The sequence below is a fragment of the Rhinatrema bivittatum genome, chromosome 11, assembly GCF_901001135.1.
Source record: "Rhinatrema bivittatum chromosome 11, aRhiBiv1.1, whole genome shotgun sequence".
Lineage (NCBI taxonomy): Eukaryota > Metazoa > Chordata > Amphibia > Gymnophiona > Rhinatrematidae > Rhinatrema > Rhinatrema bivittatum.
In genome coordinates, this window is record NC_042625.1 from 80,187,610 (window position 1) to 80,259,453 (window position 71,844).

General features: G+C 45.6%; 1 protein-coding gene and 1 long non-coding RNA gene across 6 annotated transcripts; one reads left to right on the forward strand and one right to left on the reverse strand.

Moving 5' to 3' along the window:
- Positions 1 to 10,119: 10,119 nt before the first annotated feature.
- On the reverse strand, positions 10,120 to 46,644 carry HNRNPL (heterogeneous nuclear ribonucleoprotein L). Of its 5 annotated transcripts, none has more exons than XM_029571559.1 (13): positions 46,411 to 46,644; positions 45,503 to 45,623; positions 38,154 to 38,394; positions 37,769 to 37,854; positions 31,412 to 31,508; positions 31,022 to 31,094; positions 28,152 to 28,223; positions 20,857 to 21,131; positions 15,400 to 15,521; positions 14,982 to 15,183; positions 14,622 to 14,679; positions 10,615 to 10,710; positions 10,120 to 10,392 (listed from the first exon to the last, which is right to left on the reverse strand). In XM_029571559.1, exons 1-13 carry the CDS (start codon positions 46,532 to 46,534, stop codon positions 10,334 to 10,336), a joined length of 1,626 nt encoding a protein of 541 aa, XP_029427419.1. In that variant the 5' UTR covers positions 46,535 to 46,644; the 3' UTR covers positions 10,120 to 10,333. The 5 variants fall into 5 exon arrangements, with proteins under 5 accessions (XP_029427419.1, XP_029427418.1, XP_029427417.1 ...); XM_029571558.1 differs by having other exon boundaries at positions 46,408 to 46,644; XM_029571557.1 differs by having other exon boundaries at positions 45,503 to 45,621; positions 46,403 to 46,644.
- Positions 46,645 to 46,681: 37 nt separating this feature from the next.
- On the forward strand, positions 46,682 to 48,385 carry LOC115073264. The gene is made up of 2 exons (XR_003851961.1): positions 46,682 to 46,949; positions 47,080 to 48,385. It is a non-coding gene; the product is annotated as an uncharacterized LOC115073264 (long non-coding RNA).
- Positions 48,386 to 71,844: the final 23,459 nt, after the last annotated feature.

Below are 71,844 nucleotides of genomic sequence, written 5' to 3' on the forward strand. Positions count from 1 at the left end.
TTAACCACTTTGTGCACCCCTTCGAGCAATCCGTAGTGTTAACCATCTCCATGTTCTTTTTATATCCCTTGTTAACAATTTCCATATTATAAATGTTCAATGTATTAGACAAAGGAAACGCCAGATTTCCTGCATTTTTGTTTGAATGTAAACCGATATGATATGTAAAATCGAACACCGGTATATAAAAATAAATAAATAAATAAAACTCCTTCAAAAAAGTGAAGCAGGTTTGTGAGGCAAGACTTGCCTTGGGTAAAGCCATGCTGACTTTGTTCCATTAAACCATGTCTTTCTCTATATTCTGTGATTTTGATGTTTAGAACACTTTCCACTATTGTTCCTGGCACTGAAGTCAGGCTAACCGGTCTGAAGTTTCCCGGATCACCCCTGGAGCCCTTTTTCAATAGTGGGGTTACATTAGTTATCCTCCAGTCTTCAGGTACAATGGATGATTTTAATGATAGGTTTCAAATTTTTACTAATAGGTCTGAAATTTCATTTTTTAGTTCCTATAGAACTCTGGGGTGTTTACCAGCCAGTCCAGGTGATTTACTACTCTTCAGTTTGTCAATCAGGTCTACCACATCTTCTAGGTTCACAGTGATTTGGTTCAGGCCATCTGAATCATAACCAATGGGTACCTCCCCAACATCCTCTTCAGTAAACACAGAAGCAAAAAAATCATTTAATCTTTCCACGATGACTTTATCTTCTCTAAGTGCCCCTTTAACCCCTCGATCATCTAACGGTTCAACTGACTCCCTCACAGGCTTTCTGCTTCAGATATATTTAAAAGTTTTTACTGTGAGTTTTGCATCTACGGCCAACTTCTTTTCAAATTCTCTCTTAATCTGTACATTTAACTTGCCCATGTTTATGCATTATCCTATTTTCTTCTGTTGGATCCTTCTTCCAATTTTTGAATGAAGATCTTTTGGCTAAAATAGCTTCTTTCACCTCCCCTTTTAACCATGCCAGTACTTGTTTTGCCTTCTTTCCACCTTTCTTTTTATAATTTTATTTTTATTGCATTTTAACAAAGGTCTTACAGAAACATTATTGTTCCAAAAATAACAGATATTAGAAATAATCTAATTAAATAAATTCCTTATAATCATATAGACATAAACATTAACCATCTCATATCTGAAAAATAATAGGAAACCAAGATTGATAAGAGCAGTTTTTAAAGGTAATAATCATATACACAAAAACCGTTAAGAGTGTGACTCGTGCATTAACTTTCTATGCGCTACCCGTGGGGTGTTTTCTCAGGAGTGTGAGTCTAGGTACAATTTTAATTGTAACAGGTCAAAGAAGATATATTTAGACTGTTGGTAAATAACAATACATTTACAGGGGAAACTAAGAATAAATTTTGCCCCCCTTGATATGACTTCATTCCTCATAGAAAGAAACTTCTTTCTTTTTTCTTGGGTATTCTTTGTCACATCAGGGTATATCCATACTCTTTGTCCATGGAAATTGCATTGTTGATTACAAAGATATATTCTTAAAACTGTGTCTCTTTGAGTGACAAACACAAAAGAGACCAGTAAAGTATCTCTCATCTCTATAAGCATTTCTGGTGTTAAATCAAGCAATGCTGTAATATTTAAAGAGGTTTCCAGTCCTCGTTGTTGATCTTCCACTTTATTTTTTTCCTCTTTATTCTTCGATATGTAATATCTTTGATATGGCAGGCATTCCTTCTAAAGGATATTTTAATACATTTATATGGTAACTTTTGAATAATTCTCTTGAAGAAACTGCTTTCATTCTTGGAAAATTAAGAATTCTCAAATTGACTCTTCTACTTTCATTTTCCAATCTTTCTATTCTATTGAAGCAAATAGTATCTGATTTAATAAGATTATTTTGGACTTCTTCCACTTTTTTAATTTTCAGCTCCGTCTCTCTTACTGATTTTTCCAACAAAGTTACCTTGGAATTAAGCCTCTTAGTATTCTTTAAATTTTCCTTTAACATTTCAGTCAGTGAATTTATAATTTGTCCATTGAGACCAAAACTTTCCATATAGAGTCTAAGGTTATTGTATCAGGTTTAACCAAAGGTATTTGACAAATAATTTGTACCCCCGAATCACTTTCTCCTGGCTCCTCAGGGTCCCCTCCTTCCTCGGGTGCAAATACGGCTTCCAGGCCCGTGGAGCCCTGTAAAACAGGGCTCACCGAAGAGCGTGTAGTATCCACCTCTCTTCTCAGGGCTGCTGATCTTATTGGAGTCGTTTGCTCTTCTCTCTACTGTATGGAGTTGCAGTAGTCGAGTTTTGAGAAGATTATAGTTTGCATAACTGTTCGAAAGTCTTGGGCATGAAGAAGGGGGTTTGAGCTTTTTTAGTGTTTGGAGTTTGAAGAATCCATCTTTGATCATGTTGGATATGTGGTGTTTGAGGTTTAGTTCATCGTAGATGGTCACTCCCAGGTTTTTCGTTGATGTTGTGAGTTGTGCCCCTCGGTTGCTGTTGAGGGGGGCGGCCATTGGAGATATGGAGTATTTGTCTTATTTTGGTTGATGCAGAGTGATAATTGTGATAGTGTTATTTTCGTACTGAGTTGGTTCCATTTGTCCAGGGTGTGTTCGATGGTTTTGTTTAGGGGGGAGTAATTGTATGTCGTCTGCATATACAAAATGTGAGGTGTGAAAATGCAGGAATACCTTGTGAGACTGGAAAATTGGGCATCCAAATGGCAGATGAAATTTAATGTGGACAAGTGCAAGGTGATGCATATAGAGAAAAATAACCCATGCTATAATTACACAATGTTGGGTTCCATATTAGGTGCTACAACCCAAGAAAGAGATCTAGGTGTCATAGTGGATAACACATTGAAATCGTCGGTTCACTGTGCTGCGGCAGTCAAAAAAGCAAACAGAATGTTGGGAATCATGAGAAAGGGAATGGTGAATAAAACGGAAAATGTCATAATGCCTCTGTATTGCTCCATGGTGAGAAGGACATGCAGGTGGTTTTTCTGATGATGGGTTCTATTTCTGTCGATGCCACCGGGCTGAAATGTGACCATGTAGGTTTGATCAGAATTTCTGTTGTGCCAGAGTGGACTGGTGGGATCTTGGCGATGATGGTGTTGACCTTGTCTCTGAAGTAGTTTGCTAGACTTTCGCAGAAGATGGTGGGGTGGTCGAGGGTTGAGTCATTCTGGGTAATGTTGGTGAGGTTTTTGACGTAGGAGAATAGGGTTCTGGGGTTGAATTGGTATTCATGTATCTTATTTGTATAGTAGTTTTGCTTTGCTGTGTTGATATCCAGTATGTATTTGTGAAGTAGTGTTCTGTATTTGTCTTTTAGTTCTGTCGTTGGGTTTTTTCTCCTTAGTTTTTCTGCTTGTCTTAGGGTTTGATTTGAGTTTTTTAGTTCTGGAGTATACCATGGGTATTTGGGTTTCGTGCAGGTTTTGATTTTTTTTTTTTTTTTTATTATGGGGCACAGTGATTTGGCTATTTCTGCGTTTATGGAGATCCAGGAGTTGGTGGCGGAGTTGGCGTCATTTTTTGTTAATGGTCTTTAAGGCTTCTGGTAATTTGTTGGCGAGGTCAGTACTGGAGCAAGGTTTGGTGAATTCAATGCTGTGCTTCTGAGGTTTCATTGGGGTGGTTGAAGTTGGAGCTTGGTTTGAATGAGGCTGTGGTCCGACCATGGGGTTGGGGTTGCTGTGGGTAGGCCTACGGAGGATATTTTGTTGTTGATGAATACTAAGTCAAGGGTGTGACCGGATCTTTGGGTGGGGGTGTTGATTGAGTGAACCCAATGGCGGACATGGTGGAGAGGAGGAGTTCGCAGGTGGATGATAGGGGGTGAGTGTCTGTGGATATTGAAGTCCCCCAGTAGAATGGCTGGATCTTGCAGATTGATGTGGGTTGTAATGGATTTGATGAATGGGGAGAGGTGTTGGAGAGTATTTGGAGGTTTTTTGACTTAAATAGGTTGGTTTCAAAGGGGGGGGGGGGGGGGGGGGGGGAAGGTTCAGTGTGTGTGATGAGAATTTGTGTTTGAGTGCTAGGAATAGTAGGCCACCTCCTTTTCTTTTGGGTCTGGGAATTGAGAATATGTTGTAGGTGTTTTTCAGTAATTGATTTAGAATTAGTGTCAGTGCTTTTCAGCCAGGATTCTGTGATGCAGAATATGTTGGGTAGGGAGTCTAGGAGCAGGTCATGTATGATGGGGATTTTTTTGGTGATTGATTGGACGTTAATTAGGAAAAGGGTGAGAATGGTGAGGGTAAATCTGAGGAGGTTAGGGTTAATAGGGATGTTTGTGAGTCGTCTGGTGGGGCTAGTTTTTTGGGTGGTGGGGTGTAGGTTGAGTCGGTGGGGGAGTTTGGGTATGTAGCCAGGGTAGGTGAATGAGGCGCAATGACCCTTTCAGTGGGGGCGGTTAGTGGTGGCAGTTCTGGTGTGCGTGGCCTTCTGTATTGGTGTGATTGAGGACTTTGGGTCTGGTTGTGGCTTGAACCCTGCTGGGTCTCTCATGCTGAAGGCAAGCGAGCCTGGTTGGAGCGTGCGGTGCAGGTCAGTGATGGAGGTATTGTTTGTCAGGGGTAGGAGGCCGACTTTAGGGTTTGTCAGTGAGAGACTGTGGAGGCCCACTAGTGAGGGGGGTGGTGGAGCAAGGGCCTCGAAGGCTCTATATTTTCTGTGGTGGAAGGAAGGGGCGCACTAAGGGGCAGGCCCCTTTGGTCGCGCTCCTTCGGCATGTGATGCCTGGCGCCGGGGCTGCAGGCTTGATTTTAAAGAGGTGAGCCTGCAGGCAGTGACGTCAGCCTGCTGTGTTGCTTGAGGTAGGGTGGAGCGCTGGTGGAGGGCCGCTCCATCGGGGCAGGGCCCTGAGCCCAGGAGCTGGTGGAGGCGGCGTACTCATGATGTGCGGGCGGTGGAGGGAAGGGCCCTCCGAAGGCAGCGCCGCCCATTTCAGTCGGTCCTGGGTGGCGGGACTCAGCGGTGGAGGTGATCGGCGCACTGCAGGTTAAGGTCCGAGCTCCCAGCTCCCGACCCCTTCGGGTCTGCACCGCTCACGTGGAGCTGAAGAGGAGGGAGGAAGAGAGCGCGCCAGGGCTGCAAGCATGAAAAGAAGAGACAACTTTTGGCAAGAAAGAAGGTACAGTCTTGAAACTTCCGAATCAGAAAACCGCAGAAGAGGCTCCCAACAGGACAACGCTTGAATCTCCGACACCCTTCTGGCAGAGCAGATAGAACACAAAGACAGTCTTGAGCATCAAATCCTTAAGGGTAGCCCGACGGAGAGGTTCAAATGGAGCCTCACAAAGAGCCCGAAGAACTAAATTAAGACTCCACGAAGGACGAGTGGAGCGGACAGGCAGCTTCAAATGCTTGGTGGCCTTGAAGCGGACAACATCTGGGTGAGATGCTACCACGTAACCATCAATGTTGCCTAAGAGGGAGCCGAAAGCGGACATTGACACGCAACAAGCTGAAAGAGAGACCCTTGGCGAGGCCTTTCTGAAGGAAAGAATCATAGAAACCGGAGCTGAACGAGCCGAAACACCAGATTCCACGCAGTTTCGAAAACTTTCCAAAACACGGACATAAGCCAGAGAAGTAGACTGCTTATGGGCCCGAAGCAGAGTGGATATAACTTCTTCTTTATATCCCTTCTTTCTTAATCGTCACCATTCAAAAGCCAGGCCGCTAGACAGAAGCGATCCGCCTGGTCGAAAAATACGGGACCCTGCTGGAGCAGTGATGAAGATGGCCAAAGCAAAGAGGATTGTCTGTCGCCAGGTTTACTAGATCCGCGAACCATGGTCTGCATGGCCATTTGGGTGCCACGAGAACGACCAGTCCGCTGTGAAGTTCTATTCTTTGGAGAACCTTTCCCACTAGAGGCCAAGGAGGAAACATGTACAGGACGACGTCGTGGGGCCACGGGAGGACTAGAGCTTCCACTCCTTCCGCACAGTGATCCCTCCAGCTGCTGAAGAACCCGGGAGCCTTGGCATGGCTCAAAGTTGCCATCAGGTCCAGGTGAAGCGGACCCCACCTGCTGACAATCAGATCCATTGCTCTGTCTGATAACTCCCATTCGCCGGGATAGAGACGCTGACCACTCAAGAAATTAGCTTGGACATTCTCCTTGCCTGCTATGTGGGAGGCTGCTAGGCAACTCCGGGTGCCCCCCTGTAGATTGACAACTCCACCACGGTGGCATATCAGAGTACTCGCACCGCCTTGCGGAGAATCAGAGGAACAAAAAACTGGAGAGCCAGGCGGACCACCCGAGCCTCCAGGCAATTGATGTGCCAGCGGAACTGGACTAGGGGCCAGCATTCCTGCGTAGCTTGAGACTGGCAGACTGCTCCCCACCCGGAGAGACTGGCATCTGTCGTGACTACAATCCACTGTGGAGTCTGTAGGGACATCCCCCTCAGGAGGTGCATCAGTGATAGCCACCACTGTATGTCAATGATGGCAGAAGTCTGAGAGCGGGAGAATAGTCTGAAACTGTTCGATACCGGCTTCCAGCGGGATAGCAAAGCTATCTGTAATGGTCGCATATGCGCAAAGGCCCAGGTCAATAGTAGAAGCCATTGTCCCCAGAACTTGGAGGTAGGCCCAAGCCATAGGCAGTGGAAGCGAGAGAAGATTTTGCACTTGATCCATCAGTTTGAATGTTCAAGTGTCCGGCAGGAATACCTTGCCAACGCGGGTATCGAAACGCGCCTCCAGAAATTCCAAGACCTGGGAGGGCTGCAGATTGCTTTTGGGGAAATTGACTATCCACCCGAGAGAGGTGAGGAGAGCAAGAACCCAGTCGACTGCCAGCCTGCAGAGAGCCTCCGATTTGGCCGCACGAGCCATTCGTCCAGGTAAGGATGGACCAGGACTCCTTATTGCCGGAGAGCAGCCACCATGTCCTTGGTAAACGTGTGCGGAGTTGGTGGCTAGGCCGAAGGGCAGACCCTTTACTGGAAATGCTGATCTAGAATGTTGAATCAGAGATACTTCTGATGCTCATGACGAATTGGGATGAGTAAGCCAGCCTCCGTCAAATCGAGAGAGGCCAGATATTCGCCGGCGAACAGACACTATGACCGTGCTCAGGGTCTCCATCCGAAAATGTGGTACCCTGAGGGCCTGGTTGACTCTCTTGAGGTCCAAGATGGGACGGAAGGAACGGTCCTTTTTCGGCACAACGAAGTAGATGGAATACTGGCCGGTGCCTTGTTCCTCCACTGGGACTGGGACTATGGCCCCCAGCTCCTGGCATACAGCAGATCTCTTTCAGTGGCCACAAGGAGAGACTAGATACAGATCTGGCAGGTCTCGAGCAAACTCCAATTTGTAACCTCTCTCTATAATTTCGAGGACCCACTGGTCCGATGTGATTTTGGCCCATTCCTCTAAGAACAGTGAGAGGCGACCACCTAAGTCTGGAACGGAGAAATGGACTGGCCAGATCTCATTGAGAGGCAGGCTTTGCGGTGGCGTGTTGTGGATTACCATCTCGGAAGGCACGACGTCCCCGAAAAGAATGAGACCAGGACTGGGATCTGGAGGAATTGCCCCTGGAAAAGGCACTACGCGCCCGAGTATCATACCTACGCTGGCCCCGGAAGCGGGAACGGGTAGGGAAAAAGGACCTAAACTGTTTCGGGCAGTCCTCCGGCAGCTTATGGACCTTGTTCTCACCCAAGGACTTAATAAGCTGTTCCAGGTCCTCGCCAAAAAGCAACTTGCCCTTGAAAGGGAATGTGCCCAAACAGACTTAGAGGAAGAATCCGCTGAACAATTGTGCAGCCAGAGCAGACGTCTGGCGGACACCGCTAAAACCATCGCTTTGGCCTACATGGAGTAAGTCATAAAAGGCATCTGCTCCATACACTATAGCGCCTTCCAACCTTTCAGCCTGCTCCGCGCCTCTGCAGATGGGAGGTCCTGGGTGCAGAGCAATTGTTGAACCCACCTAAGGCTTGCCCGCTGCATATCATCGCCCGGACTCCTAAGGCCAGGACTTCGAAGATACGCCTGAGGTAGAACTCGAGCTTGCGGTCCTGCATGTCCTTCAAAGCCGTGGCTCCCACCACCGGAATAGTGGTGTGCTTGGTGACTGCAGACACAGAAGAATCCACCTTGGGAATTTTAAGCATTTCCAGGCAATCCTCGTGGAGAGGATAGAGTTTGGCTATAGCTCTCCCCACTCATAGCCCCATCTCGGGAGCTTCCCATTCCCAGAGGAGCAGCAGCTTGTGCATGGGATGGAAGGGGAAAGTTCGTGGAGGAGCCCTACGTCCCACCAGGACTGGGTCCATGTGAGCTGGCATCTTGGCAGTGATCATATCCTCTGGAGGAACCTCAATCCTCAGCTCCTGAAGGATGAAAGGCATGAGCGGCTCCAGCTCTTCCCTCTGAAATAAGCGGAGCACGCGGGGGTCATGCCCCTCCAGGGAGGGGGCAGGCCCCGCCAAATCCGCATCCTGAACTTGTGCCACAGGTGGGGCCGGAGGATCCGGGGGTGGAGGGACCCCCAGTACTACCTGAACCCGGACGGACCCCTGCACGTCCAGCACCGTGGGAGCAAGCGGGGAGGGCATCCATGGAATTTTAGCAGGAGAAGGCCCTGGAGGGGGTTCCTCATACTATTGCAGACTAGCCAAATAAGATTTGTGCATTAATAGCACAAATTCCGAAGAAAAACATGGCCTGGATTTCCTGGAAGGGGGGGGGGGGGGGTGGAGAGAATAAATATATTTGCTTGATCTGACAGAAATAGAAGAAAAGAACCCAACAGGGCAAAAGCTAAAGAAGTAAGCCAGGGAACCGCAGGGTGAGCTGTCGCATCTGCTGGAGACAGAAATACTGAAGGGCTGCAGGGCAGGCTCTGTCCTGTTATAGGATACCCTTTCAGTTTTGGTCTGTCTCCATCTGCTGGACAGGAGGTTCAACCCATGGTCTGGACTGATCTGGGTACATACAGGGAACAGGAAATATTTCTTCACAGAAAGGGTGGTGGATGCCTAGAATGCCCTTCCTCCACAGGGGGTGAATGCAAAAACATTAAACTAATTTAAAAAGGCATGTGATAAACACTGTGGATCCCTAAAGGTTAGAAATGAAAATGAAGAAAAGGGTGCATGGGCGTAACCTGCATAGAGCAGCATTGATTCAGCTAGCCAATGCTGGGCCCTGACTTTGACAGTCCGGGGTACTGATATGCAGACAATAGGGAAAATGCACAGGTCTGCTTCTACAGCCAAGTTCAAAAACATAGCATGTTCAAGCAGCATTATCTGAATTAATGCCCCATAAAAATGCTGCTAGCAGTGATTTCGTTATGGGTTGTCAGTTGCTTGGTTTTGATTATAAATATTACCACCCTTAATATAAGGCTTTTGGGGGGACGGACCTGCATGGAGCAGTTACTAGCACAAGAAGCCTGATGTGTAGACTTGATGAACCATTTGGTTTTTTTCTGCTGTTACTGCTATCTTACTATGTTCTAACATCCAACCTGGTTCATATATATATATTTTTTTTTTTTTGTGTTCATCCATTTGGTTGCTTATAGTAACTGTTGGCTGGAAGTTCTAAATGATTAAAAAAAAAAAAAAATGGAGACTAGAAATTATCCTGGTGTCAAGCATTTAATATTGTTAATATTGTTTCTAAAAAGTTGCAGCCTTGGAAAGTTTTTCTTTTGGGCTGTACAAAAAAATAATTTACTGTATACCTGTCTTACGTTTACCATATGCAACCATTGTGTTTATCATATGAGCCATCAGCGACCCAATTATCCCTTTTAATCACTATTTTCTATTCCTACTTTTTGGCCACCTTGTGCCCAGAAGAGAAACCCAATCTAAAATCGGTTTTGTTCTAAAAAAAAAAAAAAGGGAAGCCAAGTTACTGTACAATTCAAACAAGGCTATAAGATGTTATGGGAGTGCAAATTCCACCAAAAATGAAAGCAGCTTTGGTAATCGTTCACAGCTCACAAGTTACAAAAGTAGTAACATCTGGTCCCCCAAGTTTCAATTTCCAGCAGTTTCCTACATGTTGTGGCAGAGCTACAAAAGGATATTGTATTACTAAATGCTAATAATGTTAAACAACATTTTATTTTCAAACAAACAGTTTTATTGAAATACTGTTACAGGCAGCACATGTATGAACAAATACATATACAACACATTTAAAAACTTCTCGGGGAGCACCTGTGCGTTACCTAACAAAAGAAAAACTGCCTATGGCTACTAAACTGTGGCATTAAAAAAAGGAATAAAGTCATGAACCACCTGGCAGGAATGCTAGTCATCCATTCATCTGTTGCCAGTTATGACGCATGTTGAGTAGTAGAGAAACAGAGTTTCAGAGTGTATGGATATGGACCATCTATGGGAAGGGGAAAAAGAAAAAAAGAGGCATATTAATCTTCAAATTTAAAATTAGTGATATTTTAATTTCTATAAATTGAATGTCACTCCTTTAAAGATAAACTTCTCTAAATGAATAGCATAACTGCTATAGAATACACTGCTCGCGCTACAAATTTCACAGTTATCCTGAAGTAAAAATATTCCATGTTGTCATTCCTTCTTTTAAATACAAACTTACTTGGATTTTTCATCTGGAAATGATTCAGTAAGCTCAAGGTTTCTAAAGCATCATTTTTCGAATCCCATTCCAACAATCCAGAGGAACTTCTTTCACCTAGAGAGAGGAACAGGACATTTCAACTAAGCAAAAGGAATATGGAACAGTTTAAAAAAAACCCCAAAAAAACCACACACACACCCACTGTAACAGAACAAAACAGGAGAGGCCACACTGGGATTGAGATTCCATTCTAATTTGTTTATTCTGCCTTTCATGGTCTGTTTGCAAAAAGGAAAATTAGTTTCTTACCTGATAATTTTCTTTCCTGTAGTACCATGAATCAGTCTAGACTGCTGGGTTTTGCCCCACCCCCCCCCCCCTCTAGCAGATAGAGACAGATGTTTTAAAAAGAAAGCTCCGCCTTCTATAGGAGAGTGCCACCTACAGTCCGCCAGTATTTCATAATGACAAAGCAAGATAGCTCCCATAAGATATCATAACTATATACACTAACTCCTGAACCAGAAAAGGGAATTTTACCACCGGGTCACTGAACCCCAGTAAGATCGGAACCTATAGAACCACACGGAAAGTAAGGAACAAGGAAAATTCAAAGACCTGCAGGAAAAAAATAGGAAAGCGAGCAGACTCTCCCCCACTTGAAACATTGACAGGGCGAGCCTCTGATCCGTGGTACTACCGGAACGAAAATTATCAGGTAAGAAACTAATTTTCCTTTCCCTGTACGTTCCCGGATCAGTCCAGACTGCTGGGATGTACCATAACTGTTCTTACCCGGGGTGGGATCCAGAGAGGCCTGCTCGGAGCACACCTTCTCCGAATCCTCCCGAATCTGCAGCCTGCACATCCAATCTGTAATGCCACGTGAAAGTATGCAGTGACTTCCACATTGCCGCCCTACAGTTCTCCTGGGGAGAAACGAAATGAGACTCCACCAAGGACGCTGCTTGCGACCTAGTAGAATAAGCCTGGAGGCCAACTGGAAGAACTCGGCCCTGTAGCAATAAGAGGAGCTGATAGCCTCTTTCCTCCAACAGGTAATGGTAGCTTTTGAAGTCATGTGGCCCCGTCGAGGACCTTTCCAGAGCACAAAGGTCACACATGAATTTCGGACATGCGAAACTCATGTGTGACCTCCAATTAGCATAGTAGTGCTCTACGAACATCCAGCTTCTGCAAATTGCGGGACAGAGGATCCGAACAGTCCAGATCCCCAAAGGCTGGCAGCTCCACCGATTGATTGACATGAAAAGAAGATACTACCTTCAGCAGAAAGAAAGAACCATCCGGATGGAAACACCCGAATTGGCGATCCTCAAAAAAGGTTCCTGGCAAGAAAGAGCTTGGAGTTCTGACACTCATCGAGCTAGAGTGATAGCAACGAGAAAAATCACCTTCAACGTAAGATCCTTCAGGGTTGTCCGCTTTAAAAGGCTCAAAAGGCACCTCACACAAAGCTGAAAGCTGGTGAAGTGGAGGATGTAAATGTTTAGCTGCCCAAAGGAGCTGCGCTATGTCTGGATGCGCCAAGGTTCCACCCTGCACAAACAACCAAGGGCTGCTACCTGTACACGTAAGGAACTACACGATAAGCCCATGGACAGCCCCTTTTGCAGAAAACACAAAACATCGGATACTGAAGCCCGGGTTGGAGAAACGTCTCGATCAAGACACCAGGCGTCAAAAACCTTCCAAACCTGAACGTACGCAAGATTAGTGGACGTTTTGTGCGAACGGAGAAGAGTAGTCACTACCGCATGAGAATAACCCTTGGCACTTAGGTGGCACCGTTCAAAAGCCATGCCGCTAGACAGAAGTGATCGGCTTCTTCCAAACAAACAGGTCCTTGGTAAAGTAAATCTGGGATTCCTGGAAACCGTATCGGACCTGCCACTGCCGCGAGATTGAGGAGCTCTGCGAACCAAGAACGTCTCGGCCATTCCGGTGCTACCAGAATCACTGGCACTGAATGATGCTCTATCCGGCGGAGCACTCTGCCGATTAACGGCCAGGGTGGAAATACGTACAGAAGAACGTCGATGAGCCAGGGAAGAGCCAGAGCATCTACTCCTTCCGCTCCCGGCGGCAGGAGTAGAACCTTGGAGCTTTGGCATTCCGAAAAGTCGTCATGAGATCCATGCTAGATATATGCGTTGAAAGGCGTCCTCTGACAATTCCCATTCTCCGGGATTGAGATGGTGTCGACTGAGAAAATCCGCTTGGACGTTGTCCACGCCGGCAATATGAGACGCTGCAATGCTGATCAAGTGAAGTTCCGTCCAGCTGAACAACTGAGCCGCTTCCTTCGCCAAAGGATGACTCCTGGTTCCGCCTTGGCGGTTGATGTAAGCTACCGTGGTCACATTGTCCGACAATACCCGGACTGCCCTCCCCTGTAGAAGAGGACTGAAGGCTTGTAACGTTAACCGTACTGCCCGGGTCTCCAACCGATTTATCGACCACAGAGACTCCTCGGGAGACCATAAGCCCTGCACGGACTTCCTCTGGCACACCGCTCCTCAGCCAGAGAGACTGGCATCCGTGGTGACCACTGTCCATTCGGGAAACTCCAGGGGAACTCCCCTGGATAGACTGTCCATCTCCAGCCACCACGCTAGGCTGTTTCTTGCCACTTGCATAAGTGGCAATGGAAGAAAAAACAGTTCGGATACTGGGTTCCAACGGGACAGTAACCCGTACTGCAAGGGCAGCATATGAGCAAATGCCCATGGCACCAGCTCTAAAGTCAACACCATGGACCCAAGAACCTGTAAATATTCTCGAACCCTGGGAGAAGTTTGGAGTAATGGGCTCCGCACCTGAGCTTGTAACTTGATGATGCGGTCCGTGGTGAGAAACTCGGCCCCACTGAGTATCGAAGAGCTCCCAAATACTCCAAGGACAGAGGGTACGAGCTTGATCGTGGGGAGATTCACCACCCAGTCCAGCGACCGTAGAGACTGCAGTACTCCGTGAATCGCATCTTTGGTTAAGGCTTCCGACTTTGTGGAAATCACAGCCAGCCAGTCGTCCAAATAGGGATGAACCAGAAGACCTCTCTGGAGATGAGCTGCCACCACCAACACTTTGGTGAAAGTCCGGGGCACAGTCGCCAGACCAAAGGGTAGAGCCCGAAACTGAAAATGCTGTCCCAGGATGCAGAACCGCAGAAACCTTGGGTGGTCCTGACGGATCCCTATATGGAAGTAAGCCTCCGTTAGATCCAGCGAAGCTAGGAATTCTCCCTGCCTTACCGAGGTAATGACCGACTGGAGAGTCTCTATGCGAAATTGTGGGATGTTTAGACACTTGTTCACTTCCTTGAAGTCTAGGATGGTAAAGTAAAGAAAAATACTTCAAAAAAAATTTTTTTTTTTAAAAGGCGAAAATAGCCTACCGTGGTCCAGGGTGCTGATCTTTATGGTGGAGTGAGCCGGGCTCCCCAGTATCACACCCACGCTGCCTCAATTGATAGTTAGGGTCCTCAACCCCTGTCGCCAGCTGCCTCTGACCAGCAGGGAATGGCCCTCTCAGAGGCTAACAACCCTCTAGGAGGCAGACCACAGGAATTTTTTTTTTTTTTTTAAAGTAATTTTAAAGAGACAAACTCTTAAACTAGAAAAGTACATAGAGAACTCTCACTAACTATACTAATCTAACCCAAAATAAAGACTGACCAGACTGTAGGTTTTGTACCTCCACCATCTGCTAGAGACAGAGAAATACTGGCAGACTGTAGGTGGCACTCTCCTATATAAGGCGGAGCTTTGTTTTTAGAACATCTCTTTCTTTCTGCTGGGGGGGCAAAACCCAGCAGTCTGGACTGATCCAGGTATGTACAGGGAACTGGATCTTTGCTACTCCAGGTCAGGATAGAAAGGCTTACAAAGCACAGCAGGACTGATTGGCTTTTACAGAGAGGTAAGTAATCATTCCTTAAGTCTTGAGGTTTGAGTTAGCCATAACTATGTCCACTAAAATGGGAAAACAAGTGCACCACTTACTTTTTCCTGAAAACACTTTCACAGAACTTGGCTTCTTCACACCCAGTTCTTCACAAATCTGTGGGGTAAAAAATAAATCAAAAAGGCAAAACAAATAAAAGGCCCGCAACACACAGAACCAAAAGCAGCTGTACCTTTTTCAGAAATGTTCCAACCACAACAGAAAAACAAAATCCAGCAACAAGAGCATGGCCTCATTTTCTGCCTCCCTAAATTATCAATAACAGAACCAGCACCACAAATCCACCCAGGCATCCAGCAGCAGCAGCCACTAAAGTAGCAGAAGTAAACAATTAAACAGCCGCAGAAAGCAGAACCTCCATCTCCACACAACAATCCCCCATAAGTTTATACACAGACCTCATAGAAGTTGTCCTCTGTCACTTCTGGGGGAGCATTGAAGAAATGAAGAACATTGCTGGGATGCTGGATCCTGTTCTTGGCAGCTTGCTCAGGGGAGGAGAATCTGTTGTTGCGGGAACCACCAAAGTCCTTGAAACTGCATGAGCCGTCTTCCAGCCCGTATGACTGACCAGGCATTATTGCTTGCTGCTTGGAAACGCTATTGGGGGGGGACGGGGGGGACGGGACGGGGGGGACATAACAAAAACTATTGCTACCCACTATTCTCTAGATCAAATGTTACAGACACTTCCGCATACATTGGTGGCAGACACTTCAGCATACATTGGAATTAAACCATTTCTGATTTTGTGCCTTAGCTTTGAATTTCATGAAAGCAGGATTGGGTAACTAATATCACTGGAAAGGTACTCACCATACATTCAGCTTCTGGCCAAACATAAAGCTGTTGTTCAGATTGGTAATGGCACGATCCACAGAGTAACCATCTGCCATCTCTACCATAGCAGCACCAGGTTTGCTCTTCATAAACTTGACCTGTAAAGATTCAAAGGAAAAAAAAAAAAATCACCCTGCTTAAGTTCAAATTGTTCTGTATTTTAGACTCTAGTCTAGTGTCTACTTACAGAACTACTTTAAAATCGAAACAAGAAATTAGTTCTTACCTGATAATTTCCTTTACTTAAGTCCAGCCAGACCAGTCCAAACCCATGGCTTATGTCCACCAACCAGCAGATGGAGGAAGAGATGAACAAACTTGCTAAGGACACACCTTAAAATAGGCCTCCATGCTACCCTCAGTTTTTTTTACAGGATACTGGCAGCCTAACATACTAAAAATAAAACTTCCCCCAAACCAGAGGATTTCTAAGGGAGAAAAAATGAACATACCAATAAAACACAATTAGAATAAACCAAAAATATGAATATCCCCTAACCTTATCCACTCAAGGTGTCAATTAAATTACATTGAAATCTTTATTAATTTTTGAAGATGATACAAGACATCAAAATTGAACAACTCAGGAACATTGGTGGACTCTTACCAGTGCACCTATTCCTCCAAGTGTCTCTTCACTCTCCCCAAGCAGCACCCCTCCACGCCACTCCCTAGCAAGACCCCAATAGCTTACATAATACACTCACTAACCTACAAAAGGAACAGTCGCAATATCCTCTCAAAAGTTATTCAAGATTTCACTTCGAACCTCATGGGATAACGAGTGAATATAAAACTCCCAAATTCATAAAAAGGACTTCAGTAAATTTTGTTCAACTTATCTCTCAAATACAATATGCAATGCACCAGGTTTCTCTACTGGGTTAAGATGGGAGGATAGTCTTTCATCCAACACTGCAAAATAACTTTACCAAGCAACATTTTTTGCAACCAAAAGTCTCAAAGGTTTTTGGCCAGTAGCAATGCCTGCTAAGAGATCAAAAATCAGTACCCTTGGGCACAAAGGCAACCATATTTTTGTCATTATGAACATATGTAATTTCCCACTAGAAAGTAGCAATACATAAGCACTCCCAAAATTGGTGTCTTAACGTTCCTGGGTTGGATTTACACAATGGAGAAATCACTTACCTGATAATTTCTTTTTCCTTAGTCTAGACAGATGGACTCAAGGGTTTATGCTCCCCTGCCAGCAGATAGAGACAGAGGTTTCAAAGCTGACATCACCCTAGATATGCGGGTTCGACTCTAGATACACCTCTGCAGTGACTTCAGCCCTTCAGTATTCTCTTCAAAAGCCACTGTGGACACACTATCGAAAAAGCTTGATTAAAAACGGATAACTATAAACTGTACTCAAATCAACCAAACACTGAACCCCAGTAAGATTATAGATGCCCTGATCTAGGGACTGGATGACAGCTTACTTGTAATCTCTTGGAATAGATATTCACTCCATGGAAGAATCCTTAGCACCATTCTTGGGCAGCCATGGGTGGGATGCTGAGTCCATCTGTCTACACTAAGGAAAACAAAATTATTAGGCAAGTAATTTCTCCATTTCCTAGCATGTAGCTAGGAGCAATCGGATGTACAAAAGCTACTCCTGATTGGGGAGGGAGGCTGCCCACAGTCAGTTTATCACCACCCTTGCAAAGACTGCGCCCTTCCAGGCCTGAATGTCCAGGTGATAAAACCTGGAGAAGGTGTGCAAGGTGGACCATGTCACTGCTCAGCAGCTGTCTATGGGAGACAGCAGTCTAGCTTCCGACCATAGGATTGCCTGAGCCCTAGTGGAATGATCTTTAACCTGAAGGGGTAATGGCTTTTCTGCCTCCACACAGGCTCCTGTGACCACCTCCTTAATCCAGCGAGCTATGGTAGCCCGCAAAGCTGGTTCGCCCTGCTTCCTCCACCGTGAAGGAGGAACAAGCAGGCCTGTCTTTTGGACCAGTTGTGAAACTTCCAGATACAGCAACAAAAGCCTGGCATTCAAATGGCGCAGGCGGTATTCTTCCGCGTCCTTGTTCTTATCTAGGGATGGCAACTAAATTGACCGACACACATATATAGCAGTGCCCAAAGCTTTGTTCTCTGACTCCATCTGCTGGTAGGGATACACAACCCACTTCCTCTGGACTATCTGTGGTATTAAAGGAACGAAAATTAGCAGGTAAGAGCCAATTTTCATTTTAGCAGGGCCTTCCTGCTAAAATGAAAATTGCACAGTCTTTCTACACCTGTTAACGATGAAGACTGTATGCTTGATGGCAATATACTCAGTTTGTCGCATCTCTGAACTATAGGCACTGTCATGTCCGGAACCGTTCCTCTGGATGACTATAGGAGCGTAACAGCTTCATACCGTTCCATCCTTCTTGCCCAAGGTAGTCTTGGAGTTACATTTGAACACACACACACACACACAAAAGAGTGCCACCTCTGCAGTCCCTCAGTATTGTCCTGTACCCAAGCTCATGCTAATAGAACTAAAGAGCCAAGGGGTAGCAACCAATAAAACCCTGACTACCCCTATCCCCTAAACAAAAAGTAAACCAAATCAACCGTGCCTAACTGCTCCATCAATCCGTTCTGCAAAAAGGAGCTTCATGAAATGCTTCAGGACACATTATCAGCCAACGGTAGCCAACACAGTCTTTCAGAATCTGAAATAAGGGGTGGGCCTCTGGACTGATCTGTGGTATTATAGGAACGAAAATTAGCAGGTTAAGAACCAATTTTCACTTCCTGAACATACCCACATCAGTCCAGAGAAGTGGGATGTACCCAAGCCACCTTACACTGGACGGGCCCCCGAAAAACGATTCAGACGACGCCTTGATGTCCAACCGATAATGCTTAGTGAAAGTGTGAATAGAAGACCACACCGCCACCCTACAGATCTCCTGAGGCAACAAGAGCCGACACTCTGCCCAGGAAGTAGCTTGGGCTCTAGTGGAGTGAGCCCTGAGACCCAATGGAACTTGCCGTCCACGGGCTATGTACGCCGAACAAATGGCTTCTTTAATCCGAGAAATGGTCGCTTTAGATGCTTTTTCTCCTTTCTTGGGTCCCCCAAAAAGAACGAACATATGGTCAGAACTCAGAAGTCATTGGTAACCTCCAGCTACCGCAGTAAGGCTCGTCGCACGTCCAAAAGATGAAGGTCCCTGTCCCGAGAAGAGTCTCGAGACCAATGTGGAAACCCAGGCAGCTCCACTGACTGATTTACGTGAAAGGACGAAACCACCTTAGGGACGAAGGACAGGACCGTACGCAAAGACACCCAATCCGCCAAAATAGATCCCAACATGACAGCGCCTGTAGCTCTGAAATCCGATGAGCCGAGCAAATGACCACCAGAAACAGTCTTCAAAGTCAGATCCTTCAGAGAGGATCCGCTAAGAAGTTCAAAAGGAGCACCGCAACTAAATTCAGGTTCCAATCCGGGCATACTGGGCAGACGGGAGGCCGCAAATGTTTGACCCCTTTAAAAAAAAACTAGTAATATCTGGGTGCGCTGCCAAGTAACAGCCGTTGAACCGTCCCCTCAAGGCCCCCAGGGCCGCAACCTGTACCCGAAGGGAATTAAACGCTAGACCCTTAGTAAGCCCCTGCTGAAGAAAGTCAAGTATCCGAGGAACCTCGACTGATAATGGGTCGCAGGCCTGCTGACTACACCACGACTCAAAGAGCTTCCAGACTCACACAAACCACAGATGTGGCTGGGCGTCGCACCTGCAGAAGAGTGGAAATGACCTGCTCGGAATAGCCCTTCAAGCGTAAACGTCGCCTCTCAAAAGCCAAGCTGCGAGAAAGAAGTGATCCTCCTGATCCGAAAATATGGGCCCCTGGTGGGGCAGACACAGTAGATGAGCCAGCTGCAATGGGCCTTCGAGAGCCAGACGCATGAGGTCTGCGAACCAAGGACGCATGGCCACTCCGGCGCCACTAGGACCACCCGGGCCCGGGTGAAGTTCTATGCGGCGAAGAAGTCAACCTATGAGTGGCCAGGGAAGGAAGGCATACAGGAGAATTCCAGTGGGCCGGGGCACACGAGAACATCGATGCCCACCAAGCCCTGCTCTCTTAGACAACTGAAGAAACGTTCAGTCTTCGCATTTGCCCACGTTGCTATTAGGTCCATCTGAGGTACTCCCCATCTGGCGCAAATGCGGTTCCACATGTCGGCAGACAGTTCCCATTCTCTCCTGGATCAAGTTGCTGTCTGCTGAGAAAGTCCGCTTGAACATTTTCTACCCCCGCGACATGCGAGGCGGCAGTGCCCGCGAGATGACGTCCCGCCCAGGTGAACAGAAGTGCTTCTAGTGCCACAGCGGGACTTCGTGTCCCGCCTTGCCAGTTGAGGTACGCCGTCATCGCATTGTTGGAGGGCTGAGGTCACTGCAGGGATATATCTAGGGTGACATCAACTTTGAAATCTGACTCCATTGCCATCTGCTGGCAGTGGAGCTAACCCATTGGTCCTGAGTTTCAACTGATGTTGGAAAAAAACAAAACAAAACAAAACATAAAAACCATACAACTGAACATTAGTGCTGGAAACTTCTATTTCTGGTTTCCTGTTCAGAAAGAAAGGTGCAAGACCTAAAAGACAATGGCTAACGGCAGCCCATAGGATTTGTTTTCCTTGAAGTATATTTGTAAAGACAATTTGGGATAACAAATATCCAAGTCCCCCTGAGGAAGCTTGTTTGCAGTGGCTGAAACAAGGACCTTGTTGGGGCTAGACTGTGGCTTGTGATTGCATTTATGGTGTTTGTTTCTTCAAGTTTAGAAGAAGGATACCTTCATTTTTTCCACTGGAGGATTCAATGATTGGCAAATGTGAACTCAGCATTCTATTATGCATCCTTTGGAAAATGCTTATAGACAAGTTTTGAATACGGATGTGTAAATGTTTAAAGCTATTAATGCACCACTTCATTGCTAAAAGCTAGTGTAATTAGAATTACAGTATCATTGGGTTCTTAACCATTGCATTGTTATTTCTGTACAAGTGTTATGGTTAACATTAAGAAAATTAGGCTGTGGATTTTATGGACTGGTTGATAGTGTTTGGTTTTTAAGCAATATTTTTAATATACATTTATATTCTGCTGCTCCTAAAAGCTTATCCTCAGCAGATTACACTAACACCACACACACCATATACATAACCATTCAGATCATTGCAATATCAAAACTTTCATTACAAATAAACAAACTGTCACTCTATATGGTACAACCATATCTAACTTCGTATGAGAGCCTGACCTGAATAAACTTGCAAACCTTGAATCATTCCAATCCATAGGACATCTGCACTTTCACTATTTAATCACCATTTAATCTACATGCACCTATATTTAGGACAATTTTGACAGCAACCACTCTAGCCTTTTTACTTACCTTTTCAACATTTCCGTAGAGACAGAAGACATTGAAAACTCTATCACAATTCATCTTGGACTGATCTAAGCCATACACCATAAGAACAGGGCTATCAGCCTGGGGTCCATACTCTGGTGGTGGAGGGGGTGGAGGATGTCCATACTGAGGTGTGTAACGGTTAGGACCCCGACGGGGGCCTCCAACAGGAGGACCCATCCTTCTTCCCTCATAGTGGGGGGGAGGTGGGCCATATCCCTCATCATGATAGTGGCCATATCCACCATGAGGCCCTCCTGGGAACAAAGAAGATTTAACACATAAATGCAGTAACACTGCCTACTAACCAGAAAAGGAAAAAAATCAGTTTAATTATAGTTCACAAATATGAAACATAATGGTGAATGAATTGTGTGTTCATTTCCTTTATCTCAGCCCTCTAAAGAGCTCACTAGCTCTCTGTTCAGACTGGAGGAAAGAATGCAATACAACTTGGCAATACACAGAATAAATTACAGTTGGCTGGCTTACAGGGTGGAAAAATTGTGTTAAAAGAAATCTTAGCCAGCCAAAAATTTAAGACCATGGGATTTTACATTTCTGCCCTTTGCAGAAGGACCTTGCAAGACTGGAAGATTGTGATTCCAAATTGCAGATGAAATTTAATGTGGTCAAGTGCAAGGTGTTGCATATAAGGAAAAATATGCCCTTGCTGTAGTTACACAATGTTAAATATTAGGAGCTACCACCCAGAAAAAAAAAATAAATAAATCTAGGCATCATAGTGGATAACTTTGAAATCGTCGGCTCAAGTGTGCTGCAGCAGTCAAAAAGCAAACAATGTTAGGAATTATTAGGAATGGAATGGTTAATAAAACAGAAAATGTCATAATGCCTTTATAAAATCGCTCCATGGTGAGACTGCACTTTGAATATTGTGTACAATTCTGGTCACCACACCTCAAAAAAAAGATATAATTGCGATGGAGAAGTTACGAAGAAGGGCAACCAAAATGATAAAGGGGATGGAACTCCCCTATGAGGAAAGGCTGAAGAGGTTAGGGCTGTTCAGCTTGGAGAAGAGATGGCTGAGGTCTTTAAAGTCATAAGGTCTCTAACAAGTAGATGCGAACTGGTTACACTTTCGGATAATAGAAGGACTAGGGGGCACTCCATGAAGTTAGCAAGTAGCCCATTTAAGACCAATCGGAGAAAATTCTCTCACTCAACACACAATTAAGCTCAGGAATTTGTTGCCAGAGGATGTGGTTAGGGCAGTTAGTGTAGCTGGGTTCCAAAAAAGGTTTGGATAAGTTCTTGGAGAAGTCCATTAATTGCTATTAATCAAGCTGACTTAGGGAATGGCCTCTGCTATTACTGGCATCAGTAGCATGGGATCTTCTTGGTGTTTGGGTACTTGCCAGGTTCTTGTGGCCTGGTTTGGCCTCTGTTAGAAGAAGGATGCTGGACTTGATGGACCCTTGGTCTGACCCAGCATGGCAATTTCTTATGTTCTTAGTGCATGGCATTGTGGATATCCTTAAAAACCTGGCCTGTTTGTGGCTCTCAAGGACTGCAATTGGCCACCCCTGCGATAAAGAGTTCTTTTGGTAAAGAACTTCTACTTGCACAAGGTTATTTTTAGAAGGCTTTTCTGCCACGGTATTTTTAATTAGAACTTAATAGGTACATATTCGTTCCAGACATGACAGCGCCTGTAGTTCAGAGATGTGACGAGTTGAGTACATAGTCACCAAGACAGTTGTGTTAACAGGCTTAGCAACAGACTGCACAGTGGCCTAAAGGAAGATCCTACTAGAAAGTCCAATACTAGATTGGAGGTTCCATTGGGGGACCGGCCACTTTAAGGGTAGTTGGAGGGGTTTAACCCCTTAGGAAACAGGTCAAGTCTGGATGCGCCGACAGGCGGGCCCCGTAGCAGGTGAAGGCCGCCCCTTGGACCTTCAAGGAGTTGAAGGACAATCCTTTTTTCAGGCCATTCTGTAAAAATTCTAGAATCATGGGGATCTTGGCCAAGCGCAGTGGCACCCCGCGTTCCTCGCACCAGGTCTCAAATATTCTCCAGATCCGTACGTACGCCAGGGATGTTGAGAATTTCTGCTCATGAAACAAGGTGATTAAGGCCGCCAAATATCCTCGCTTCATCAGGCATGCCCTCTTAAGGGCCAGACCATAAGAGAGAATAAAGTTGGGTCCTTATGAAGAATTGGGCTTTGCTGGAGAAGGTCCCTGTGCTGGGGGAGGCAAAGGGAGCTCTCCACGAGAAGCCTCCGCATGTCTGCATACCACGGGCATCTGGGCCAATCCGGGACCACCAGAACTAATCCTCTGCGGTGTTCGATCTTGCGGATGATATTGCCCAATAGAGGCCTCGGAGGGAAGGTGCACAGTACGTCTTCCTCGGGCCAGGTCTGGACGAGGGAGACGATCCCTTCGGAGTGCTGATCTTGTCTGCAATTGAAGAATCTGAGAACCTTTGCATTGTGAGATGTAGCCAGTAGGATGATGGATGGGAGGCCCCAGAGATCTACTAGAAGCTGGAAGGCTCTGGTTGACAACATCCATTCCCCTAAATCCAGGCTCTCCCTGCTGAGAGAGTCTCCTTTGACGTTGTCTTTTTCCACAATGTGGGAGGCAGAGGTCACTTGTAGATTTAGCTCCGCCCATTCCATAAGGGGGGGCTTTCTCCAGAGACATTTGGTGGCTTTTGGTTCCTCCCTGGCAATTGATGTAGGCTACTGTTGTTGCACTGTCTGACATGTCGCAGATTGCCTGTCCCTGAACTGCAGGCATGCTAATCTGACCGGTCATGCTTCCAGGCAGTTTATGTTCCAGCTCGTCTCTTCCTTGATCATGGGGTTGTCAATTCCTGACAGTGAGCTCCCCACCCTCGGAGGCTTACATCAGCCATGAGGACGATCCAGTTCGGTGGGGATACTCTTACACCCTTCCAGTAGCCACCCATTGGAGCAGAGAACATACTTCCATCGGTAGGTGGAGGTGAATCGAGTAGCTTTGAGACAGTGAGTTCCAACGTGAAAGCAGGGAACATTGGAGAGGCTGCATGTGTGCCTTTGCTCACGGTACTACTTCCAGGGTTGACACCATGGGGCACATTGTGTTAATCAACCGACGTACTTGGTACATCAGTTTCCTCCTCGAGGGAGGGAGGAAGACCGACCTTGCCCTGCTTGATGTGAAACCAGACTACCAGCTACTCTAAGGACTGGGAGAGCTTGAGGCTGTTCTTGTCCATGTTCATGACCCAACCAAGTTCTTGTAGGAGGGACCTGACCATGCTGGTCACCTGGAGGCTCTCTTCCAACGACTTTGCCCGGATCAGCCAGTCATCCAAGTAAGGGTGCACCAGGATCCCTTCTTTCCTTAGTTCCACTGCCACGACCACCATAATTTTGGAGAATATTCTGGGGCGGTTGCCAGGCCTAAGGTAATGGCGGCCCAGTACCACAAAATGTAGGAAACACTGGTGTTCTTGATGGACTGGAATATGAAGTTAGGCTTCTGAGAGGTCCAGGGAAGTTAAGAACTCTCCCAGTTTCACGGCCATTATAACAGAATGGAGCATTTCCATGCGGAAGTGAATTATCCGCAGATGATAGTTGACGGTTAAGATCCAGGATGGGTCGGAATGACCCCTCTTTCTTGGGTACAATGAAAGATAGAATAATGCCCTGTATTTACTTGGGGTGTAGGTATAGGAGTTATAGCCCTCAGACAGAGGAGCCTTATCAGCATGGATTCCACTGCCAATTTTTGTGCTGGCGTGGCGAGGTGACATTAACATGTCCAAGGGATGCTGCGAAATTCCAGAGCGTATCCTTCTCATAAGATGTCCAGTACCCATTTGTCAGACGTGATTCTGACCCACCGCTGATAGAAGAGGTATAGTCGGCCCCCTATCTCCTCATCCCAAGGATGGGTCGGTCAAACTTCATTAGGAATTTTGCGTCGAACCTGAGCCAGAACCCATTCCTCTTTTTGGTTGTCGTTTCCAAAAGAACGGAGACCTTCCTGAGGGCCAAGATGACAAGTGACGATTTTCTGTAGGGTTGGAAGCGCTGCGAGCCCCTGGCTCGACCCCTCATGGGTGAGGGGCACTGCAATCTCTCTCTTATCTTCTGGTAGTAGAAGCACTGGAGATTCATCCCACTTACTGGCTAGCTTCTCCAATTTGCTTCCGAATAGGAGGGATTCCTTAAAGGGCATCTTTGAGAGGTTCGCCTTAGAGGATGCATCCGCTGGCCACCATAGCTGTCTTCTAACCACCGGAGAAAGAGAGAGAGAGAGCGACACACAAACGAGCCACCAGGGAACAGCAGGAAGCGATCTGCAGTGTCATTGTTGTCGCATCAAAGGCTTGCTTAAAGACTAATTCCAACTGCCTATCATGAGCATCCTTCAAAGCCGCTCCTCCCTCTACTGGGATAGTTGTTCGCTTCAAGACAGCGCAGACCAAGGCATCTACTTTCGAGAAATGCAGGCATTCCTTGTCCGCTGAGTCTAGAGGGTACAAGGCCTCCAAGGCCTGATCTCCCTTTAAAACTTGCTACCGGAGCATCCCATTCCAGGTCAATCAACTCCTGGATGGCTTCCAGCATCGGGAAATAGCAAAAGGCTTTCCGTAGACACACCAGAATAGTGGTATTCTTTAGCTCCGACATAGGGTCCGTGCCCTGAATTCCCAGAGTCTTCAGGGGCTGGGAGACTAGGGCCGGTAAGTCATCTCTGTGGAAAAGTCAAAGCATGGTCCGATATGGCTCCAGGTCTGGAGGGATTTCTCCATCCTCCAAAGAATCCGCATCCCTTTCGTAGTCCATGATTGTCAGGGTCCCTGTCATGGATACCCTTGGTGAGGAGAGGCATGTTGATAGGGCTGGAATAGCAAGGTCTTCCCAGCTGGGGCTCAGCCTGGGCAGGGGAAATAGCTGACTGCGCCTGAACAAAGACTTGTAAGGCCCTGAAAGAATTCCAACCAGGAAGAGGCCGCCAGGTACATATTTAGCTCAAGAGGAACCAGGGTAAGAGGCCGCTGAACTGCCCTCTCCCGGAGAGGACACAGCTCCGGAATTGCACCGGTCTGTGGTGCTACCAGACAAGGTCGTAGATGACCCATTCTCCGACTGGGAAGGGCCGGACTTGGAGAAATTCTGAGTGTCCAGCCCTCCTTCCTGGGCCTCCTCACAGTGCTGACACAGGAAGGATTCCAGGTCAGACTGGGCACCCTAATATGGCAGGCAGTACAAAGGGAGTGTTGCTTGAGCTTCTTTGCTGCCTGGGCGGTAATACTCTGTAGCTTGTGCGATCAGCTGGCTAGTGCCTCTCGAGTGCACACTGACCTGCCTTTGTGCACGTAAATCTAAGCAGCCAGTTGCACACACAGTTACGTGCACAGAGGGCCGGCCTGCACAGACAGACAATGTCACCCAAACTGCGCGCAAGATGGCACCACCGCGGCCAGCCACGTGGAGTGCCACCTAGCCTGAAGCAGAGCCTAGCCCATCAAAGGGGGGGGGGGAGGGGGCGGCGCCTCAACCCTCTCGGAAAACCCCCTTCCCTTGCCCTAACGGAACTAGAAACAATGTCGGTACGGCGCACCAAGCAAGGAGACCTGAGGAAAGCTTACTGAATCCCTTCCACGTCTCTGAATAGAAGTTCTTCACTACTTACCTGGGTTCAGCGCTTACTGGCTGAGTACAAAGACTGTCTCCAGCTGCAGGGGGAGAGGGCTTAGGCCGTCACTGCCGCACTAGGCTTCCTGCACCTGCTGCCTTTCAGCTGCTTCAGCAGCAAAGGCCATGCCAGAGGCTGGCTGCTGGACCAAGGCACACTGAGGGAATCTCAGAAATCGTCTCAGGAATTCTCAACTGGGGGAGGGACCCTTAGGTATCAACTCAGGCGAGCAGGGCTCAATCTTTCTCCCAATTTAGAGGTAAGTTTAAATTTCTTCTTCAAACTAGTGCTACGATCCTGGTACACACTGCTGCTGGTGTGGGGATAGCGTCCACATCTGCTAGGAGACTGTGAGATACTGAATAGCTGAGGTCACTGCAGGGGTATATCTAGGGTGACATCAGCTTTGAAACCTGACTCAGACTCCATCTTCTAGCAGGGGAGCACATAACCCACTGGTCCAGAGTCCATCTGGCTACACACTGGCTTACAGAGTGGAAAAATTGTGTTAAAAGAAATCTTTGCCAGCCAAAAGTTTAAGACCATGAGATTTTTTTTTTTTTTTTTTTTATTTCTGCCTTTTATTAGTGTATTTTTTAAATTGTAGGGTTTTTTGGGTTTGGGTTTTTTTTTCCACATTTTGCTTTTTCCTTCTAGGCACTATCCCCACCTCTCCCCCTCATCCAGGCACATCAATAAAGGGCAGGCAGTTCTGGCCCAGGACATTTTGTCATTGTTTTCAGTAACTGGATTTTGTTCTGGCTCAGCTGTCTAGACCCTGATATACCAAAAGAACAATACAGTCTGTTCCTCTATTTATGGAGACTGAACGTGAAGTTAACTATTTAAATGCCACTGCCTTATGAGTGAACTGGGTTTCTAGACAAATCTAACTTCAGGGTACTTATGCTCTGCTGCAGATCATGTGAAATTATATAATAGAAAATGACCATTGTAAGCAAAACCTCCAAGAAATTCAATACCAATTCTGCAAGCTACCATGTTGACCATTTTAAAACTATAGGTTTCCCTTCCCTCATCTTAATCGGATACGGTGGCAAACATTTTTCCATTGCTTTATGCTTCTTGGCTGCTACACTGCAATGTAAAAACTTGAAGCCCCTTAAATTTTTACAATGTACTTTTGTAATATGTCACATATTGCTTTATAAATAGATGTCACTGCTCTGTTTCAGTTTAAACCTTTGAACATGACAGACTGGATTTAAAACATGTATAAAAAGAGCTGTTCTCCCTGATGCATCTGGTCCGCTTAACAACCTCTGGTTCTGTTGTCAGACTCTTTACCCTTAATCAAACATTAGCAAAACTGTGATTACTGGTCCTCCCGACAATTGTTGTATGAAACACGGTCCGTATCAGGAAACGGTGTAACTCATAACAGCCTGCAATATCTTGTGATACATCTGTGAGACTACAAATAAAGACTTAAGAGGACAAAAATATTGGATATTTGAGATTTCTCTGCTCCATCATTTTCTGATTCTAGACAGTGTGTAGTTGGGGCATTCACCTTTTCCCCTGTGCTTTTGCTTTATCAATAGAGCCATTAAGATCAGCTGTTTCAGAGTTCAGATCCTTACCATATTCTACAGGGTGATCACCGAGGAGAGGAGGCTGCCTCTGACGCTTGTTTGGGTTATTACCAGGATCACCTAGAAAGAAGATTAGTAAAAACTGAACAGAAAATTCAAGACAAATATTATAAAATTAAGGCTCAGTCAGAATTAACTAATCCTAATCTGTAGGATCTTTTTAAATCTAGCTCCAGTTTCTGGATTTTTAAGCTACAATGATTCACCATGAAGAACATAAAGCTTGGTCTATGCTATGAGCACTAGAATAGACTGACTTCTCTCCCATCCTTAGTAAGTCATTTCACTAGCTCCTATTAGGAAAGATCATTTCATGTCTGTATATCAATTATCCCACCGATAAAAATCATAAAATTACACCTACTACTTGGTAATGCTACCTGTTCAACTGCAACTGGAGTACTCGTTTCCTTAGCTATTGCAAATCTAGTATACATAGAAATTAGTTCAAAATATAATCACAAAAGTAGGAAGGAAAGACCAGCAAAGACTACCCCACCAGTCAGGATAACTGTAAAAATGCCCATTCACCACACAGCTGGTTGAACAATGATGAAAGGAAAAAAAAGTGATGGTAAATGTCTCCCCACCCAAAACAGAGGAAAGAGAGGTGGGTGCATGAGAGGTGCAGTAACAGCAAAGAAAAAACTAGGTCATAGAAATATTCTGTTTTATACAAGCTGAAACATTCATGCTCCATACAAGATTACATGTGCATATGTTTAACAAAAAAAATAAATAAATAATAATCACAAAGATTGAAAAGGGCTACTTACAGTAAGGAGTACAGAGTACAATGCTCCAGTTTCACATAACAACAAATCTGCATTTCTCTTACCATTGGACGCTTCAACAGTGAGTTAGCACAGTTCTGAAAGATGGCGTCCCATCAAACATACACTGCGACCCTGCATTACATGGTTTTTACAGTCAAATACATTTCAGGTATCAAGTACAACTTAAAAATATATATATATATATATAAATAAGATCTGAAAAGGCTCACAGCTTTTTGTCCTCAGAAGGTATCAGAAAAGCAGTCATTAAAGGTGTGTTAATGAGTGTTCCTCCATGTTTTCGTCTCCTGCATTTGTGTAGTGCTTCTGGCTCTGTGTAGGTCTCCCATGTTATGGAAATGTGTTTCGGCCCAAATACCTGTCTGCATGCACCAGAATGAGCCCCAGCTACTTGCTGAATGCGGTGTGCCTTTGGTTTGTCTCCTGTTGGCGATGAATGTTGGCATCTGATGTCTGCACAAAACTGCCCTCCAGAAAGGAATGTAGAAGCAAAAAGGAGAGCATCCTATGTCTTGGAGGGTACTGTGATCTACTCCGCTCTGTATTTAAAAAGGTTCTCCGGTGGCCTGCTGGTGAGTTCTTTGTTCTGTGTTTTCCTAGATCTGTGTACGTTCTCTCTTTGGCGTTTGCATTAGTAACATGTCTGCTGTGGCATGTTCGGCCTCTTTCTCTGTGCTTGGACAGCGAGTTCTTGGATCACCGTGTTGTGTTCTTGATATATGAGATCAGTCTGTTGCTGGTCTGGTACATACGATGCATGTTTCTCTTCAGGAAAGAGCTAGTGGTTTCTTTCTACACTGTGTGTTTTTAGGAATGTGCAGAGGCAGGTCGCAGGCATTTCTAGGCTTCCACAGCCCAACAAGCCCCTTCTGTAATTACAGCTCAGACATGGGAAACTCCCATTAAAAAGTAATGCTATTTCCTCTCCCAGTTAGATATCACAACCTCCCCTTAATGCATCAAACAATGCAGAACCTGCAATTAGCCCCTGCATCTCTGCACATCTCTATTATGTACATGGGAGGAGAAATTTGTCATGTTTTAAGGGTTGTCATGCAATGCAATTACTTGCTCTGTTTACAATGTTCATGTTTTAAAACAGGGATGTCAAACACAGTTATGCAGGCTTTGGCCAAAACGTACCAAAGCCTCACTATGCTGACTGCATCATCCCACCCCTCTAACCCACTTCTACAGGTCCTGATAAAAGGAAGTAAACCATTGGGAGAACTTCAGGCAATAGCAGGACTCTGCCCTAACAAAATCTATACCATGCATGGTTCAAGCCCCTACCATTTTTTTTTTAATGTGTTTGACACTACTGCATTTAAATTTCAAGAAAGACACGATCAAACTAAAACTGTGAAAGCTGTGCCGTCTGCAACCCGACTTCCAACCCAAACTGCTATTTAAGAAAGGCTCGACAAGTGTTCAACAGCTTTGAAATGAGAGATGTAAAGACAGTGTAATTTGCCCAAGCAAACCACAAAAATGCCAATACTAATCTTCAGATGATGGTGGGAGAATTTGGGAAGGACTGGATCTTTGCTAACACTGAAAAGGGAAGTGCTGTAGAGCACCAAATCCCACTTTTGTAGTGCTATTCACTGTTTAGTTAGGTCCCTAAAATCTATCAATCTAAATTACTGCAGTTCTTTCCCTAATGATCGCAGCACTACACAGAAGTTAGTTTGGAAATTGTAGCTGCCAGAAAAGCTACAAATTGAGCCTGGTTATAAACAGCACATCTTCCTTACAAGAGGGCACCTTATTTCTCACTAGTTTAACTTCAAAAGCAAGAATCCTCCCCACTGCCTCAACATCCATCTAAGTAGCAGACAAATGCCAATGGCAAACTGAAAACAAATCTTAACTATGCTTAAAATTCTATTTTATCCAAAAGACTAGCTTCCCCATATGTAGGACATTTCATTTTAGGCTGCCCTATGTTTCTAATTCCTTGGCATTAGAAGACATGAAAGCTCATCTAATTATGCTTTCCAGAAAATGGCAAGCAAAGCATGTACAAAAAAAAATGTAAAGCCCTCCAAGAAAGGTTACCTTGGCCACTGAGATTGGGGTTGGTATAGTCCCAGGTATCCTGATCATTCTTAAACACATTTAAGCGTGTAGGCTGTAGAAAAACAAATTTTAGTAAAGATTAAGAGTTCACAACATGAAGACTAGAAATATGTTCCTTAATTCTATTAGCCAATGCATACACAAAAACTCTCCTAAAGACAGGGTTTTTTAACCTTACAAAAAAAAAAAAACAACAATCCTTAAAAAAATGAACAAATACAGTTATGCCAATATCCAATGAACCCCTGCCAGCTATCAAACACTACAGTGAAAACGTTTTAGTGATTGCCAATCTAAGCCACCCCCCCTAACTTGACAGACCATATGCTCCCTTTTCCAGTTGACATACCAGTTCTCATACCTACTTACCTTTGCATATTCAATCTTTAGAGTACAACAGCCCGAGTATATGTCAGCACCATTCAGGGAGGCCTTTGCTCTCTGCGCACTCTGCACAGAGTCAAATGTTCACCTAGTTAAGGAAAAGACTAGGAAAAACAACACAGCATATTTCAAACCAATATTCTGAAATGAAAAGATCTGCCAAGACAGACGCTAGGGGTTTAGAATGTAGTCAAAGGAAAAATTAGTTTACCTGATAATTTTCGTTCTTGTAGTACCACGGATCAGTCCAGACTGCTGGGTTTTTTAATACAAAACTCCGCCTTATATAGGAGAGTGCCACCTACAGTCCGGCAGTATTTTGTAATGACAATGATTGATGGCTCCCATAAGATACCATAGCTATATACACTAACTCTTGAACTAGAAAAATTACAACCGGGTCACTGAACCCCTGTAAGATCTGAACCTGTAGAACCACTTGAGGTTAATCAAATCAAATCTCTGCAGGAAGAAAAATGAGCAGACTCTCCCCCACTTGCATAACTCTGGACTGATCTGTGGTACTACAGGAACGAAGATTATCAGGTAAGAAACTAATTTTCCTTTCCTTGTACATACCCGGATCAGTCCAGACTGCTGGGCTGTACCATAGCTGTTCTTATCTGGGCTGGGATCCAGAGAGGCCCACTCGCAGAACACCTTCTCCAAATCCTCCCGATTCTGCATCTTGCACATCCAACCTGTAATGCCTTGCGAAAGTATGCAGTGACTTCCACGTTGCCACCCTACAGATCTCCTATACAGAAACTAAATTACTCTCCGCCCAGGACGCCGCTTGTGACCTAGTAGAGTGAGCCTGGAGTCCAACTGGAAGAGATCTACCCTGTAGCAAATAAGCCGAGCTGATAGCCTCTTTCATCCAATCGAGCAATAGTAGCTTTTGAAGCCATTGAGACTCCGTCGAGAACCATTCCATAGCACAAAGATGGCCAGACATACGAAACTCATTAGTAACCTCCAAATATTGCAGTAATGCCCTGCGAACATCCAGCTTCCGCAATTCTCCCAATAAAGGATCAGACTGGTCTAGACCCCCGAAGGCTGGAAGCTCCACTGATTGATATATAGGAGAGTGCCACCTACAGTCCAGGAATATTTCTCTGTCTCTAGCAGATGGTGGAGGTGCAAAACCTACAGTCTGGTCAGAGTTGTAATTTGAGAGATTTAGTCAGATTAGTTGGTAGTATTTTTTGTCTGGCTGAATTTAGGAGTTTGGTTCTTTAAAGAGTGTTTCCTGTGTTCAGCCTCCCAGAGGGTAGGCAGGCTAAGAGGGCCATCCCCTGCTGGTTTGAGGCAGCTGCCAACGAGGGTTGAGGACTCTATTTCTAACTTTGGGCAGCGTGGGTGCGATACCGGGGAGCCCGGCTCACTCCACCCAAAAAGATCAGCATCCTGGTTACCAATTCAGGCAAGTCTCAATTTAAAAAAAAAAAAAAAAAGTTTTGAATTTTTACTTTGTTTTGTCGGGCCCTCATTCCCTCTCAAAGGGGAGTTTTTTCGCCGCATTTTCAGGTCGGGGGGGGGGGGGGGCTTAAATTTTAATTTTTCTGCGAATTTTGACTGGCTCCTCCGATGCCGCGGTTGACTGCGTGTCGTGCGTGCGGCTCAGCATGTTTACGGGGGGGGGGGGGGGGGGGGCAGATAAGATAAAAAAAAGTGCAGAAAGACAGATTGCTGTGAGTTTCCTCGATGTCAGCAGGGGCTGCTCAGCCTGCACAAGATCTTTTTCAATTAAGCGTGAGAATAGAGGCCATTTTGCAGTTGTTCCGCTCTGCTATGCAGGCAGCCATGGGGGAGGGGTGATTTCCTGCTCAGCCAAAGCTCCCTGAGGACAGGGAATCACTGCAGCCTGCTTCTCCTGGCCCAGAGGTGAGTCCTGAGGGGACTTCTGATACCTCCGAGTCCTCCTCCATTATTTTTTTGCATAAAGCATTTAAAGCAAAGAAAGCAGGGAAGCTGCATGAAGGGGAAAGCCTGACTCCCTAGGGAATAAGTCCCGGGCGTCCAAGCACGCACAGTCTCATAAGGATGCGGGGCCTGTCAAGCCTAAGCGTCCCCTCCGCACTAGGGGTCCGCAGGGAGATACGGATTCTTCCAGGCTGGACTCATAACGGAGATCCAGATTCCCAACCCCAGATCCCGCATAGAGCGGATAAGCAGGATCCACAACAGGCAGAGAGGGGCTCCCAGGCAGCCGAGGGTGATGACCCTAAGGTGGTATGCCTTTTTTGTAAGGAGGAATTGGCACCACTTATTCCAGCTAGGCTCACTGAGCTGGGTATCGACAGTCCTCCTGAGGAATCCAATCTTGGTAAGATGGATCCTGTGTTGATGGGCCTGAGAGGTCCTGCTACAGCTTTTCCTTTTCATTTCTCGGCTACAGATTTGTTTCGGGAATGGGATACCCCAGATTGAAAGTCAGTAAGGCCATGGATAAGCTATATCCTCTGCCAGAGGAGGCCTTAGAGATGCTGCAAGTCCCTAAGGTAGACGCGGCGGTGTCTGTCACCAAGAAAACCACGATTACTGTCACAGGAGCGACTGCGCTCAAAGACCTACAGGACAGAAAGTTGGAGGTACAGCTCAAAAGGATTTTTGAGGTCTCCGCTATGGGAGTTCGAGCAGCTATTTGCAGTAATTTTGCTATGAGAGCAGGGCTCCGCTGGGTACAGCAATTGCAAGCCAACACAGGCTTCTCGGAGGAGGAAGCTGCCCAGGCAAACAGTCTGGAATCCTCGGTGGCTTACTGCGCTGATGCCTTCCACGACCTCTTACAGACGTCAGTCAGGTCCATGGTGTCTGCGGTCTCCGCCCGGAGGCTCTTGTGGTTAAGAAACTGGTCAGCAGACGTGTCGTCTAAAGCTCAACTGGGATCTTTGCCTTTTAAAGGGTAAGCTGCTCTTTGGAAAGGTCTTGGAAGATATGATTCAGTCCCTGGGAGATAACAAGGTGCATAGTTTACCAGAGGACAGACCTCGCTCACGAGGTTTCTTTTCGTCCCGCACCAGATTCAGAGGGAATCGGCAGTACAGACCGAAGGCGCCCACATCTTCCTTTTGTTCGGTTCCTGCGAAGCAGCAGTCTTGGTCCCAGCCGTTTTGGGGCCAAAGATTCAGCAGACCTGGTTCTGCTCAGCCTTCCTCAGGGTCCAAGTCTTCTCAATGAAGGGGCGCCGGTCCACTCCTCTGTACCGGAAGTAGGGGGCAGACTGTCCCTGTTTTTTTGAGGAGTGGGCCAAGGTGACTATAGATCAGTGGGTGCTGTCCATGATAAAACAAGGCTACGCTTTAGATTTTACACAGAGGCCCCGAGTTCGGTTTCTCGTCTCCCCCTGCGGGTATGCCGCAAAGAGTAGCGGTGCGGGCGACGTTGCAGCGGCTTCTGCAGTTGCGAGCCATAGTCCCCATTCCTCCAGAAGCACAAAGAAAGGGTCGCTACTCCATTTATTTCGTGGTACCAAAGAAAGAAGGTTCCTTTCATCCCATTCTAGAACGTGAACAATTGTCTAAAGGTTCCTCGCTTTCGCATGGAGACTCTGTGGTCAGTCATTGCTTTGGTAAGAAAGAGAGAATTTCTAGCGTCGCTGGATCTTACGGAAGCTTACCTGCACATAGGCATCCGTCCAGACCAAAGGTTTTTTCGGTTCTGGGCCAGCATTTTCAGTTTCAGGCTCTACACTTCAGTCTGGTAACCGCGCCCAGGACATTCACCAAGGTATTTGTGGTGGTGGCGGACCATCTCCGGAGGGAAGGTCTCCTGATCCATCCCTACTTGGACGACTGGCTAATTAGAGCAAAATCGAAAGCACTGGCCAGGGACGCGATTCACAGAGTACTACAGCTTCTTCAGTCGCTGGGCTGGGTAGTCAACCTCTCAAAGGGCAGGCTCGTACCCTCTCAGTCCTTGGAATATTTGAAGCGCTGTTCGACACTCAGAAGGGATGAGTTTCTTACTATGGAGCACATCTACTTTATAATAGATTAACTGTTCTATATGTTCCATGTAAACCGCCATCTCGGCGATAGTTATCTCTGTTATCTGTGAACTGGAGTGATATGTATATTATACAGGAACTTCCGGTATATAAAAACCAAAAATAAATAAATAAATAAATCTCCAAGTTACAAGACCAGGTGAAAGGCTTGTTACTCAAGAGTACTCCCAGGGTCCAAGATTATCTACAGGTTCTCAGATCCATGACTTTAACATTGGAGCTGGTGCCCTGGGCGTATGCTCATATACGGCCCTTGCAGTACGCATTACTGTCCCGTTGGAACCCAGTGTCTGAACTGAGTTCCAAGACATTTAAGACTAATTGGAGAAAATTCTTTTTTCACTCAACGCACAATTAAGTTCTGGAATTTGTTGCCAGAGGCTGTGGTTGGTGCAGTTAGTGTAGCTGGATTCAAAAAAGGTTTGGATAAGTTCTTAGAGGAGAAGTCCATTAACGGCTATTAATCAAGTTTACTTAGGGAATAGCCACTGCTATTAATTGCATCAGTAGCATGGGATGATCTTAAGTGTTTGGGTAATTGCCAGGTTCTTGTGGCCTGGTTTGGCCTCTGTTGGAAACAGGATGCTGGGCTTGATGGACCCTTGGTCTGACACAGCATGGCAATTTCTATGTTCTTACGGCAGCGGCGAGGGACAATCTAGTGTGGTGGCTAGTAACAGAATCTATCCCGGGGGGGTCCTCTGGATGTGCCCGAATGGACAGTGTCACCACGGATGCCAGTCTCTCCGGCTGGGGAACGGTGTGCCAGAGGAGATCAGTACATAGCCTATGGTCTCCCAAGGAATCTCTGTGGTCGATCAATCTGTTGGAGACTCTGGCAGTATAGTTAGCATTACAAGCTTTCTGTCCACGTCTGCAAGGGAGAGCAGTCCGGGTGTTGTCTGACAATGCGACCACGGTGGCGTATATCAACCGCCAAGGAGGAACCAGGAGCCACCCGGTGGCTGTGGAAGAGAGTCAGTTATCAGCTGAGTGGAACACTTAGCATTGCGGCGTCTCACATTGCAGGCATGGACAACGTGCAAGCGGATTTCCTCAGCCGGCATCATCTCGATCCCGGGGAATGGGAGTTGGATGACGCTTTTCAGCGCATATGCATAGCGTGAGGCAGACCCCGCATGGCTCTCGTGGCAACTTTTCAGAACACCAAGGCTCCAAGGTTCTACTCTCTAAGAGAGACAGGAGCGGAAGGGGTAGATGCCCTGGTTCTACCCTGGCCGGTCGACGTTCTTCTGTACATATTCCCGCCTTTGCCATTGATCGGCAGAGTACTCCGACGGATAGAGCGTCATCCGGCGCGAGTAATTTTAGTAGCGCCGGAATGGCCGAGATGCCCTTGGTTTGCGGACCTTCTCAATCTAGCGGAGGCAGGTCCGCTACAGTTTCCAGAGGTTCCAGATCTTCTTCACCAAGAACCCGTGTGTTTGGAAGAAGTCGAGCGCTTCTGCCTAGCGGCATGGCTTTTGAACGGCGCCGTGTAAGTGGCAAGGGTTATTCTCCTGCGGTAGTTTCTACTCTCCTCCGGTCACGTAAAACATCCACTAATCTTGCGTACGTTAGAGTGTGGAAGGTTTTTGAGTCCTGGTGTCTAGAACGGGATGTTTCGCCAACCCGAACTTCAGTATCGGATATTCTGTGTTTTCTTCAAGATGGTCTGTCCAAGGGCTTATTGTGCAGTTCCTTATGAGTTCAGGTAGCAGCTCTTGGTTGTTTGTGTTGGTCGGTGCAAGGTGGAATGTTGGCGGCTCATCCGGATGTAGCGCGTTTTCTTCGAAGAGTGAAGCATTTGCGTCCCCCGGTCAAACAACCTTGTCCCTCGGAGTCTGAATTTGGTGCTTACGGCTTTGTGTGCTGCACCTTTTGAACCTTTAAAGAGGGAGACACTGAAGGATATTAACTTGAAGGTGATTTTTTTTTTAGTCGCCATTACTTTGGCTTGTAGAGTTCAGAACTCCAAGCTCTTTCCTGCCGGGAACCCTTTGAGGATCTCCAATTCGGAAGTTTCTTTACAAACGGTTCCTTCTTTTCTTCCGAAGGTGGTGTCCTCTTTTCATGTCAATCAATCAGTGGAGCTCTCTATCTGCTAGAGGGAGGGGGGGGGGGGGGGGGGGGGGCCAAACCCAGCAGTCTGGACTGATCTGGATACATACAGGGAACTACCTTTATTATCCCAAATCCAAGAATTTGGTGGGAGTGCAAGAGAAGTCCCAAACCCATGTCCTCAAAGAAGATTTATAAGTGAAAGATTTCCTGAAACTAATGCTGTAAAACAGGAAGATAAATTAAAAAAAAAAAATAAAGGATATTCCACCATTGCCTGGACTCCATTCTTCCGGAAGATGACAATCCTCTGAACTGGTCCACAAGGATTACAGATTGTGTAAAGGACATCCTAGAAAAGCAAGGAAAATAGAACCCTATCATTTAAGTGTGCATTAGTTTCTTAAAGAATTGCAGGTCTCTACTAGTCACAAGAAGTCTGAACTTGAATTGCAAATGTCTTGGGAGGCAAGGACTGTGTCTTTAAAAAAAACCAAAACAAACTACTGGCTAAAGGACCAGTAAAACATTTTTTTGGGTAGGCCAGTATGAAAAGTCAGAACTACATGTTGCTTGACCAGTAAAATCTATATACCACTGCACTGAAGGTTATAGCAATCTTACAATATTTAAATGCAAGCTCCTACATACCGTGGTGATAGAATAAATGGGATTGAGAATGGTGAAGAGTAGCACGTTATTGACACCCCTGGAATCATCGCCAGAATCGCCTGGGCGTGATATTTTCTGACTCGTGGAATAGTTCACAAATGCTGGATGTCCGGCTATGTAGATCTGGTTGTCTGCAGCATAGTTCACAGCATTGCATGCACCAAGAATATCCTCAAACTCCACTAAGGCCTGCCTCTTTTTGGGCATCACCACTACGTAACTGGAAGAAAGGAAGACTTTCTTTTACACCATTTAATTTATTGAATGCTCAATAACAAAAAAAAAAAAAAAAAGTACATCAATGCATCACCACAAGGTCCTGAACAGGACAAAAGTAAGAGCATTCAAAAACAGAGTCATAACATTTGCTAAGCAACGTATATACTCAATTTTTGAAACAGCTTAAATATATCCCAAATAACTATTTTCCCCCTACCCCCCCCCCCCCCCCCAGAGGGTATAAGTAGCAGTTTCTCAATATGCATTAGGGAGCACCCATTGGAGTGGAACTCAACTCAAACTGGAAACTCCCTTTGTCATGCTTAATCATGGAGAGTAAAGCTTCCACATTTTCCCAAATCTTAAGTGTGTCATACTTGAGGGCTATGAGCTTCTCCTTATAATACACCCTCTCTAGACGACAGCACATGGAAGCCAGTGGTGGGGCAGCAGATCTACGCCACCACCAAGCTATTTCACATTTGGTAGCTGTAGCGAACTGTCATAAAAGTCGGGAAGATGAGATTTTGACAGTTTAATACACACATTAAAAAGAAACCTTTGTGCAAAGAGATCATCATAAGTCATTTGCTACAACCTAAATATACATTACTTGTGTACCACAGAAGAGAACGTTAAAGACTGAATATTGCAGCTGCAGTACTGGATTGGGCTGTGCTGTGCCAGGAGGCAAACTGTCCAGTGTCCAGCTAAGGAATAACTTTTATTAATTTATAATTTTGAGGGCTTCTGTGGCTTGCAGGAATGATGGCTACTACCTAGTGATTAATACCCTTTTCAATACATGCTCACACGGTTAATAAGACTCCTACATTGCTCTATGCTTCAACAGCAAGAGGAAATGTGGAAAAGAGGACTTGCATTCAGGCAGCAACCAACAAGGTAGCATAGCCTGGGCAAACAAATAAGCGTGGGAGTAGCTTGCTTGTTGCGGGGGTTACTACCCTGAACCAATTAAGCCTGTTACTTTACTTGGAAAGCATATCCAGCACAGCTCACTGCTTCAACAGAAAGGGGGGGATGAAGAAATAGGATTTACTAGAGATGTGAATCGGAACTGAAATCCGAACCGATTCTGGTTCCGATTCACATCTCTAGGATTTACATCCAGCCAACATCTAACAAGGCATTGATCTGAGCAGTATGAGTATACAAACATTGGGATAACTTGCTCAATACGATGGTTACTACCCTCAAAACATTAAGCCTTATACTTCACTTTGATACAACTCTAATACTGCTCTCTGTATCAATGGCGGGGGTGGAAGGAAATTAGAATCAAAAGCTACCAATAAGGGCCCTGAACTCAGCTGTCAGAGTAACATAAGTATGAGAAAATAAGTGTGAAAGCTTGCTGGGCAGACTGGATGGGTCTATTGGTCTTCTTCTGCCATCATTTCTATGTTGCTATGTAGGTAGTAAACCTTTTCTAGACACTGTGCCCCAAAGTAAAAAAAAATTGTTTTAATAGACAACTTTAAAAGAACAGAGGAAGAAAGGGGCACTTCTCTGAGAAGAGGCAGCAGGCTCCATTGATCTCTCAGGACAACGCTTGGATCTCGGAGATAGAGACGAGGAAGACAGTCTTGAGCGTAAAATCCTTTAACATAGCGCGACGGAGAGGTTCGAACGGAGCCACACAAAGGGCCCGGAGGACCAGGTTAAGACTCCACGACGGGTAAGTGGACTGGTAAGGTGGACGTAGGTGCTTGATTCCCTTCAAGAACCGAATCACGTCCGGGTGTCCCGCTAAGGAATGGCCTTCTACCAGACCCAGGAGAGAGCCGAGACTTGTATGCCCAGAGAACTAAAAGAAAGCCCCTTGGAAAGCCCTGTCTGGAGAAAAGAAAGGACCAACGAGACCAGGGCAGAGCACACAGACACCAGACTCCGCACAGATTCAAAAACCTTCCAGATACATGTAAGCCAGAGATGTCGACTGCTTTTGGGCCCGCAGCAAGGTGGAGATGACCTCTTCCTTGTAGCCCTTACGCTTCAGGCGTCGCCGTTCAAAAGCCAGGCCGCTAGACAGAAGCGATCGGCCTGGTCGAAAAATATGGGCCCCTGCCGGAGAAGCTGAGGAAAGTGGCCTAGCCGCAGAGGTCCATCCGTCGCCAGGTTGACAAGATCTGCGAACCACGGCCTGCACGGCCACTCGGGTGCTACCAGAACCACAGATCCCCGATGGAGTTCTATTCTTCTGAGAACTTTCCTGGGGCGGGGGGCTAAATAGATTTCATGCAGGAGGAGGACAAATTCCGTTGAAATATGGGCCCTATATTTCCCGGGGGGGGAAATCAGGGAATTCATCCTGGGGGCCACGGGGCTCAAATCGGGGGGGAAACTGAGAAAAACAAATCGCCGCAGGCAGCTCCGAAAACGGAGCCGCTGAAAAATCGGCCTGGCTATGCTGTGGGGACTTGATCCCCGGACTAAATTTGCCTGCCCTGCCAAGGAGGGACCTTCCCCACCCAGCAGGCAAGCAGAACAGAGGCCCTCTCGCGAAAATCACGACGAGGGCTGACCACAGGAGAGGCAGGCAGCCTGCCTCAGCATAAAGAGAGCTGCTCTGAAGAAAAAAACTGCAGAAAAAAAAAAAGTTTGATTGGCAGCTTGCAGGCCCAGAGTGAAGCAGGGGGGAATCCTGCTGACTCCTGCCTTTCTGGCTGCCGGTTGAAGCCCTCTGAAGACCAAAATGAAAAACAAAATGGGTCTTCTGCTGTAAAGTAAGTTAAAAAGCAATTTGAATACTTTTAACTGGTTATTTGTTTGTTTGTTTTTTTTTATACAGACTGAGCACAGCAGTGGGGAACTAAGCCCCTTCGGCAGCCAGAGGAGGGGGAGACGAGACCTGGACCACCAGACTCCGTCCCCACACCTGGAAGCGGCTACGGACTCAGGCTGTGCAGCGCACAAGGGGCAAAGCCCCCCTGAGTCCGGCAAGAGCCAGGAGACGGGACTGTCTCCTGCGCCAAAGAAAAGCTACAACTCCCTGTCAGTTTTTTTTTTTTTTTTACAGGAAGATCACACTAGATCCCTAAGGAATAAGTACTTGCTTGATCCATGAAGAAAAGGCTGACTAGCCTAGAGCAGGAGACCGAAGGGTGAGCTGCTACACCTGCTGGAGACAGATGAATACTGAAGGGTTACAGGATAGGCTCTGTCCTCATATAGGATATCCTTTCAGTTTTAGTCTGTCTCCACCTGCTGGAAAGGAGGCTCAACCCACAGTCTGGACTGATCTGGGTACGTACAGGGAAAGGGGCACTTCTCTGAGCAGAGGTAGCAGACTCCATTGATCTCTCAGGGTGAGTGATCCGGGATCCCGGGAATCAGCCATGCGCAGCAAGGGATATGAGATAAACAGGGTCCCTGAACCCCAAGAGGCGAATATATAAATTCTATTTTTCCTTTTTATTTGCACCTCCACCATCTGCAAGAGACAGAGAAATACTGAGGGACTGCAGGTGGCACCTCGTCTTAAGTGGCAGTAAAACTTTCTATCTCCATCTACTGGAGGGGAGGCAAAACCCAGAAATCTGGACTGATCTGGGTACGTACAGGGAAGACCTTTTCTAGCCAGCTGATATAGTATATTTGGATTTTCAGAAGGCATTTGACAAATCCCCGTGGAAGACTCATGAAATTACAAAATCATGGGACAGAAAGCAGTGTTCGATTATGGATTGGTAATTGGTTAAAAGGTCAGAAACAGAGGGTAGGACTAAATGGTCAGTTTTCCAAATAGAGAAAAGTAGTGGAGTATCGCAAGGATCAGTACTGGAACCTGTGATATTTAACATTTATAAATGATCTGGAATAAAGGAATGAGTGAGGGTCAAATTTGCAGATGACAAAATTATTCAAAGTTGTTAAAACAGCAGATTTTGAGACTTTGAGACTGGGCAACTACCGTATTTTTTGCTCCATTAAGACGCACCTGACCGTAAGAGGCACCTAGGATTCAGAGGGGGAAAATTAAAAAAAATAATAATAAAAAATTTTTTTTGCGCTAAACCAGCTCTGTCCCCGGGCATCTGTGCGTCTTATGGAGCAAATTAGGGGAGTGCATAACATTTTTTTCTCTCCCCATTTTATTTTCGGGTCTGGGGAGGGCCATTTCGGTCCATTCCCCAGATCAGAAAACTTATCTTTCTCTGGGAACCCACCCCATCCCAACCCTTTAAATTAGTTAACCCCCCGCCAGACCTGCCAAATTAATTTACTACAACCCCGCCCCCTGCCCCCCCCCCCCCAAGACCTGCCAAAAGTCCCTGGTGGTCCAGGAGTGGTCCGGAAGCGTTCTCCTGGACTTGGGCTGTCGGCTGCCAGTAATCAAAATGGCGCCGACGGCCCTTTGCCCTTATGTCACAGGGGCTACCACTGCCATTGGTCCACTCCTGGACCCCCGCTGGACCACCAGGGACTTTTGGCAGGTCTTGGGGGAGTCAGGATTTATTAGATTTTTAGTTTTTTTTTAATATTCGCTCCATAAGACGCTCATACATTTTCCCCCCACTTTTGGGGGAAAAAAAGTATGTCTTATGGAGCGAAAAATACGGTAAATAGCAGATGAAATGTAATGTGGAAAAGTGCAAAGTGATGTACATAGGGAAAAATAACCCCAACTACAAGTACATGATGATAGGTTCTGTATTGGGCACTTGAGAACAATAAGTTGAAATCCTCTGCTCAGTGCACAGGGGAGGTAAAAAAAAAAAAAGAAGAAAGTGTTGGGAATAATCTGAAAAGGAAGGAGAATAAAAAGCATCATATTGCTTATCAAGTATGGGTGCGACTGCACCTTGAGTATTATGTACAGTTCTGGTCACCCAGTCTCAAGAAAGAAATTGCTAAACTAGAAAAGAGTGGAGGAGGGCGACAAAAATGATAATGGGGATGGAACATCTCTCTTATGATGAGAGGCTATGCAAGCTGCGGCTCTTCAGCTTGCAAAAGATGGCTGAGAAAGGACATGATAGAAATTTAGAAAATCACAAGTGGGATGGAACAGGTAAATAAAGGACGCCATTTTGTTCAGAGTAGTTAAATCACAAGCAGATTGTGATGAATTGCAGGAAGACCTTGTGAGACTGGAAAATTGGGCATCCAAATGGCAGATGAAATTTAATGTGGATAAGTGCAAGGTGATGCATATAGGGAAAAATAACCCATGCTATAATTACACAATGTTGGGTTCCATATTAGGTGCTACAACCCAAGGAAGAGATCTAGGTGTCATAGTGGATAACACATTGAAATCGGTGGTTCAGTGTGCTGCAGCAGTCAAAAAAGCAAACAGAATGTTGGGAATTATTAGAAAGGGAATGGTGAATAAAATGGAAAATGTCATAATGCCTCTGTATCGCTCCTTGGTGAGTTATTTACTCTTTCGGATAGTAGAAAGACTAGGGGGCACTCTATGAAGTTAGCATGGGGCACATTTAAAACTAATTGGAGAAAGTTCTTTCACTCAACGCACAATTAAACTCTGGAATTTGTTGCCAGAGGATGTGGTTAATGCAGTTAGTATAGCTGTGTTTAAAAAAAGGTTTGGATAAGTTCTTGGAGAAGTCCATTACCTGCTATTAAGTTCACTTAGAGAATAGCCACTGCCATTAGCAATGGTTACATGGAATAGACTTAGTTTTTGGGTACTTGCCAGGTTCTTATGGCCTGGATTGGCAACTGTTGGAAACAGGATGCTGGGCTTGATGGACCCTTGGTCTGACCCAGTATGGCATTTTCTTATGTTCTGGACAGTTATTTCAACTACTACTAAAACAAGGGGACACTCCAAGAAACTAACAACCAACAGATTCAAAACAAATCACAGAAAGTACTTTTTCACTCGACGCACTGAGAATCTGTTGCTAGATGACGTGGTCAAGATGACTAGCATAAAGGATTTAAAACAGGTTTGGACAAGTACCTGGAGGTACTTGTCCATAACACATTAGCAGCCAAGTAGAATAAAGAAAGCTACAGCTAACCCTGGGAGTGAGAAACAGGAATTAAATCTACTTTATTGGATCTCTTATTCTTGAAGAAATTGTGTATTTAATTGTTTTAATACGTGCTGTAAATTGCTTAGGAAGATTTAATCTGATAGGCGATAATAAATGATTTTAAATAAATATTTGCAACTTGCACTGGCCACTGTTGGAGATAAGATGCTGGGCTTGAATGTCTGACCCACCAAGGCAATTCTTATGTTCTAACTTGTAAGTGCCCAGAGTGGCAAATATACATACAAAGATTGTTTTGGCCCAGAAGTTCTCTTCCCCTCCAGCGCAATGAAAACTAGTTTTCTGATTCTGGCACCATGAGCCTTCATTCACGGGTAACAGGGATTTGTTTAGATCTACCCTCCCATGATTACTAGTCTGGTTATTGTAGCAGTGGTGGTTGTTCTCCATTAATTGACTTATGAGGAGAGGTTGAAGAACCTGAATATGTATACCCTGGAGGAGAGGAGAGGCAGGGGTGATAGGATACATACCTTCAGATACTTGAAGGTTTTAATGATCCATGGTCATCAACAAGCCTTTTCCATTGGAAACAATTTAGTAGAACTAGGTGGTCACGATTTGAAACTCCAGGAAGGAAGACTTAGAACCAATGTCAGGAAATATTTCTTCACTGAGAGGGTGGTGGATGCCTGGAATGCCCTTCCCAAGGACGTGGTGAAGAATTAAATCGTGAAGGATTTCAAAGGGGCATGGGATAAACACTGTGGATCTCTTAAGGCTCGAGGATGGGAAGAAATAAAAAATCTTGGGGGTAACCTGTACGGAGAGGCAGTTGCTCCCTTGGGAAGCTTGCTGGGCAGACTAGATGGACCATTTTGGTCTTTTCTACCGTCATTACTATGTAAATCCTGAATTACAGGAACTAAATCCAGCCACCTGGTGTCCTCAAACTCTGCCTGTACAGCATCCTCAGTTTCAGATGATCTGACTCAGATAAACCGGGACTTTCTACATAGCACTGTAGTTATTATCAGCCCACAAACTGCATGCTGTATTTTTTAAAAAAGAAACTATAAACTAAATTAACACTCCAAACATTAAATATTTTTTAATTACCTAATGGGTCCAAACTCCTGCAAAGATTCAACAAGATCAGCTTCCACAACACCATCAATCAGCCCCCTTATGTGGACCACAGGAGATGCAGAGGTTTTATGAGGATCATCATAATTTTCCTATAAGAAATATTTGCCTCATGTTATAAATCACAAACAAAACTGCAATTCCATATAATCAGATTCCATCACACCTAAATTTCCCACAACTAAAAGTTGATTTTAAGGATTATTTATCCTATACTCCATCTATAAGGCCCTAATTGCAAGGCTTCCTCACTGTTCAGGCTTATTTAAATTGTGATTGCCCAACTTGAGTAAATTCTCTTTCAAAATAGAAATGAAGCTAATAAACCATAAGAAGCATCTCTACTAATTTTAAACAGCATTGAAAATTAGAAACTAGTACTCTTACAATTGTTCTAAGACCATCATTAAAACTGCTACCGATGGCAAATTTGTTTTCCTTTTTTGCTGAAATATCCTCCCCTTCCCCGCCATCCATTCCCCCTTCCCCAATCTTGTGATCCTATTCCCCCTCCAAGTCCACCTTATCTTTATCATTTCCGGCCCTCCTCCCCCATTCAACCTCTTCAGTCTCTCACGCCATTCCCTGTAACCCCGATCCCCATTCACCTTCTGCCCATCCCCCACCATCTCCCCCGCTGTCTCTCCTGCCATCTTGCCGCGCCTGGCCCAGGGGCTCCCCTTCTTCTGCCTCCGCCAGATGATTTTTCCTTAGTTCCAGTCCAGGGGATGGAAAAAAAGAAGTCACTGAGAAACGGGAACCCTCTTACTCCGCCTACAAATTCTTAAGAAGGGCTGAGTCCCGCCAGGCTCTAACGGCCGTTACCCGGCCTCGTGGCCTCCAAGCCCAGAACCCTCTTACCCCCGGTGCTACCTCGCCGCCGCCGCCGCCTCCTCCACCGGCGCCACCCGTTCCATGCTCGCTGTTATCGGTTTTCTGCCTCTTGGGTGCTCGACCGCCCTCGTTACCGTAGTATCGACCTCCAGCCGCTGCCATCTTCACCATGTCCTCCGCTCCACTCTCTACGGGCAGTAAAGACAGCTACAATATGGCGCCCCGCAGAGACCGCGGCCTGGACGAGTTTCCCACACGTTGCCTGCTGGCTGCGGCAGCCGCCAGTCACTTGCTCTCGTTGTGCATTGGATGAGCGGGAGTGTCAGTCACTAAAACTGTTCTAGTAGTAACACACGACCGATTGGATGATTTTTTAAGATCCCGCCTTTCTGTTCTTGGTATTTGTGTGACTTTGGTTTCAGCTTTGTGATTGGTTGGCACCGATCGGCCCATTTTAGAATGTAACTGCGCTAAAAGGCAGGCATGGGAAGGTCGGCCATTTTCTTTTTATTCTTTTGGGGCTCTGTTACGCTGGCTTTGGATGGGAACGGGTACTGAGGAGCATGACCGTCAGAAAGTACAAAATGTATATGGCTAAGATTTATTTTATTTGTAGTGGCTCTAGTTAATGGTCGGGGTTACATAGTTTGCTTATTCTGAAAATCCGATCTGTTCGTAACCCTGAAAGACTATTGTCCGATTTTTTTTCCTTCCAGCAGTTCCCAGCAGCTTTCGGGAAAGGCTAGTTGGTTCCTTTCGCTTGCAATGGTGAAAATAATGTTCATGGCTTCATCTCCCATTGAAATACATAGGACTATGCAATGATTTGAAATGCCAAGACAATAGGCTATGTTGGAAGCAAAAAAAAAAAATCATGATGCTGCACCTCGGCTCCCACCTGAAATGAAGACTTAATTTGCTTTGTAGCAAAAACAGCGAAATGCTAGTCTAGAGGACTTACAAGCTATGTAATAAGGGGCGCTAGGATGCCGCATCAGGGCGCAGTTTTGTGCATAAATTGAACTCCCACTGTTGCAAGGAATTTTATAGACAAAAAATTGCGCGCGGACTGAAAATCCGATGTTAATGAAGGCATAAACTAGCTGTTACTCTCCAGTATAAAGAGGTGCATAGGCTTTACATATATTTTCTTAAAACTGGAACTTCTGGTCGGAGGTGGAGTAAAGTTAATGGAGTTAGGGTATGGGAATTGGTGGCATCAGGGTTTTGTACTCAACATTTATGTGCGTAAAACATGATGTGTTTTGCAGGCACAACTTTCGGGCTGAAATTTTTTTAAAAAGCTTTTGTAAATTGTGGGTTTGTGCGTATAAAAGTATATGCAGAAGAGGATGCACAGCGTGCTTTTACATGAACCGCAGAGAGGCATTCTAAGGAGTGGAGAAGCCATTGCTGCATGTACTTTAGATGCATACTTTTGAAAATCAAAATGAACATACATACATTCCTAGCAGGAGTAGATGTGTCTGTATATTAAGCCATTCCACAACTGGGTTTTATTGTAGAATGCACTTTGGCGGCCCTCCATAAATTTTGTCACGCTCCAACGGGGAGGAGGTTACCACTTTTGTGACAAGGTGATTTGGATGGGGTGGGGGTGGTGGTGGTTCATTTCATGCCAGAATAGTGCAGCGTCATTTTCGGGTGGCTGCTTATCAGAAGCAGATACAACCTGGCTTACGTTTGCAGGGTTAGGTACCGGATTACAGGTCCCTTCTCTTCAGCATTAACACAAAGGTTTAAATGATGTAAGCAGGTTTAGTTACATACTTTTAGGTTCAAGGCTTCACAGATACAAGGCAAGCTCCCAATGTATTAGCATACCATTAGCGTACTGCATCAGGAGTTGGTTTGTTTTTTTTTAATATGTTGGTTGAGGAAATGCAGATAATCTATTACACTGTCCTTCCAATTCAGCTGGGGTAGGCTTTGTGGTCGCTCTTTATCCAATCCTCCACCCTCCCTGACCTCGTGTAATTCCAAATAAAGTTACTGGATTCATTCCCTTTGAGTCCGTCTCATGTATTTTCTGGCAAATACAGAAAATGTGGGTTCCAGACATGAGGTAGCTGAATACATTCAAAAGAATCCCCCAAACCGTCAGTACATCAATAGATGACAATGCTGCTTGGTGCAATTTTTTCAGTCCCGCATCAGACAATGCAGCTCATATGAATTCACTAGCAGTGGAACTGCAGTAATGCCAAGGTACTCGCTGAGATTCTGCCCAAGCCCTGGCAGGAGGAATCCCAGAAACATAGCTGGCATTATCCTCCCTGGAGCCTTCAGATAGAGGGGAGCTGGGTTCTCCTAAAGCAGCATGCTGGAAGAGCTGCTGTCACATGCTCTCATAGCTCCAAGGAGTGATCTTGTACAAAATGGAGCATCCTCTTTTATAGCAGCCAAAAATACCAAATACCAAAACAAAATAAATTCAGACAAATTTAGTAATCATTTTAAAGCATGCCTGTCAACTGATACCTACAGCCTCTTCTGGAAACACAAAGTTTTTTTAATAGTTTGTAAAACTCAAGATAATTAGTCTCAGCTCTGATGGTAATTGACAATTTGTTCCAGAAATCAGGCGCTATTGCTGAAAACATCCTTTTAGCAATACAATGACTCTTTATTGCAGTCGGGACTTCTAACTGGTAACCTTGCAAAGATCTTAATGGCCACCCTAGTACATACCATTTCAGTTTATTACACAAATATTCTGGATCTAATGCATACACTTAACAACTATAGCAAGCAATTTAAATTGAATTTGTTCATGTACAGGTAACCAGTGTAAAGCCATTAATAAAGGTCTAGCACTTTCATAATGGCTTTTCCCAAAAAGCAATTTTGCCTCACATCTTCTTAATTCCCAATAACAAAACGTTACAGTAATCCATATTACTCAATAATGTGGCCATTGCCACTGTACACAAAGCCTGGCAATCTAAATAGTTTTAATTGATGAAGTTTCCTAAGCTGTAAATATGTCCTCAGAACCTGCTGAGTTAAAATCAACACCCAGGATTCTAACCTGATTGGAAATAGATATTAATAACTATCACTGTCTCCACCCGCCCCCGCACAAATAATCTACCCACTCCTAAAATTCCAGTCTTCTTTTTATTTAAAACTAATCTACTAGAAAACATCCACTGTGAAATTTCTGAAAGACAAAAATTCAGAAATGGAATAGCATCTTTCAGGACACCATCAATGGGAATCCAAAACTATATAATATATAGCGTCGGCATATCCGCCACCAGCCACTTTCTAAACTTTCAGCAAAAATAGAAAACAAAAGAGAAAAGGAAGATGTCTGCACATCCCTTGCCCAAGAAATTAACTTCCTGCATCTTCTGGAAGGGAAAAATATTCCACAAGGAAAAAAAAGTCAGGCAAGCCCAAGGTTATCTGTATGCAGACAGCAAACTGATTCAGTTTGCACTGATGCTCCATTAGGGCACTTCCACTGGCTTTACAGACATGCTTGAGGTGCAATTTGGAAAAAAAAATATTGCAATGCACTGCTGATCTTTGTGTGATGAAAGTCACAGCCAGCCCAAGAAACTGCAAGGCCATGAAGAGCCTTGCAAAAGAATGCACAAGCACGAATGAGGTTCAGAAGTTGTGAAGCATGGCAACAGACGAGACGCGCACACACACACAGTGGCACGTAACGTGGCACGCTACCAGATACGGAGGAAAAAGTGGGCAGCTGAGCACTGAGGTAGTGGAAAAATACTAGCAGGCTGATTGAATATGTGAGCATGAGCAAAAGCACTGGCAAGCCCTTGTAACTCCAGAGCTCTCTTGCCAGCATGCCCTGCTAGCTTTATACTTGCTGTGTTAATCACTTGTCTTCCTCCATGCATGATGCTACTACTTTAGGTAATAATGACCAAACTACTCCAGGACACACTCAGCGGTCTCATACCTGTGCTGGGTCTCTTTACATTGGCTTGCCTGGGCAGACCTCATTCCCTGACTGAGAGTGAAGCGTCCCAGGACGTGGCTGGAACAGAGCGGTGCATGGTTTTCTGGTGAGGCAGAATGAAATGGTTCATAGAATTTATTGTGAAGCACGGTCACTGCTTCTGGTCCGGGTGGTGGAGCGTAGCACAGCAATCCTGCTGGCTCACAGTGCCCATTCTTAAATGGGCCCAGGATCTTTTTCTGTGGGTGGAGGGAGAGAAAGGGGAGAATGCTCTCCAGGGCCCTCTGGAAGCAAATCAAGCGATGTCCACCTGACACCAAAATTAGGACACAGTGCGCCAAAGAGTTGTTTTCAAAAGAAATTTGCCCTTTTCCGTGAGACAAACATTGAATATTCACAAGAGCGTTTACAGCCCTCGTGCAGCGGAACGCCCTCTGTTCAGCAGCGGCAAAAATTATGGGGGCCCAATATAATCTATGGGATTCTTAGCAGGTAGACGGGGGAGTGGCCATTTAAAGATTTTTCCAGCAGCATGCATGCTTTTCCTCGAGGGCCTGGAAAAAGCAAACTTGGGTATTTCATTCTGCAATCTGTGCTCCTGCTTTGCACCTGTGAAAGAGTTGCCCTTTAAAAATCAGCTTGCGGGCCTGTGAGCACAAAGCACTGGTTGTCAGCCCGCAGGCGCCACAGGGAGGCTGAAAATCTGTCTTCCTATTAGTGATTTCAGTCTTCGTTTTAGCCAGTCCCTCAGATCTTTTTTTTTTTTTTTTTTTTAATCTGATAATTTCCTTGTGTTCCTTTGTACTTTCTGCTAAATCAGAACCAGAGCAGGGGTTTGGCACCATCATTCATAACTACCTAGGGATTTTCCACTAAGCCTATTTCTAGCCTACTCTTGCATCTGACTTGCTAAACACTTTTGTTCGTGCATCGCACTGTTCTGAAGGAGAGAGATGAGTTCTACACTGGTTCTACACATGGGGGTTCCCTCTGTGGTTCAATTTGGGCTTTATAAAAGCTTCCTCTAGTAAATTAGCCCCATGATGGGCCGTGTGTACGGTCCTTAGCCTCTTCTCCCAAACACCCCAGACCATTTACACCGACAGTACATTTGTGGATCATCTCTGCATCTGGGATAGGCAAGGCCTGGACCGATGCTCCTTATGCAAGGCTTCTTTCAGGTCATCTTAGTGACTGTAACTCATTGACAGCATTCACTGTCTATAATCAAGGTGAGGACCCACGTTCCACAGCCTCCTCCTGACTCGCACACAGATACGTTTTCAATAATCAGCATAGCTTGCAATCAGGCTGATACAGTAAAGTGCTCAGCTGAGCGCACTGTCCACAACCCCTTATACCATAAGGGGTTTAGCGCATCTAAAACACAAATGCACGTTGATGAGGCTATTGGTTATTCTGTCCAAATAGCAAAAAAAAAAACAACGTGCGCTCGATCCGCACATTTGTAATATCGCGGCAATATTAAGTTGGAGGAATAAAAAGGTTAAAAAAAAGTGCCAGCCATCAGGTTAGAAAAACGGACGCTCAATTAACGAGCATCCCTTTTCCTAACCCATGGCTGTGCACAGGTTAGGAAAATGGACGCTCGTAAAATTGAGCGTCCGTTTCTCTAACTCGGTGGCAGCCACCTCTCCTGGGCTGCTCAATTGTCCCTAGTGTCTCCTTTTAGCGCAACCCCTCAATTTAAATACTGTATAGCGCACCCAGGAGAGGTGGGTAGGCGTGCTTTAAGAAAGCAGGCACTTAACACTGAGCGTGACTTTGCTGTATTGGCCTGAATCTATGCACAGACTTTTCAGCGCATACAAAGCAGCCTGAACCTCAAACACAAACTAGCCACATAGTTTTGTTTGAAGCTTAGGTGGCTGGATAAAAAGTATGCACGTACCTTAAGTCATCCGCAATGGAAGTGCAAAATTCATATGACTATGCATGTACTTTTTTTGAAAATTAAATGTACACCCAAGTGTTTTGTCCTTTGACCAAATTACATGCTTCCTACCCCAAAACACCCCGTCTTAGTGTATCTAAAAGTAAACACATGGTGAGAGCACACACATGCTTTTTAAGGATGTGCACACAAAACATTTTCGGTTCCGTTCGGTCATTCAGTTGATCCTTTTTTTTAAATTATTATTTTCTGACATGATTTTGATCTGGTTCAATCATTTTCAGTTTATGCACATAAATACCATTTTATGTGCATAAAATCTAATTTTATATGCATAAAGATTTTACAGGCATAAACTCTGAAAATTAATTCAAACTAATCCCTAGTGCTTTGAAAATCCACTCAGGTGGCTTTAGCTGCTGTACCTGCATAATCTGATTTTACACAAGTAGTTCCTGTCTATGTCTTGAAAACTTTACCTCATTGTCACTGTTAACTTGTTATGTAAAATGACTGCCAAGGCTGGCGCCCCTAAATTTTCAGAAGATCTTCCAGTTGTTTCATGTGTTAAGACCATTTCTGTTGTGCTACGCGTGGAGCGGGTCTTGCAGGTGGAACAGTTTCAGGATCCTGGCATCAAGTGGTATTCCCATGACCTAGGTCAGTGATGGCGAACTCCAGGCTACAAACAGGCCCGCTTTTCAGGATATCTACAATGAATATGCAGGAGAAAGATTTGCATGCATTGTCCCCATTGTATACAAATCTATCTCATGCATAACATTGTGGATATCCTGAAAACCTGGCCTGTTTGCCACCGCTGACCTAGGTGTACTGTGTCCCTCATCATCAGTCTTACTTTCGCTCCACTGACAGCATTCTCCTCCACGGTAATCACTAGGCCCCTAAGTGGGTAGCAGCCCTTTGCCTGTGCCAGTAGCTGACTGAAGCTTGCTGTCATAATTCCAGTCACCCTGGAGTGGATGGTGTGTTGCAGTCCTAGTGATGGCCTACCCTTTTGCAGGATGTGTGTACCTATTGTATCATGTGTGTATCTCTTGTCTCATCTGTGCTCACAAGAACCCAGTCCCAAAAATTGTTCAGTTCTCTTTTTCCTTTCTGGAAGAAGACCTTGGGGCCATTTTCAGACTGATTGCATAGGCCCCTTGTGCACCCGCCAAAGTGGGTCATATTAGTGGTAACCGACACAAGCTGTCTCTGCTCAAGATGATACTGCTTTTACCACAGCATGAATACTCAGCACCTGGGTGCTTTGCTGGGGATTCAGCAGCGCTTGCATGCACCTTACCAGTCTCGGTCTTCGGGAACAGCGCAAAGAATGAAATCAAAATGTCAAAGAAGCTCTTAAGGGGAAAGGTGCAGAAGAAGGTCAAGAAATGGTTGGCTCATCTTCCTCATGTGATGATGATCAGGGCCACAGGGATGTCTCCTCCCAAGATCATGACTGGCAGATAGATGGAGACGGCGCCTCAGCACGTACCCGTTATTAAACAAGAAAAGTGAACAATTCAGGACTTTTCAGTCGCTGCTGAATGAGCACCTTAAGTCGGCGCACAAAAAGGCAGCGAACAATCCAGAGCACAGCTGGGAGAACAGGCTTGCGCACGAAGCATTGTGATCTGGACACTGGAAACACCGTGCTTAAGGGGAAAATCCAAAAGCATGGTTAGACGAAAGGCAAGGCAGAAAACGGAACAAGGGATTCCTCTTCTCCATTGCTAACCTGAGAGGTCTGATTTCACTCAAACGGATGAGAGCTGCATCTTTTCCAGAAACACCAGGATTTGGAATTTTTGCCCACACCCAGTGGCTGGACAGTGGACCGAGAACGGCGTTTCCTGAACGCCAGCGGGCGTGACCAGAGGAAGTGCATAGCAGATCTTCCTCAAAAGCCAGGTTCACATCTGCAGAGGCACGATGCTGTTCATACGCGTGAACGCTGCTTCGCCCAATCGTGCCTCAAGGGAATGAAACTCAGCCCAGGCTCTGGCACAATGAAGGGGAAGGGTCCTGGCTTGTGACTTGCTAACACCTCCCAGGGATTTCATGACTGCAGTGCGACCCCCGCAAACTCCTGTTTGCTGGGAGTGATTTTCGGAAGGATATCCGCAGGATAGACCTTTTCTCCAAACTGCGCCTGCCTCATTCCTCCCCTGGAATGCGGGCACGTGTAGGGAAAAGGAGGGGCGGCCTTGATTAGGTGGCGTTAGAGCGGGCCTCCCCCTTTGAAATCCCTGCATTTACTTCATCCCCTGCACTGGACCCCCAGGCCTAGGTTGGGAACCGCTGGTGCAGAATAAAACAAAACTGTTAGGTACGTAATTGGATCCTTGAAGTGCCTTACTGTCCTGGTGTGATGAGCCTGGGGGTTCAGACACGAAGAAGCAGTCTGGAGAGGCAGGTCAGAAGGCAGCAGGAGCTGTGAAGGAACGGTAAACCAGAGCTGGCTAGGGGAAAGAACAACAGGAACCACAGGGCAAGTTAGTTTTGAGATCTTTGGCAGAGAATTAATTAGGATCAAGACAGCAGCAAGGGAACGTGTGCAGCTAATTGGAAAGGCTGCTGCATTGAGTCAGTGTGGTTTTAAGGAGAGCACTGCCCTCCAACAGAACTAGCTAGGAGAGCCAGGGAGAAAGACTCCCAGACGCAGTGGTGTCCACAGCCTGTGGTTAGGGATTTAAATCTGCACAAAGGTACAGCTGGGGAACAGGTGCTATATGGTCCAGGGAAGGGGAGCTGGCCAGTGGATAACCAACAATGTATAGTGCTGGGGTGAAACCGGTGTCTCGGAACAGGAGCTGAAAGCTTGGACGTGAACCCCAATGCATGGAATAAAATTGCTTTTTACCGCAAGGAGCTGACTCTGTGCAGTCTGTTCCAGAAAACTGTCAGCAGGCTGGGCAGGGCCTAGGCAGCGACCTGTCACAGCTGGACTGACCTAGCAGGAAAGAGCTCTATTGGATTCCTTGTCGTGTTGCATTGTTGATGGTTTATACTTTGCCTTACCTTGGACCACACTGTTTTATTTGTACTGTTCTCTGCTTTGCAGCTCCAGCGATAAAGCAGAAAACCAAGGCCAAATAAATAAACAAGCAGGAAATACTATCCTGTTTATACCATCAGGAACAAAAAGAATGTAATCTGAAGTCCAGAGACACTCGGGCAAACAAGCCACAAAGTGTATGCGAAATATTGGAGATGGTAATTAAGGGGAAGGAAGAGAGAACTGAGATGTGAGGGAACATAAGGAACGGGGGAGGGGGAGTCTGTGGGTACACGGGACTGATGTCTCATGGTTCATAGCCCAAAACAAATTGGCTCCAACTGAACTGGATGTCCAAAGGAGCAGGTGAAAACTGCCGGACCAAGAAAAGGACACGATTGATTGATTATTTACTTTACTATATGATTTAATTTCAAATTACTGATATTCTATGAGGTCAGTATTGAGCCGCAGGTAGGCTAACTGAATAAACTTATCCAGGTAACGTAAACTGGATACTCAGCGGCGCAGCTGTGCCTAATCTACCCCGACCAACCCAAAGTTTATCCGGATAACTCCAGGACCGCCTCGCATCAAGACTTGCGTTATCCGGGTAATTCACCTGGATAACTCTGAATACTGGAATCGTCTGGCGAAGTTTGGCTCATCCCAGATTTCTCTTGGAATGCCCCCACTTTATCTGAGTAACTTTATCCAGCTAAAAATGTACCGGGTTTATCCGGCTAAGTCCCTAACTTAGCCAGCCGAACTGGCTCGATATCAACTTCTGTGTTTTCAGCTACTATAACCCCATCAAAGATAATTATATTGCAGTATTGATAACATGCTACTGACCTACAGACCTGCAATGGTAATGGTTTTAAACAGATATATATGGATTACTTTTGAAGTTGCGCAGGAGTTAGTTTAATAGAATGTGAATGGGAGAGGAGCAAGGGAGCAATTGGGATGCGCGAGAGGTGACGCTGGTAGAGGTGTCAGGTGAAAAGTGCGCAGAGCAGAGGGGATAGCCACCACTTTCTCTGGGCTCTTTAAGGAGTGAATGAATTTTCCTGTGAAGCAATGGTGCCACCTTGTGGCCCGTTTCTAGTGGTGCCTCCCGGTTTATTGCAACATGATGGGGGTGTTTTGTCGCTGCTGGGTTTTTTTTTTGTTTTGTTTTTTACAGCAGTCGCCACGGTTTAGTTTAATGTTAGTTTCGATATCTTTATTTTAAGTTGCCGAGCTCAAATGAACATTAAAGACCGGAGAGAGGTGGGAGCGGAGGATGTATGAGAAACACAGAAAGACTGAGTGAATGAACCGCCTTCTTGAAGTCTGTTAGCGTTTCATTAGCATCATCTCTTTTCAGATGGAGGTGAATTCCAGGCGACCACCACCCTCTCAGGAAAGAAGCATATCTCTGATAGTTTTACTTCCAACTTCATATCATGATGTCCTTGAAATTCTTTGTCCATAAAGTCTAGCAGAAATTTGAATGCTTTTATTTCCCCGTTCCCTTCTTTCCTTTGGAGAGTACTCTTTCAAACCAAATTTGCAAACCAGTTCATCAGACCTTCAGAAAATGCATAGAGTCCTCAAGTTAATTTGCAAGCCTTCATATAGAGAAATGCATCTGGTTTTTGCCAAATCTGGAACAGGCCCCTGGAAATCCACTGCCAGAGCCGCTGAAAATCCGCTGGTGGGTTTGCCCACTCTCCTTGGATTCCTGTGGAGCAGCTGCAGATTTCGGTGGACTTTGCCTGAGGTCTGTGGCAGAAAATGTGATTGGTTTTTACCCACTTGTCAGGGAAATCCACAGCTGTGTTTGCAGATTTAGGGGCCGATGCAATACGGTGCACTCGGCCGAGCGCATTGTTAACTTGCAGTCGGACGCGGGAAGAATAGGCGCTAACCAATCTCCTAATGCAATAAGGGGATTAGTGCATATTCAATGCGCGTCCAACACAGAGTGAATCTAATCACACTCATCACATGCAAATGCATGAGAATGAGGCTATTAGGCATTCACTCCCGATGCCAAAAAAAAAAAAATGTGCGTCTCGGATGCACATTTAACTGTCATCTATTAACGCCTGCCTGGAGCGACCCCCTAATTTAAATATTGCACGGTGCCCCCCCCCCTTGGGGGTACCTGGGGTGCATTAGGAGAGCGGTCGCTGACTGTTCAGCACCTGCTTTCTACGTGACTTTATTGCATTGGCCCCTTACTGGGCTGAAATCCACTTGATATATGTTTGACTCAGGGAGGGGATGTTTCAAAGCTGTTTATCAGGGTAAATACCCAATTAACCTGGGTGAACTGGCCTGTTTGGAACGTGCCCACCTCGGAGCAGAGTATCCGCAGCCTTGTGCACATTCAAGCAGGTTAAAAGGGGGCAGTTCCAGGGCTGTGTTTAGGGCAGAGGAGGAAAACGGCACCTATTTGGGGTTTTCAGTCCTCCGTGCACTATTTTATCCCTGACACCAGCACAAAATACACTTTTATTTATTTAAAATAATTTATATTCCACAATCCACAAATTTTGGTGGATAACAACAGTACATACATAATCTTAAACAGATAATAACAAAACATACCAATAATAATAAACAATAATTAACATTTTAGCACACATATGTTAGGCTAGCTCATTTGCAATAAAAAGACCCCACACAGATAGTTTATTTTCAAATATTATCTACAAAGTACATGTGGCATTTGCATCTATATGGGCTACTCCCAATAACCCCCAGAGTGTTTTGCACAATCTTAGAGAGACTAATCCGATGGCTCTATGATTAGCAATTTGTGTTTTCATCCTGGCTCAGGCTCCTTTCTCCCCAGCTTGAGTTGGCCAAGACTGGGAATATCACTGAAGCACCAACTTATTAGCCTTGATTGTAAACATGGGCTTTTCTCATAATATGCAACACCCCCATAGTCCCTGGAGTAAGTAATGGAGGGGATTGTGCTACAGTACATACTGCTATTAGTGATGTCCAAACTAGGGAGTTTGCTGCTAGAAAATGTAGTCAAGACTAGTAATGTAACTGAATTTAAACATGGTTTGGAGAGGTTTCTAGCGGGCAAGATCTGCAGGGTACTCCAAGTGACCAGGACCGACTGCTGCCAGAGATAGGATGCTGGCTTGATGGACCCTTGGTCTAACCCAGCATTGGCCGTTTGTATGTCTTATGCTCATCACTGGAACTTAATGTAGAGCAGATGCAACCCTCCTCAGTGGCACGATGTTGCCACAGTACTTGAGTTATGTGTGATAGGGAATATTCGGAGAGGAGAGGAAAAATACCTGTCAAACATAAAATATCCAGGGTAACTGGACGAGAAGGAGAAAGGCTTTGAACATAGTAAGGGAAAAGGAGAATTAAATCATAAGTTAATATAGTCACATTCTCCTTCTGAGACAAATTTACAACTTAATAAAGCCTGGATCTTTGTGAAGTTTACACACCTAAGAAGCATTGTGTCTCATTGCAAGAGAAATATACAAACCATTCAGGAAGTCAGCATTGTGGAGGGTCAACCGCTACCTGCATGAGAGTTATTACTACTCCCGTCTGGTCTCAGACAGAAAAACTTCCGTGGTCTGGCATAGTTCTCATACTTCCCCTCTGACTGGCGACTACTCATGCTGTCAGCTATGCGGTTACAGCACATCATTCATTCATTAACCTCCCTTCACAGGTTTTCCTCTCCTTCCGTCAGAGTCCTGCCTCAGTTTGATGCTGCTGGGAGAAAAGTCCGAGGATGCTTCCATCCTGAGTCACCTACAATTGACGGGAGTGCATACGAGCGGTTTCTATTAGCCTGGCCCTTGCCCCCAGCGTGTAATGAAATGGCTGCGGAACATTTTATATGTCTTGTCTGAAGGGCATATGTTGTCAGGCTGTGCTATGCAGAGCAGAGCTGAATCGGAAACATTTTCCTGGTTTACCCATTCTGGTCATCCCTCCTTCCTCCTGCTCCAAGAAATGGCTCATGTACAAACTGCTGTAAGATAACCAAGCCTGGCTGGCCCTTTTTTGAGTTGTGTTGCTCTCATTCTCCATTAAGAATGAAGTTTGTGTTACTGTCAGGGTTCGACCAAACTATTGGTGGCCTGGGGGTGGGGTGACATTTCCACGTATCTTGCTTCCACAACGCGGCTTCGGGTCTTGGAGCCAGCGGGAGACTGGCAGGATGGAAAGAAACGGTGCAGTCACCAGTAGGCCGAAAGGACTGGGAGCGGAGTTAGGTTCTGATTGAAGTGTGAAACATCAGAAGGAACCTGTCGGCTGCCTCCCCCACCCCCCCCCAAAAAAACCTCCAAAACAAACTGAAGAATGATCACAGGTTTGGAAACTGTGTGTGCTGCACAAGTGTAAAATCATGCCTCTAACATTCAAAAATCCCTTAGCCATGGACCAGAGAGAGGAGGACATGGCTGGAAACTGCCAAGCAGGGATAATCACAAGGTTTGCCAACACCCCCTGTCCAGAAACCAGAGAGAGATTCTACCAGAGGGTTGGGGCAAGGAGACTTCCATCCTTTTCCAGAAAGGTCTTGGGGCAGTTTCAACTGGGCAACCTTCAGACAGTCCAACAAAAATTAGATTGGCAGGTTGAAACTTTCCAATGAAATAGGAATTAGAAATCTTCCACGTTACCCCCGCTCTGCCCTTAAATGTTGACACCAAAAATGAAGGGATTCCCAGGGGCAAGGTGTAGTGGGGGAGCAAATTACTTGCAAAAGTTTGACTTTCAAGATTTATGTGGGTGTTGTATGTAGTGTGGTGTCCACCTGCATTTAGTCATGGATAAAGCAGCTGCAAGTTGGAACGGCACGGTCCACCACTGATGTCAGTGACCCATCTGACCCCCCTACCCCTCCACCCCCCCACAGTCCTTTCAATAACAACCCCCACTGGTTTAACATAGGCCCCTCACAGGCCCTTAACTAACACCCCCATTAGCCCCTTTCATGGCATTTGAAACATGCACTGTTTCCTACCCTCCCTTCTGGAAAGAACTCCCTGGTGGTTCACTGTTTGCTCCCAAGATTTTAGCATCCCAGGATCAGGAAGGATTTAACACTTATGCACGTAGTTTTTAAAGTTTCAAAAGTGTGCGTGTACATTGTGCCCGGGAAAAAGTATCCGCACCAGTAGCAAGCACAGGTCTGCGGGTGCACGTTTTCAGACTTTGAAACTTTTCAGACGTTTTCTCCCTTTGAATGCTGATGCCAAGTCTGCGGGTAGGAGGTGCCTGCAGACTTTGCACTTCTGCACATGGTTTGAAAGTCGCCCCCCAATAAGAATAAGGACTTTCCATTTATAAAACATCTTCATCAAAACAAGCCATTCCCCCAGTGCTTTCCAAGTATTGCCCTTGGAAAAGTTCCATGCATTGCTTCCAGGATGAATAGTTATGTGCATGACCTGTGAAAGGTGAAGAATGAAATTGTTGATTTAAAAAAAATTTTTTTTTTTAATATTATTGCAATTACTCATTTACAAATGGATAAACTGAGGCACTGGGAGATAAAGGCACTTGCCCAAGGTCACACACAAATAGTGCCAGAGCATTTTGTACAACCGAGGCAAGCGGGAGATCAAATTGGCTTTATGAAGGCCAAGTAGCCTGGAGCCCAGCTGAGATTAAAATCTGAGGTACAGGAAAAAACAGGGATCAATTCATCCAAATCTGGCATTTAGAAACATTTCTTACTACAAAGAAAGCAAAGATATTCAGCATGAGGCAAATAAACGTCTGCACAAAGAGGGTCATTTTTCAAAATATTTTGAAAACTGCATGCCTTCCACCCCCCCTTAGACAAGATCTTGCAGCTATGGAGCATGCTCAGAGCTTTTGTTTTCTTCTTATCATGGTGTTGGACAATATCCGGCTGCCACCATCCTGCTTGCCTAGACCCTGATGGTGTCCGGGGAGCTGCAGCCTGCTCACTCCTTGGCCCCTTGAGGGCTGGCAGATCATGGGCACACAGCAGACTGCATACAAACTCTTCGTGGATTGCAGGACCAGCTTCTCAGTTTAGTTTATTTTGATTTATATTATGCATAAGAGTGGATCACAATAATAGTAATAAAAAAGGATTCCAACCAACATGACCCCCCCCCCCCCCCCCCCCCCCCCCCAATAAACAACATACATCAACTAAACAATAAGTAACATATAGTAAAAACAACTTAGAATAATTAATGTACAATAGTTAAGATTACAGAATTACTCCAATCTTCAGGCCTTGTCTCTGACGGCCTGGATGTTGAAAGGTTAATTCTTCAGCCACTTAACCTTTCAGAGCCAGTTTCCCGTGTCCTGATTGCTTCACGGAAGCCTTCCACGAGAAAATCTTATCTTTACAAATGGAACAGGTTTAAGTCATGGTGTTCTTCTCAATCCCTTGATCCCTTTACCTGTTCCACCACGAAGTTTCTAGACTATCTCTGGCACTTGTCAGAATCAGGTCTAAAAACCTCCTCCATCAGAATGCATGTCAGTGCGGTAGCCGCCTTCCATAGAGGTGTCGGGGATGTTCCTATTTCAGTACAACTCCTCGTAACACGTTTTCTGAAGGGCTTGCTTAACCTCAAGCCTCCACTACGCCCTCTGGCCCCTTCTTGGGACCTCAATCTGGTTTTGGGAAGGCTCATGAAACCACCATTCGAGCTTCTCCAATCCTGTGATCTTCGCTATCTCACATGGAAAGTGATTTTTCTTTTGGCAATAACATCTGCTCGCAGAGTTAGTGAGTTACAGGCCCTAGTTACCTTTCCACCTTACACTAAACTTCTGCAGGACCGGGCAGTACTCCTCACTCACCCTAAGTTCTTACCTAAGGTAGTATCGGAGTTTCACATTAATCAATCCATTATACTACCTACCTTCTTTTCCAGGCCCCATTCCAGTCCTGGAGAACAGGCTCTGCATATCCTTGACTGTAAACTGGCTCTAGCCTTCTATCTAGACCGTACAGCTGCCCACAGGAAAAGCACTCAATTGTTTGTCTCTTTCCATTCCACCAAACTGGGGCAGCCTGTGGGTAAGCAGACTCTCTCCTCCTGGTTAGCGGACTGCATATCCTTTTGCTATCAGCAAGCAGGCATCCCACTTCAAGACCATGTTAAGGCACACTCTGTGAGGGCCATGGCGACTTCAGTAGCACACATACGCTCGGTGCCGCTTCCTGACATTTGCAGGGCTGCTACCTGGAGTTCTCTCCACACCTTTGCAGCCCATTATTGCTTGGACAAGGCCGGAAGACAAGATTCCATCTTCGGCCAATCTGCCTTGCGCAACCTTTTTACACCTTGACGTACCAACACCCTTCCGCCTGCCCGTTAGGGTTCAGGATACCCTCTACCAAATTCCACCCCAGTCCTTGTGCCTATTGCACATCTTGGGTACATTTGGAGCATTTCTCGGACATCCTCAGCTCGGTACTCATCCATATGTGAGGACTACCATCCTGCTTGTCCTGTGAGAAAGCAAATGTTGCTTACCTGTAACAGGTGTTCTCACAGGACAGCAGGATGCTAGTCCTCAAGAAACCCGCCCGCCGCCCCGCAGTGTTGGGTTCATTTTCTTATTTTATTTTTCGGCCCTTCCTGTAGCTTTAAACAAGACCGAGGGGGGACCCCTGCTGGCTGCAGGTTTAGTGTCATGCTGGGCATGCCCAGTGGGTGCCAGTCAAAGTTCTAGAAACTTTGACAGAAGTGTTCCCTGATTGGGCTCCATCCTGTGATGTCACCCATATGTGAGGACTAACATCCTGCTGTGCTGTGAGAACACCTGTTACAGGTAAGCAACATTTGCTGTGCCCCAGGAGGGCTGGGGGGTCTCCAAGTTATGGAGGGGTTCCCTTCCCCACAGTACCTGAGGTCCAGATGCACTCCAGATCTTCGAAAGCCCTGACTCTATCCTGTGCCCCGGGTGAAGACTCCTTTGGGGGGGTCTCCAGATGCCAGGACTCCTTTCTTCTGCTCTTTTCTGCAAAACTGCTGGATTACACCTCCCTGGTGGAAAGGGCTCCTGCTGGAGAGACAGTTCTTACATCTTTTTAGTCTTAGAGTAAGGAAGGGTGGCTCCAAAACTTCCTTCCCATAACCAAGGTAGATAAAACTTTGGAAAAATGCTCCATATCTCTCTCTCTCTGCACCTTCAGGTCACTGTCTTCCTTTCTCTTGATTTGGGTGAAAGGATTAACAGGACACTCCTGGCCTTCCAAGTCAAGGGAAAACAGCCTCCCAGGACAGGCACAGGTCTTGCAAAAACAAAACAAAAAAAAATCACAAAACTGTTTCCTCTTCTCACACTCCCTTCCAGACCTGGGAAGGAGGTGGCAAGGAAGGCGTCACCCCAGTCATCAGGCTTGGGGGCCCAAAATAGTGTGAGCAATTACAAAAACATTCTCTTCAGACTCTCAACTGCAACCCAAGACTGCCACACTCCTCCTCCCCCTTCCTCACACAGAGCTCACCACTCCAGCAAGCCTCAGGGGAGATGCTGCTATGAATGGGATGTCCCTCTCCTACACTCTCTAACCCCAGGGCTGGGCTAGGACCATCTAGTGGAGGCTTAAAGGATCTCTACACTGAAGTTTGAGGTGCCAACACAGCTGCCAAATTTCAGCCAACTCTATCTAGGGGGAGGACTCCCCAGCACGTATGCCAGGAGAGCAGTGTCAGAGCAGGTGAGAACGGGAGCACAAAATGCAAGGAGACTAAGGACCCCTCCTCCCTCGTGCTATGCTAGACGCGCACACTCCTCCAGCTTGTTTCATTTCTACCTTTCTGGTACATCCGCGAGCAGTGTGGCCACATTGCTGGGTCATCATTCGCATAGCCAGAATGCAGAAGATGGATTTTCTGTTATTTAGGTTATTACCTACAGTATTTTATTGAGAGCTTTGGTAATAATTGGTGAGGCAAGGATCTCTCCTTGCCAAGGATATGCCCATGCTTTCAGGGATCCATGTGCCTACACCAATGAACCCAAAGGCTCAAGCTGGAATGGGTTAAAGCCATTCTGCATTTTAAGGTTCCTCCTGCCCATCCCCCACTAGCAAACCATGCGTGTACCCCAGTTATGCTGCCTGCACTGGTGGGTACTCTAAGCTAATGCAGGTTGCTCCAGGTGTCTCTTGCTCTTTTAAGACCATCAATTCACTGCATACAGGTTAAGTCATGAGGACTGCAAGATGAGCAAAGCTAGGCGTGCAGGTAAGACCCAGTGGCAGCAACACCTGCTCTGCAAGAAGTAGTCATTCTTCTAGCGTTTATGATTGCTTTAAAAAGTTCTGCAGCTGAAGTTCCCCTGCAGCCTGCTTTGGAAAAGTCCAAGTGCTGTTCCCCTGCATGTGCTGACACAGTGCCAAAAGCATGGGCAGGGGCATGCCAGCAATCTGATTGACTAAATAAAATAAATTCCGCTGGTGCTTTTATAATGCTTGCAATAGGCAAAAGTTGAATGGACTGATGGTTTGCACAATGTTGTAAAAGTTACTTTGTCAAACTAATTGCACTTCGATTCATAATAATATCTACCATAAAAATGCTGGTTGCACAATTCCATTGCTAAAGGCAGAAGGGAGAGCTGTGCTAGCCTTCCCCCCCCCCCCCCCCCCAAAAAAATACAATTAATTAAAAGGAAATCGATAAAGGGGATTGGGTAATGTTTAAAGGTGTGGGCTTTCCACATAATTTGTGTCCCTTCCCGAATGGCTTGATTTGTGCGCACGATCAGAGCCTGAAGGTGAAGTAGTTCCGTTTTAAGCCACACCACCACTTGTCAGCACTGCAGCACATGCCTTGGATCCTTCCTCACTGCTTTCAAAGAGTGCAGATATGTGCTTCCAGGGAAAGCAAAGATTTGGCACAGGTTAACCTCCTACAGTAAATTAAAAGCAATAGATTACTTAATTCGGTAAAAATCACGAGTAACCTTGTTTTAAATTTTATATTTATTGAAATTTCAATGATTGTATTCAAGAAAATACGTGTTGAGAACAATGGAGAAACAAGCACCATATATAACAGGAAAAATATATAAGAAAAAAAAAAAGAAAATGAATATTAGAGCAGAGTTCTATCAGTTCACAAGAGTAACTTTTTATGTTAACATCTGTGGAATCAGAGAGGGGAAGTCAAAAGACTGAAGTTTGGACGGATCCTTGGCTCCTTTCAGCCCCAATGATGGTGCTTGCACCATACTTTCAGATCTTGGAAAAGTTTGGCCAGGACAAAGATGAACAGAAGAGTGTCTGCTTGTGCAGGGGTCCGCTCACCTTTAGGGAACATGCATGTACACGATGGCTTTGATGGTGCACCTTGGCACAGTTTCCCCATTAAAAGTAATGAGCGTTTTCCTGGTAGTTTTTTTTTGTTTTTTGGTTGTGGGCACTTTACAACATTTCAAGGAGGTTGCAGGGCTGACTTTTCCCCACCCCTGTCCTGGTGTCTTTAATTTTCTCACAAGTACATAGCTGTGATGAAGTTAATGCACTTTAGTGCATAGGGGGATATGAGCTTATCCTGATTTAAATAATTAGCATGCACTTCATTTGTTCTTGAGTCACATGGCAGCAGCAGATATTCTGGTGCATCACCAGTTTAAAAAGTCACCCTATGTTCCTGGTGCTGCTGGTTATCCGGATTAAGTTATCTGGATATCTTTCCCATTCAGCAGGTCTTTGAATATGGATCTCTTAGTGGTTGCCATGCCTTAATTTAAATATTTTAATCAAGGCCCAGGGCAATCCATTGCAAAATGAACTCAGTTTGTGTCTACAAAAGGATAGAGTGCAGTGCCTGTTTGTAAATCCCTTTAAAAGCTTGGCATTGATGCTAAGAATTTACTGATAGTGCTGGGTTTTTAAAAATGAGCCTTATTGTGCCCCTATAGCATGCATACAGTCTCAGACACCCATGCACACACATCCTCAGCCACAGACACATGTACACAGTTTTGCTTGCATGCGCACCCATTCAAATTCAACTACACATGCAGCTTCTGTTGCACGTGCAGGTAGGCAATCTTAGCCTTCTATATAAACTCTCAAAGGCGAATTTTAAAAGCCCGGTGCACGCCAAAATTGGGAGATGCACGCACATGATGGGCTTACACACACCTGCCGTATTTTAAAAGCCACCTACATGCAGGCCTGGATTTCCCAATAGGCAGACTAGGCCTGTGCCTAGGGTGGCAAAAATCTGAGGGGGGCAGCGGGCCCACATAAGATTTGCTGTCTCCCAGCTATACTGAATCTCACTCATCAAAGAGCAGCCTTCTGCAGCACCCCCCCAGTGTACAGAACTGGAGGGGAGAGATGAGGCTAGAAGAGGCAGAGCAAAGACAAACTGCTCCCTTCCCCATTCCAACACCTCCCCCCCCCTTACAGGGAACAGGAAGAGAAGGGAGAGGAAACAGTAGACAGCAGGGAGCCAAGAAAAGGGTCCCTAATCCCGCCATCCCACCTCTCATCTTGTTATTAAGAGATATGAGGGAAGGAGGTAAGCCTGAAGCAGACAGAGCAGAGCAAAAAAAAACCTGTGCCTTATACCTTCTGCACTATTGGGGGGTTGGGCAAGGGGCATCAGCACCAACAGTGCCTAAGGGGCATCAAAATCCTAAATCTGTCATTGCCTACATGGTCGCGTATCTCCCCCTGTGCGCACGTCTCCCAGGCCGATGCAATAAGGCGCGCATTACAATGGGCACTCGTATTGAGCGCCCATTTCCCTAAGAGCACCCAGCCACATCTCCTGGGTGTCCTATGTAATATTTAAATGAGCTGCTGCAGTAAAAAGTACGCGCTAGGGAAGAATCGTGCGTCCCTAATGCTCAAATGCACCAGGCGCTCTGTAGCCCACAATTGCAAGGGGCACTCAGTATGAGAATGAATGAAAAGATGTTGTCCCGCTTCAGGTTGATTTCGCCCAATAGACACGCACAAAGGCAAAGGGCAAAGTCGCCCTGGAGCGCGTCTATTGTGTGTGTATATTTTTTTCATCAAGCGATTACATTATATCTTTATTCTTAAACACCGCAAGCAGTAGATTTAAGTATCGCAACAATATAATTAGGAGGAACCACAGAGGACCGTATTTTTTAAATTTCTTCTGAGCCCTTGACTTGCAGATTGACTTAACGCCAGCTCCGGGGCTGGAGATAAATTTGCTGCATTAAAAAGTGTGCATAAGGCGCCAATCGATTTTCTGCATTGGGGGTAATAGCTAATAGCCTCATCTACCTGGAATTTACATGTAATGAGCGCTGTCAGCTAGGCGTTTTTTTGGGCGCCCATCTGGTGCTGGTCCCTATTGCATCTGGTGCTGGTCTTGCGTGTTCAACCATATGTAAACCTGTGTGCTAAGGCTGGGTGCACTTTATTGCATTGGCCCCTCAGAATCAAAAAGGGGCATGGTGTGGGCAGGGAATGGGCAATCCAGGGTGGGGTCAAGAGATGTGCGTGCAAATACTTATGCACCTGGGTTCGTGCCCAGCTCCAGAGCCACATAATTTTACTTCTGCTATGGAGGAGGTGTAAATTAAAAAAAAACCAAAAAGCCATCCCTGAGGAGTTTAAAGGATCTGAGGTAATCTGGGGAGAATGCAGGCTATTAAATCAGGGGGCATTGGAGGACCTAGTTCCACACTGGGCGAATTGGTGAAAACTGATCATGGTGTGGACGCGCGCCAGTTATAAAATTCCCTGACTTATGCAGCCAAAACCAAATTTGCGCAATTGGGCGTGCTTACTTGCATAATTAGGTGCACACAGACGTGCACCAAGGCTATTTTATAACGTATGCATGTCTCTGCGTGCATGCTATAAAATCGCCGCGTCCCTGGGTGAGCGTGACGCGCACGTGTCTATGTGCGCCCACACGTTCCTTTTGAAAGTTACTGTCGTAGCCTCTGTTTTCCTCCCTAAACGTGCACATATACACTTGAAGCCTTGGTCACTCAAACAGCCTCGGTGAAACACCCAACTTGGTCTTTTTAACATACGCGCGCTCATCATCATTGGCTACTTTTTTGACATGCTTTTCCACCATAAGAGTTCAAAGCGTGTTACATCAGGATTATAAGAGACAGACATCCATTCAGACACACATGTACACACCATCTCAATCATAATCATAGTCTTGCACATGCACCCTTCACACACATGGCCCTATGAATGTGCCGCCTCAGCTCTGCAGCCCTCTGACAGGTGACTACCAGGAAATGTCTCTCCTTTCTCATGTTCTTCTCTCTGTTCCTTGTCTCATTTTCTTCTCCCCTATAGTCCTTCTCTCCTTCTTTGCTTCTCTTTTGCTTTCCTCCTGCTCCTTTCCTCCTTTTCCCACTCTATCTCCCTATTGTTTTTCTCTTTTCTGCCTCCCTTCCCTACTTTCTTCCATCTTAGTCCACCCCCCACCCCGTTGCTTCTCTCTTTATTTGAGAAGCAGGGAAAGAGTTAAAACCTTTGCTGTTACTAAAAGAAAAGTGACTGTAGCCTGCTTAGCTTAGAGAAGTGATTAGCTGCATGGGTGTGGTTGCTCCTGCAAGTCTTAAAAACCAAAGACATTTGCGTCAGCAGCTGGGCTGTTATGGAGCAGAACATAAGCAGGGGCTTAGCTGGAAGGGTTCCCACCTGACCCAAGTCAACCTTGAGAAGTTGACCTGGCTTTGTCCCATTGCGTCTGTGAACTGCTTTTCCTAGAGAAATTCCTGAGAACCATGTTCATTTCTTCTTCTGGATACCGTATCTAGAAAAGGGCATTAACAATGTAGAGGCAATTCAAAGGACAGCATAGACAGCACTGTAAGCCATTCAAAGACAGGCAGAAGGAGCTTCAGATGTACTCTCTGGATGGAAGGGGACAGGGAGATATGATGTTAACATTCCAGAACCTTGTAGACTTCAATAAAGTATCAGAAGGAAGTATTGTTCATAGAATGAAAAGTTCAAGGACAAGAGGTTGCCACATGAAGCTGAAGGGAGAGAAAAGCTCAGAAGGAATGTGAGAAAATGCTTTTTCACTGAGAGGCTTGTGGACACCTGGACCAGACCTCCAGTGGAGGTTATATGAGCCAGAACAGTGGCAGAATTCAGGCATGCAGACACAAAGGACTCGGTATTCAGCTGCGGCAGCGAGGACCTTGTGAACCGGTTCATTTTGGCCAGATATTAAGTGTGCCACTGAGCATCCGGTTAGATCTATCCGCACAAAACTTATAGTGCCTAGTGATGATATTTTCTAATTTCCATTTTCTCCCATTAATACTATGGAATTAGACCACATAAGTAGTTTGGGGCATATTTATTGTTCAAACTGTTTATTAAAAAGAAATTAACAATACAAAGAAATCAGTATGTACCATATGGTGACCCTTACACACACACACACAACACAAAACGCCATTTACATTTTGAAAATTTCCTCCTCCCCCACCATTAGTGTCAGAAGAAATACACCAGTCAAAATAGAAACAATTGCCCTTCCCTTCCCTCCCCCACTCTTTCCCCAGCCCCAAAATCATAGTCAAGGAGAGGTTACAGGTGGCAGAGACAACAATTCTATCAGACCAAGATTGATCTGCTATATAACAATCCTGGCCACCTATATAGCTATGGCTCATCAAATGGATACAACATTTAACATAGCACTACAAATCTTAACAGGCAGTATCTGAAGATAGGCATTCCAAAGCTCCAAAAAGATTAATCACCTTTTAAACCGACTGACCCATTGCTGTCTTTTCCATTAACATTAGATTTTGAAATGCATTCTTCCATACCTGTATTAGTGTGTAATTTTGTCTTTATGACAGAAAATTACTGCCATATAGTTATGATTTGTTTTTAATGATTGCATGTAGTTTTGTGTAACTGAGAAACAATTATTGCTTCCTGCTGCACAGTCACTCTTCCTTCTCTCCCTTTGCTAGAAGCAGCCTGGAATACCTTACACACAGTTCCCCTGTTAGCCCCCCCCCCCTTCATAATAGCCCACAGTTCTCCCCTTTCTTTCCCCACAGCCCATGTCACCCCCTTCACAGACTTCCCTGGTAGACCTCCCTTTCTCTAACATGAAGTCTGTATGCTTTAAGGTCACAAAATAGATAGATACTGAACACTTAATTAAAAACATAAGACCACTACTTACTTAAAGCCAGCTAGCATATTAAGAGTTAAATCTTGACCTTGACCTGGCTGTATCAGTAAAATGTAATAAGTCTGCAGAAAACTGAAGCTGAAAACACTTTCAGTAAAACCTTTTAAGGAATATATTACAGAACTGCATACAGTATTCACAGGTCCTTTTATAGTGATTTAATAGTATTTCTATCTGAATAATTATATGATTGCTTTAATTTATTCTAATGCAGATATTATTATTTTGATTATATATTATGTTAAGTTTAAAGAATATATTTAGGTAGTAGTCACTTAATAACATTTATGAGAAATAGGGAATATGAACAAAACATAAGAAATTTACCATGTTAGAATGGTCCAGAGAACATACGCAGTAAGTTTTTCTTATCAGTAGCTTGGCAATATTTCAGGAACGTTAAACAAAGAAATCCCTTCTGAGTATGTGTACTTCAAAAGGTATATAACTCCAGAACAAGGTAGATGTTGTGATTGCTGCCTGCAGATGCCTGCGAGTGGCTCACTCACCTCCCCTGATGCTATCGGTAAAGCCTTGGCCCGAGTGCCGCCGACTCCTGCTGCCACGTGGTAGGGAACCTCTGCCTCTCCGTCCTTGGTGCAGCTTGGAAGGAGCACCGATGCTGCCGTGCCACCGCTCCCATGTGGCGCTGTCTCCACCGCCGACATTGTCTCCTCTTTGTGGCCTGGATGCCACCAACACTGAATCCCTTCTCGGCTGAACACCATTGCATGCCGCTTTGCCCGACATTCACCTAGGCGCATGTGCGTGCCTCTGCCTGAGATTTAAAGGGTCCGTGGTGGGAAAAGCCCCATGGCCCACTTTGATGACATCACCGCCTCATCTAGACTTCAGCCCTATAAAAGGGTTTTCTTGCCAGTTTAGTATTGCCTTCACAAGGATCTTCATGGTTGTCCATGGTGTCTTCATCTTTCAAGGTCTTCCATGGTTATGTGTTTGTGATGATGGATTTCATTTTCTGGTCTTCTTGTTCTTCGTCGGAGCTCCTTCATGTTGCCTGTTCCATGTTCCTGGTCTCTCGTCAGTTCCTTGTCCAAGTCTTCTGGATCTTCACCTCGTCAAGTTTTCGGAGTCTTTGCCTTGTCCAAGTCTTCTGTCAAGTTCCGGATGTTCCAGTACTCATTCCAAAGTTCTGCCTTCCAGCTCCTCTCTCATCCTTCTTCCAGGCATGCCAGCGTTGTGGTCCTTGACAAGCCCACAGTGAGTTGTGTAGGGTGCCTCCTGGTACAAGGCCTGTTTCCAAGTCCTTCTTCGTTGGGTCAAGTCCTCGGAGTCCATCCTTGATTTAGAGATCTAAGTTCCAGGTTCCAGGTTCCTAGTTCCAGTCTCATGAAGCTTGTCCAGCCAGCGGATCTCCTTGTTCCTCTTTCCAAGCCTTGTTCCACACCATGTTTCTCATTC

Bases quoted from the DNA above. Each gene is read 5' to 3' on its own strand.
- HNRNPL (XM_029571556.1), bottom strand. From the start codon at position 46,534: ATGGTGAAGATGGCAGCGGCTGGAGGTCGATACTACGGTAACGAGGGC. The intron at 28,224-31,021 runs GTAACCTTTCTT...TCTTCTTTCTAG, and splicing joins CCCCAATCTCAGTGGCCAAG to GTGATCCTGGTAATAACCCA. The intron at 10,393-10,614 runs GTAAGTTTGTAT...CCCTTCCCATAG, and splicing joins TTTCCAGATGAAAAATCCAA to ATGGTCCATATCCATACACT.